Here is a 72,089-nt window from a genome sequence, read left to right on the forward strand (position 1 = left end):
AATGATCCTTATCAGATTCAACAAGCCCAGCAGGAGCAGCATCGCGGCCAGGTTCAGGTTCAGATTCAGCCACATCAATTGCTTCAGCAACAACAACAGCTACCGCAACAACCACAGACACCACAGCAGCAACAGAGAGCCAACAGTGAAGAGGAAAGGAGCATTGGTCCTTCATGTTAATGTTACAAGTCAGTTGAAGGTTTTTTCTTTTAACAAATATTTTTAATCTCGGTAAGTACCTTTCAATGCTTTTCCTCCTTGTCTCTTTCATATTTTACATATGAGTTCAAAAAGTATTAAACCTTGATAATCTCTTTATTACTAATTATCTTTACTTAACTAATACTTGCATAATTAATGATTTGGATAGTTTTACCAGTTATACTATGTACTTAATTAGTAGTATTATAATTTGCAGGTTACAAAATCAGGCTTGTTAGAAGGTTACACTGTGTATTAGATCTTTTAGTGATAGTGTAAAATATTTAACTCGTCCACTATGATTGTGTCAGTAATTATACAATTTATGCATCTCTTAATAGATTGCCAAACACTAAAACATGCTTTAAAAACCTATAACCTAAGTGGCAACATTAACATTGGAATATTGTAGGTCCTTTCCTTATATTCAAATGGTTGAACTTTTTTTTTAATTTTTTTATATTAGTTCATACCTAAGCAATTTGCCGGAGGTAAACAAAGTCATTCCTTCAATTTTTAGGTTGCTTGACCTCTAGTGACTCTTCTCAATTATAAGAGGTTTGGCCCTAGCTCTCTTTTCTTTTATTGCAAAGAAAAAAAAAGGATTATGTGGCTTGCACTCTTTCCTCTCTTCGAGTACTTCACTTTCTTTGTTAAGCAAGACATTTAGTTTTTTTCGTACAAGCAATATACTTGAAAAAGAGTTCTCTGGTGTGAGGTATAAAGTATAATAATTTCAGGATAAAATGTATGTATAATTATTTTATCCCACGTTTGGTTGGAGGTATTAGGTAATCCTTGGATTATTTATTCCACCATTTTTGCTTCAGGATAAGTTACCCATATACATATTGAAATAATTTATCCCAAAATAGTTAACCCAGGCTCCAACCAAACAACCCCTTAAGTACTTATATCCCATATAAAGGATTATTGCATCGCCGTTGCAATTTAAACAACGACATATTCAATGTAATTTCGTAAGTGAAATCTAAAAAATAATAGAATACACACAAAACTTACTCTGTTATTACCAGTTATACTGTTTTATTACTCTATTAATCAAATTACTATCATAGTAGTTGATATATAAACACGGTATCTTATGATATAAATATTCAATATACTGTCTATGCACAAAACTTAAACGCTTTCGTCTAACATTTATTTCTTTGTGTCTGATGCGTAAACCAGTTTACAAAGAAGATGGAGATAGAGATGGAGATGAAGATGAGAATATTCAACTTTGATAGTGAAAGGTGGCAAGTATCTGGCCTTCTTTTTAGATTTTTCTTTCTTGTCACCCCCTTTTGAGTTGTTGAAAGACATGACTTAATTATTGTGGGAGGTTAATTTTTTTAAACATATAATAGAAAATTAGTACTGTTGTCTTTCATTTACCTATAGGTGCTGACTTTATGCAGCAATCATACAGGTTTCTTTTATAATTTTCTTTTCTTTTTCAACTTTGACTAGTTTATGGTCAATTATTTCCTCTTTCATATAGCAGTGGATTCAGAATTTCTAATTATTTCCTCTTTGATAGTTCCAGGATTTCTAATTATATCCTCCGCTCCATAGAGGAACACAAATAAATCGCTCCAGTTATACCCAACGTTATGACCTAACACTATCAATTAAGTGGAGCAATAATCATGAGAAATCATAGTTCAAATTTTAATAAAGATAGTAATAAATTAGTAAATGATTTCTTTTATTTGCGTAAGTTCTCGTGGATGAGTTACTTGACACTTGCACTGATGCAAAAATACTAAATATCAGTGTAATAATAGTACGTTGTGGTTAATTTGGTGGTTAAACTATACTGGTTTTTAATTTCAACATCATGATAAATGGACGCAAATAAAATAAAATTGATGTACTTTTCTCAAACAACGCAAGTAACAGCCTGTACGCAGCATGCATATTATACTCTATTATTGACCTTAACCAAAAAAAATTTCAAAAAAATAAAATCTTGTTACCACTGTCTCCTAAAACCTCAATTTTGTTATAGATTTCAGAGCTTTCATAAATGATAGTATGCTATTAAGGAATATTTTTATTCCACTTACAGTTGGGCTCATAGATTTCATGAAATTACGTCGATGGACATGTGCTGTTTGACTTAAACTATTTCTCCCATTCATTTTTACTTGTTACATCTTTTTAAAGTAGATTTTTATTTTTTTGACAAATAAAAAAAATAATATATTTTTTCCATATTTTACCCTTATCACTAAATATTATTCCCCAATTTTTTTTCAAAACTTAATAGAGTACTTAACATCATTTAATAGAGATAGTATTGTAAAATACATATATCAATAATTATTTTCTTAATTGATGTGTCAAGTCAAATAATGACAAGTAAAAATGGATGGAGGGAGTACATTTTTAATTTGTTTCAATGTAAATTACTTTCTTTATTTCAAAATAAGTGTTGCTTTAAGAAAAGAAAAACAGATTGTCCCCAGATAAGTACCGTTTTAAAAATTTAAGACGAAAAATAGTAATTTATTACAACTATACCTTTATATTAAATAATAGAGCTGGCCGAAAAATGAAAAGTAGAAAAGAAAATTATAAGGTGAAAAATCAAATCTTCGTCCGATAAAAGTTCATATAATCAATCAATTAAACTATATATATAACATTTTGAGAAGTGAAATATATGAAAAATTGGTAGACTTCTTAGATCTCCTGCACAGGGGTCCTTCTTTCATTTTTGGAAGACCAAGTGCAATGTACCTACTAATTTAGGAGGGTTAAATAGACGGGTTAAATAAAATTAAGATTGATTAAAATATGTTCACGCATTAACAATATTTAATGCATCATAACCCTTCTAATTACCTAATTTAAATCTATTTTCCATTCATTTATTTTTATTTTAAAATGTAATTATGTAAAAATAAATTGCTAAAATAATGTACTGTACATCAAAGTTGTAGAATTTATAACTTAATTCCAAAACCAATTCGTTTGTTGACTTTTAACAAAACTACAGCAAAGTTGTAGAATTTATAACTTAATTCCAAAACCAATTCGTTTCTTGACTTTTAACAAAACTACTCCTTTTTAAAATAATTAAATTGTTGAGCCAATACACACTCATTAAGAAAAAAAAAGTTTACAACATAAAATAAAGAGCAGTTTTCACATATATTAAACATAAAAATCATATTTGTATGTTATAGCTATAGTTTGCATAATTGCGCTCCATAACAAATTTTATTTTTGTTATGGAGCTTTTGATTTGTATAATTCGCTAGATACATCCAATTTTGTACAAATTATTCAGTTTTGTATAAATTCATTTATACATTATAATTTGTATAATAAGATCTGTATTTGTATAATTGTAAGTGTATAGGACGAAAATATATATATTTGTATATACATTTTTCTTCGCTTTATACAAACACAAACACATTTTATACATTTGTATACCGAATGGGTAATTGTATACCGAAAATGACTAATTGTATACCGAACCAGATGGCAAAAAAATGGAATGTTTGTTGCGAATTACAAATAAAATAAACTATGACTATAACATCTAATTTGAATTAATAATTTGCTATTTCATACAATTTTCCCTAAAATGACATCATTTTCCACTTGTGTCTATAGCAGTCAAAATGAGCTTAGCCCATGGGGCCGGCCCAACCCAACCCCTTATTGGGGTAGGGTTGAGATAAAAAATTCCAAGCCCATTTGAAACTAGGGCTTATAAGCCCAATTCATATAAGTCATTGGCCCTTGAGGCTTGATGAGAGTTGGGCCGTGGTCGGTCCATGGGCCAAAACTATTTATTTAGAGGTAACATACAACAATCTCACTAGTTTATGAGTTAATTACTTAAATGCACGTTATGTTGTAAAATTATGAATCTTACCAGATTTTGGTACTTTCAAACAAAGGCGAACCCATGATTTGAAGATGACGGGTGCACCACCAACGGTAATGCACGTTAGTTAAAATATGTACCCAATATTGATTTATAATTTTATTAAACATAAAAATACAAAACTACGATATTCATGTATAAATAAATTAAATGACTCTAGTAGATAAAGTTTGTTTTGTGGAGTGGTGGATTTAAATTTCACTTTGCACCATGAGGTCGCAAGTTCGAAACTAGCCATCTCCCTATTTTATTCGATATTTTTAAACTTCATAGCTAAAAATGAAAAAAAAAACAAGATAATCAGCAAAATGAGATTCAAACTTTCTCGGTCCCTTCCTCAATGAAGTACAACGTCTAAACTAGCTAACCCAATTGGCTTTTGTGAATTTCGGTGCCTAATAAAATATATCTATATTTTAAAGTGTGTATATATACATAATTTTTCGAAGTTAACGGGTGCACGTGCACTCTCAAAGGATACACGTGGGTTCGCCTCTACTTCTAAATACATGTATTTCGGAACACATGTACTCAAAATTAGGTGAATTTGTTCTAGATACACTCTATCCAAGTGTATTCACATGTATCTAGGATATATAGACAAATAACGCACCCTCGCCTCCCTCTCATCTCGCTCACGTATCTGGGATTCATCACACTAGATACTGTATCTCACGTATCCAGTATCCTAGATACATGCTAATCACACTAGATTTTTTGCTAGTGTTATTGAAATAACATCATTATTTGCCACATTTGATTAGAAAATCTTCTCATTTTTTGATGTTATAAAATTTTAAGTTTGGAAAGAAAAAAAGAAGGGCTAGCCTGCCCCAACCCTCAACCCTTCTAGGTTTGGGTTGGATCAAGAATTTTCAGGCCCTTCCAAATAAAGGGTCGACCTACCCTAGCCCATCAAATTCCTTGACCCCCGAGTCTTGAGTCAGCTCTTTTTGACAACTCTTGTGTCCTTTCAGATATTCTCAAATTATTATTGAAAATATAAATAATTCAAAGTAAAATCATAAATATGAGCGATTAACTCTCTTGAAATTGTCATCTAGAAGATGCAAATCAGAGGCAAAAATGAAAAAAAAATAAAAATTTACAACTCTCTTAAACTTTAAATAATTCACTTATTTTGAACAATAAAAAAAGGCTCAATAATTCACTTATTTTGAAATGGAAGAAGTAATAGTTTACTACATGTTGATTTGATTTGAGTTAGTAATATAACCTAAATTGACCTAACTTTTTTGTTCCGTGTAGCCAAATGAATCGACACAATTAGACAATTGTTACATACAATTGACAACATACAGCCCAATATTAATTAACAATTAATGGACAAATAAAAAATTGGCACATATTAACCCAAAAGTTATATATTGAAATTTTAAAAATATTTTTTAAAAAAATAATAAAAGATATTTAATATCATCTCTCTTCTAACTTCCAACCACTTATCCTTAAAACTAACAAACGATTATTTAGAATTCTCTTTTTCCTTTCAAATTATTATTTTCTGAAAGAATAAAGATACTAATTTATATCCTCTATCTTATAACTTCCAATCATTTCTACTTAATATTATTTAGAATTATTTCTCTACTTAAAATTAGCAAATAAAAAAATTGATTATAACTATTCTTTTTTTAAAAAAAGGAAAAAGGACAAATATACCCTCAAACTATCGCAAATAATATATAAATATCCTCCATCATACATTTCGTTCATTAATGCTCCTGCCGTCCAAACAAGTTTAAAATGAAAGAGTCCATGTTACACAAGTTGGTAAAGGGATATAATCTGACGGGTTTTAATAATATCTCTATATATTTGCTGTAATAAACACTTTGTTTGTAATGAAATTTTGAGTGAATTAATCGTATAAGTATTATTTTAATTATTAATGAAAAAATTAAGCTTCTTAGATAAACTCTTTTGATTGGTTGATTGATCTATCGAGCACAATTTTTTTTATTTTTCTAAGAAAAAAGTAAGGTTGACAGACCTTACGCTCCTTAAATTTTACCCATAAAATTTTACTAAATATATTATTATTGTGTTCTTATATAAACTCCGTATGGGTCTGGTTGGTCTTTTCCAGAATTGGCAAATTTAATTATTTCCTAATTAGTGGAAGTGGTACTTTCTTAGATTTGGTATCTTTTTACATACGTTGCTATCAACTCAAAAAAAATATTTGGGCTTATTTTTCCAGAACGTGACAACAGCAGCAATTGCCATATAGAATTATTCTGATGGATCAATTATGCCTCATATTCTTTGCAGAAAATTGCAAAATGTCGATATTTTTATCTAAATGTACTTAATCTCAAAGAATCTATTTTTCAAAAGAGCGTGGTGAGGAGGCCTGAGTCCTCATGTGTGTTCTTGATAGTGTTGATTGATTACATATTGACTTTGTTACTGTTGTCACTTGTTTATGTTGTTTGTTGATTGCCACCTGCTAAGTGTTATAGTTGATTTCATACAATTACTTTATGTATATTGGTTTCTATTTTGAGTCGCCCAATGATATCTATTCAGTACATGTTTCTTTGTACTGACTCATACTTGTGTGTTTTTTTCGTGTTCCTTTTGTGGAGTGTAGCTAGTGTACCACCGACTTCAACTCACCCTCAGCTCTAGCCAGTCTCCAGCACATCAGGTTCAAGGTGAGCTATTCATTCTAGCTCGTGTTTGATTCTCTCGGTCGTGGCATGATGTCCTTAGTTTTCGGACACAAACTATTTTATTTGTTTATTTTTGATATCTTTGATACTCTTAGACTTGGTATTTGAGAATTAGATGTCCTTGATGTGATGACTTTCAAATTTTGAGAAACGATGTTTAATAGACTTTGTATTTCTTACCTTAATAAGATTTGAACTTTCGCATTATGGTTGAATTTCGTGAGTTGAACAATTAATATAGGCATAATACATAAATATGCCCTTTCACTTGGTTTCAAATCACATTTATACCCTTCAACTTTGGGTGTGCACAAGTAGACACTTAAACTTGTATAAAGTTGAGCAAATAGACACACATGTCCTACATGGCATCCTACATGGCATTTTTTGTCCTACGTGATGTCCTACGTGTATTGTGCCATGTAGGACTCGTGTGTTTACTTGTTCTACTTTATACAAGTTTAAGTGTCTACTCGTGCATATCCAAAGTTGGACGACATAAACGTAAAATGAGGCTAAGTTAAAGGGCACATTTATGTATTATGCCATTAATATAAGTTGTGGTTGAATTCGTTGGTTCACCCACCTAGAAGGTTAGGTGTGTATCACTCATCACTCGTTTGGGATCGTGACAAAAGTAATATAAATTACAATAATTAACAACTTAAAATATTAAAAAATATATACATTTTTTGTTTGACTCTCCAAATACTATCTATCACAAAAATTAGGACAAAAAATAACACACATATTAAACTCGTACTGCCACAAGCTTATATATATTTATAAAAGCAGAAAGTTGCATCGACATATGCATAATATGGCCAAAGATGATGTCTGAACAAGCCCATTATAGTTTAAACTCTAAAGATAATATAAGAAATTCTAGTTCTAGATAATTATACACACTAAAAAAATGCCCAAGATTTTTTCAAAAAGATAATATACATTGCAAATATTTTGTAAATAGATATGAAAATATACATTTACATAAATGTAATTATAATTTTTAATTATGTATACAGTTTGGTTCAATTCTTATATACTTTTTACTTTGATCACAATTAAATAAAATATTATCGATTTTCAAAATTTAAAACTAAATCAAACTAACAGTTATTTTTATTTTTATTTGAATTTAAATCGAGCAATTTTACAATTTCTCGTGAACACTCTTAGAAGTGGGTAAAGAAAACCTAACACGGACTAGCTACTTTATAGCTATACTAATTAAAGAGAGCTTTTACATTGTAAATTCTTTGTAAATAAGTTTTTTTTATTTCTTCTAATCAATAGTGAATTAGTTGCTTCGTAGAGTATTCACACAATTTTGTAGCTCAATTACTTAGAAGAGTGATATAATCGACTAATGCATAAACATATATTTCACGAATTGACATCACATTCTTTAATAGAGAAGAATTTATTTTATTAAAATATAAAGGAAAATAGAAAATATACCATAAGATCTTATACTTCATAGTAAAAGATCATGGAGGACTAAAGACGCAGAGATAAATCATTAAGCAAATAAAAATCAAAGGACAACAACGACACAAATGAAGACTCACATACTAAAACGAACTGACTTTACTGAAGATAAAACTAAATAAAAGAAAATAGATATACAAATCCTTCTCTAAAGACACTCAAATCAATGACTCTCTGCAGAAGCGTTTGCATCATTAAGTAACCTATCTATTGTATCAAAACTGTTGGAGGAATCATAAGCATACGGTTTGCCAGTCGGGGAATAAGTAACAATAGCAACATGTGCTTCCGTTGTAATAGAAAGTTTGTATGCTCCTTGACTGCACTTGCCCATAGCTTTTTGAAAGCTATAATGTGTTTCACTTTAGATGTTGTCATCTTCTGTTCAATCTTTTGTCGGCGTATAATCTTAGTTTGTGCCATTACAACAGTTTTTGGGGAAAGAATATGGTTTGACAGAATAGGCTTGAGAAACTTTGGGAAGAAAGTTGCACAATTTATAGGTGATGATATTTTTCTTTTATTTCGTGATTAAGTCAAGTATATAAATGAATTGCTTATTATGTATTTTTCTTTTAGATTTACAATCCTTAAAATACATTTTGACTCCAATTTTGACGGTACATGAGTTACATTTTTTTCATTCTAGTATTTCAAGAGATTTACAATCCTTAAAATACATTTTGACTCTAGTTTTGACGGTACATGAGTTAAATTTTTTCCATTCAAGTGTTTCAAGAGATTTACAATCCTTAAAGTACATTTTGACTCCAATTTTGACGGTACATGAGTTGCGTTTTTTCCATTCAAGTGTTTGATCAAGAGATTCACAATCATTAAAATACATTTTGACTCCACTTTTGTCGGTACACGAGTTATATTTTTTCCATTAAAGTGTTTTACGAGATTTACAATCCTTAAAATACATTTTGACTCCAATTTTGACGGTACATGGGTTACATTATTTCCATTCAAGTGTTTCAAGAGATTTACAATCCTTAAAATACATTTTGACTCCACTTTTGTCGGTACACGAGTTGCATTTTTTCCATTAAAGTGTTTTAAGAGATTTACAATCCTTAAAATACATTTTGACGGTACATGATTTAAATTTTTTTTCCATTCAAGTGTTTCAAGAGATTTACAATCTTTAGAATACATTTTGACTCCAATTTTGACGGTACATGGGTTACATTTTTTCCATTCAAGTGTTTCAAGAGATTTACAATCCTTAAAATACAATTTGACTCCAATTTTGACGGTACATGAATTGCATTTTTTTTTTATTAAAGTGTTTTAAGAGATTTACAATCCTTAAAATACATTTTGACTCTAATTTTGACGGTACCCGGGTCACATTTTTTCCATTCAAGTGACATCTTCTATTTTTTTCAAAGATTACTCCAGTTTAAAAATTGGCTATTTTTAGTTAATTTTTTAAAACTTTTTTAGATTTATAAAATAAGTAATTCATAATTTTTTCCCATTTTTTGCATTATTTATACTATTTTAATTTATTTTTATCATAATTTTGTGTGTCCTCTATGTCAACACTAGTTACAATAGCCCGTATGTGATACATGTAAAATTAAGAGAGTCAATTAGATTTTATATGATTTTTAAATATTTTAAGTTGTTAATTATTGTAATTTATATTATTTTAACATATAATTTTTTAAAGACAATAGATGCTACTACAATTATCCCATTTTATCTGGTACATATGAAGTTTTGAGAGTTAACCAATTTTTGTTAAATTTTAAATATTAATATTTTTTAATTATTATGATTTATAGTACCTTTAACGTATTTTTCAAATAATATATGTTACCGCTTCTGTTTTAATTTATGAGGCACATGTGAAATTTTGAGAATCAACCAAATTTCTTTATATATATATATTATATATATAGAGTTGTTAATTATTATAATTTATAGTAATTTTAACGTAATTTTCAAATAATATTATTAGTACTATCTTTGTCCCAATTTATGGGTACATGTGAAAATTTTGAAGTCAAACAAATTTTTAATATGTTTTTTAATATTGTAAGTTATTAATTATTTGGACAAGTGAAAATTTGAAAATCGATTAATGGATTTTTTTTAAAAAAAAGCATAATGTTAATTATTAGTATAATTATAATATAATTTTTTTTAACTTGTAGATACATAACAATTAACCTGCAAAGATTTGTAGGAAAAGCAAAAATATACATGTTTTAAATGAATAGGCCCACAAACTTAAATAAAGTAGTACTAGTAATAGATAATGAAACAAAATTAAATAAAGTATAATACATAATAAAGATTAAATTTCAAAAGCAGCGTCTTGACCCCACGTGGCCATCCACGAGAAAATAAAAAAATAAAAAGATGCAGCTTAACATCAGGAGAAATTTAGTAAATTATCATAACAAATAAAGAAAGAAAAGCAGGGAAGAGGACTAAGCTTTATCCTAGAAATACATCATTTGGGTCACTCGGGCCTCATTTTTTTAACTCTAAGATTAAGATGTCTTCGTGTATATATGCACTACAAGAGATGTCATTTTGTGACAACTTTTTATGGCGACATATAAAGCTGCCACAAATTTAAGGTTATTTTGGTAATTTTATATGTTGCCACAAAAACTAGTGGTTTTAGTGGCGACGCCTACTGTTGCCACAAAAAATAGCATATTTAGTGGCAATTCAACTCATGTCGTCACAATCGGTACTACTTTTTTTCGCTAAAATTTAGTGGAAAGAATACTTGTGGAGACTTTATATAGTCGCTGCAAAAGGGTAATTATGGCGACTGTGTCGCCACTATTTGTAGCAACTATTTATGTCACCACTAAAGGTGAGCTTGTAGAAGTATGAAAGAAAGAAATCTTGAAATGTGAAAATTTTCTGATGTCTTTCTCATTCCAATGTAATAGATTTATACAAGATTATTTGGCTACAAGACAAATACATAAAAGAATATTATTGTACGGTTGTCTATCCTAGTAATGGATAAGGTTCAAATTGCATAACAAACTATGTACTGTGATATATACAAAAATTAGAAGTTTCTAGAATGAAAATTGGTATAAGCTGAATTTGGGCAGAATAGAATATTTGGGCCAAACTTGCTGCACTTCAAGTTCCTCTCAATACTCAATTGATTCTAATTAGGCCCAAACCTCAATCTTTACCAAACAAACACAAAATGCTCCCCTTACTCATTCTCTTGAACATATCTGTCATGTTCCTCTATCCTTTGATAAAAAAATACAGATGCTAAGGATTCATTCTCAACAGAGCTTTTGTAGTAACCTTTTATGTGGCCGCTATGGCGACAACTCACCAAACTGCATAAAGGAAAGGTCATTAATAACCAAATTCGAGCAGAAGCCAACATGAATAGTAGAAGGAGCAAACCTTAAATACAGCCATTTGGTTTCTTTGATCAATCAATCAAGAAACTTCGTCAACACTTACTTTGAATACTTAAACAAAGCAAGAAGGAAGACGCTACAAATCAAAAGCTAACCAATTCACGTACAATACGGAGAAGCCAACTACAAAAGATTTGAATTTATCTATTTTGCTAATTTCAAAAAGAAATACTGTGAGGAAGATTAGAAAGAACTACCGTGAATCTAGAGAGGAACAATCCAGGAGTGGAACGACCGGCCTCTTTTGCAAACCACCGCTTGAATGAACCAATAGAAAGCAAGAAATCAAAATCAAAGCTCACCTGAACTCTAATAAAGTGCAAAGGAAGGAGAGAGCAAATGTTTCAAGAAGGAGGTGTCTGGCGGTGGCCATACTTGCAGAATAAAGGATCAGTGTAAAGAAGCTGAAAATGACACACTCCAATTCAATGTTTATTCCATCAAGCACACACTTTGACGGAGACGCGTGTGCTTATTCACTCTTCTTCTTATGTCGTAAAAAAGGAAGAAGTAACTTTCGTGACAAAAAAGAAGAAGAAGAGAATGAAAAGAGTTGATGAGGTCATTTCTAGGAGATGAATTGATCATCGTTTATGGGTGAGTTCGGCAAGCAGAAAATTAAATTTCTTCTTCACTAAAATAAATTCCTTAAAAATGAGAAAAATATACAAATATAATTCAGCATCTACAAAATTCTAAATCATGATCAATCATTTCATCTTAAGATTTCAATTTTTTTCAAAAAACTACTTAACAAAGAGTACTAAATTAACATAACCACGGTAAAAAATTTTACCAAGTATATATAATTAACCTTGTTGACAAAGGTGATTGCAGCTATATTTACAGAAGATGTATAGCTGAATTTAAAGTATACGTAAATACAATTATAACTTTTAATAAATAGCTCACAATTTCAAAGGTACAATATATTCAATACTAAAGTTTAAACATCTTAAATGTTGAATTTCAATCCCTATAATGTGAGTATCTGTCAGTACTTATTGCAAACAATTAAAAAAAAAAAAACCGTATTCTATTGAGTCTAATGACATGGCAGTTAGTTAGGATGTTATAACTAACTTATAATTAGTTAGTGCTAGCTAGTCATGATAGTAAGTAGAGCAATAATTAGTTGGCTAGAAACTACTGTATAAATAGACGTGTACATCATTGTTGTAGATACAATTTCAGTGCAATACAAAGCTTTCCTCTTCTTCTCTAAACTAATTTCTCTAAAAGCTTCTGCACTGTTCCAGCTCTAAATCCATGGTAGCTGAAGTTTACATGGTATCAGAGCTTACGATTGCCTGTATACACTTCCGCAATCATCTCTCTCTTTCATCATTATTCGAGTAAACGATCCTTTTTTTTTGGATCTAAGTATCAATCTTCATCAATGGATGATACTCCAGTGCCGCCTATTGATCACAATGATCCGTTATTTCTCCAATTAACAGATACCCCTGAAATTACCTTGATTGCTCTTCAATTGACCGGCACTGAGAATTACGCCTTATAGAGCAGATACATGAAGATAGCTTTACTGGGAAAGAATAAGCTCGGTTTTATTGATGGTAGTTGTGCGAAATCCTCATTTACTAGAGTATTGTTGAAACGATGGAAAAGGTGTAATTCCATTGTATTATCCTGGATCATGAATGTAGTCTCGAAGGAGTTGCTAACTGGCATTGCGTACGCCTCAGATTCACAAAAGGTTTGGGAGAGTTTGAAGGATAAGTTGACAAGGAGAACAGTGTTCGCACTTTTCATCTACATAAGGAGATCACTTTTCTCACTCAAGGTACCACTGATATATCAACTTATTTCTCCAAGCTGAGTGATCAGTGGGATGAATTTGATTCCTTAATTCCTCCTCCTACCTGCAATTGTGAGACCTCAAGGATATTTACTGAGCACATTCAGAAACACGAGATTTTTCAATTCCTCATAAGATTGAATGATTCCTATTCTCGAGCCAAGAGTCAGGTATTGATGATGCAACTTTTGCCATCTTTGAATCAGATTTATGCTCTTATTATACAAGAGGAAATTAAGAGATCTCTTACCTCTGTCATGCCAGATTTGGAGATAGCTGACACCACTGCCTTAATGACAAACAAACCAGCACCTACCTACAGATCTAAGAAGTTAGATCTATACTGTGATTATTGCAAAAAGTCATGCCATACTAGAGCAGTTTGTAGGAGATTGCTTGGTCAATTCAACGACATGAATCAGTACAATAGCAACTCTCAGCCGGACAAAGGAGAATTTCAACCTGACAGATCTTTCCATGATAATAGATCTAAGCTGAAACATAACTCCTATCCAAAGGCTGCTATGAATTGTGTAGCTGAGGATTCTCCACCACAAACTACCACTCATGAGGCAGTTCAACCTATTTTCTCCCTTGAACAGTACTATCAGATTCAGCAGATGATTCTCAGAGGGTCGGATATCACAGTTAATGTGGCCACAGCCACCCTAGCAGGTCCTTCTAACTCTACTGAATCAAGCTCAGGTATAATTCTGTCACTATTATCTAAATTGAAGCAAACTTAGTGGGTGATAGATACAGGTGCAACTAGTCATATGGTGTCCAACCTAGATGTCCTAAATGAGCCACAACAATTATCTAATATTGGTCAAGTACATTTGCCTAATGGTAAAAGGTCTGACATCACACACAAAGGTTCAGTGCATATATTGCCAACACAACAAATTCATGATGTCCTTTATATACCTAACTTCCATTTTAACCTGCTATCTGTTTCCAAGCTCACTAAGGAGTTGAATTGTTTGGTGGCTTTCTATCCTGAATTATGCATATTTCAAGATCTTTGCAGTGGCAAGGTGTTGGGGACTGGTAGAGAATCAGGTGGCCTTTATTTGTTTGGTGATGTTGCTAAGTCACTACACTCATTCACTTCAGTCTTTCCTAAAGCTCAAACTGCTGTCAAAGACACTGCTACACTCAGCATTTGGCATAGAAGACTTGGACACATACATTTTGCAGCCTTACAAAAGATGAACAAGTTTCTACATAGTAGCCTTGATAAGTCTTGTGATTTATGTCATGTATGTCCTTTAGCTAGACAAACCAAGTTACCCTTTCATCTTAGTACTACTCATTCTAAAGTTGTGTTTGATTTGATACATGCTGATGTATGGGGGCCATATAGAATGCCAACTACTGATGGAAAAAGATTTTTTTTAACAGTTGTGGATGATTTCTCCAGACTTGGTTGTTTTTGATGAATTCTAAGGATGAAACTTTTCTGATGCTTAAAACTTTCTTTTCAATGATTCACACTCAGTACAACTCTAAAATCAAAGTTCTTAAAACTGATAATGGCTCAGAGTTTCTTAACTTCTCTATGCATAATTTTCTTATTGCACAAGGGACTGTTCATCAAACTACATGTGTCTATACTCCACAACAGAATGGAGTGGTAGAACGAAGACATAGATACATACTTGAAGTAGCTAGGGCCCTCAGGTTTGAGGCTGCCATACCTCTATGTTTTTGGGGTGACTGTGTGCTTACAGCAGTGCATATTATCAACAGGCTTCCTTCATCTGTGCTAAGGAATAAATCCCCTTTTGAGTTGTTTTATCACACTTCCCCACTTTTTTATCATCTCAGGATTTTTGGATGTTTAGCATATGCAGTAAATGTCCAGAGGAGGGATAAGTTTGCTGCCAGAGCACTTCCTACTGTGTTTATGGGTTATTCAGCCACTAAGAAGGGTTATAAATTGTATGATTTGCATTCTAAAAGGTTCTTTTTTAGCAGGGATGTTGTTTTTCATGAATCTGTGTATCCTTTTAAACAGATGATTCCTAGTAATGATCCTATATTTCCTGTCATGGACTTTGCTAATGATGTTCCAGTAGACCCTATAGTCCTTATACACGTTGTTCCTCCTCCTACTGCACCAGTACATGCAGACCATCCAGTAGTTGTTGTGCCTGAGGCTCCACTAAAAAGATCACACAGACCTAAGTCTACACCCAAGTGGTTTACTGAATATGTGGTTAACTCTTGTATATATCCTATGTCTGACTACCTGAGTTATGCTCTAATCTCTCCGGAGTATGCCACCTGCCTAGTTGCTCGCACCTCTGAAATTGAACCTAAGACCTATCATGAGGCTGTTCAAGATGACAGATGGGTTTTTGCCATGAAACAAGAGATTGCTGCTCTTGAAGAAAATGGTACCTGGGACATTGCCGATCTTCCTCCAGGAAAGAATGATGTGGGTTGCAAATGGGTGTTTAAAATCAAGCATAAAGCTGATGGTCAGATTGAAAGGTTCAAGGCAAGGTTAGTTGCCAAGGAATTTAGTCAAAATGAGGGTTTTGATTACCAAGAAACCTTCTCCCCAGTTGCTAAGATGGTGACTGTCAGGTCTGTCCTAGCTGTTGCTGCCTCTAAATATTGGCATATCTATCAAATGGATGTGTACAATGCCTTCCTTCAAGGTGATTTGGTTGAAGAGGTTTATATGCAGATTCCTTCAGGCTTTCTTAAAGGTTCTTATCACAAGGTTTGCAAGCTAAAGAAGTCTTTGTATGGATTGAAACAAGCTTCCAGGCAATGGAACCTGAAGCTCACTGCAGCTTTGCAGGATTTGGGGTTTGTTCAGAGTCATTTTGACTACTCTTTGATCACATTCACTGTTGGTTCTGATGTGGTTGTTGTTTTGGTCTATGTGGATGATCTTATGCTTACTGGTTCAAACATTACACTCATTCAATCTACCAAATCCAACCTTCAGAAGAAGTTTAAAATGAAGGATCTTGGGGACTTGAGAGATTTTTTCTTGGCCTTGAATTCTCCCGAAATGCCTCTGGAATTTTGTTGAATCAGAGAAAATATGCCATTGAGTTAATTGCAGATTCAGGGCAAGGGGGAGCTAAACCTGCTTCAACTCCACTGGACTTCAATCAAAAACTTACTTCCTATGAGTTTGATGTAGCCACAGGAAGCACAACAAATGATAAGTTACTGATTGATCCAGAGAGGTACCAAAGACTAGTGGGAAGGCTGCTATATCTCACTATGACCTGACATTGCTTACACAATGCAGGTTCTGAGTCAATTCATGCATAAACCAAAAGAATCTCACATGCTTGCTGCTATCAGGGTGATTAGATATATCAAGAATGCTCCAGGCCTTGGCTTGTTTATGTCTTCAACTACATCTCATCAATTATTTGCCTATTGTGACTCAGACTGGGCTGCCTGTCCCCAATCTAGAAAATCAGTCACAGGCTATATGATCAAGTTTGGATCTTCCTTGATTTCATGGAAGTCAAAGAAGCAAGAAACAATCTCAAGGAGCTCAGCTGAAGCTGAATTTAGGAGCATGGCATCTACAGTGGCAGAACAGGCCTGCTCAAGGAACTAGGAGTTTCAATTGTACAACCTATTGATTTGCATTGGTCTGAAGAATGTATTCTTGGCATCCAGCTTGAGGGGGAGTATTGAGGCTAGTGACATGGCAGTTAGTTAGGATGTTATAACTAACTTATAATTAGTTAGTGCTAGCTAGTCATGATAGTAAGTAGAGCAGTAATTAATTGGTTAGAAACTACTGTATAAATAGACGTGTACATCATTGTTGTAGATACAATTTCAGTGCAATACAAAGCTTTCCTCTTCTTCTCTAAACTGATTTCTCTAAAAGCTTCTTCACTGTTCCAGCTCTAAATCCATGGAGTAATCCATGGTAGCTGAAGTTTACATATTCTTGTAGGAGTTATAGCAGTTTTAATTTTTAAATAAAACAACCCAGGTTCGAGTTTCTCAATTACCCATCGATAAAATATCAACATATTTACGTACCAAGTCTAATAAAGCAGCTCATATATACCAAACTGTATTGCTAACAAGAAAAAATGAACGTTCTGACAATTCAATATTATAGACATACATTTATACACTAATGTTTTCAGATCAACAATAAAATGCAGCTAATAGCAGAAAGTTGACATAGACTCTAACAAAATAAAGACTCCTATTGTAGCTAAAGAAAAATATCACCTTTAAAAGAAAAAAGTTTTGGAGACAATTAAACACTGATTCCAACTACAAGTATATATGTAAGTGTTGATAATCACATCTGCTCCCCAATTGTCCTTGTATATTTCCAGAAAAGATGCAGAAAAGTACATGAAACGACATGAATATTCACAATTTTAATCAAAGTACAATTCCTAAGTTCGTCAGTTTGAGCAAAATGAGGTTTTTACACTCATAGGAGAAGACCTGTGAATCAACTTGGAGTCGTGTCCCCTTCTCGTATAGTTTTTCACAGTACAGCAGTGCCCAAAAACATATACAACAGAAAAGATAACAAAGATGTTGGCATCAAGCTTCAAACTTAAAGCAAAATTCTGAAGCTATTCGAGATTTTCACCAAATGATGACCACCATATCACCCTTCTGCCTTAATAAAATGTGTAGAAAGTAGTTTCGTTACTCCAATTCCCCTGTGGGTTTCAACATGAAACAGTTCTTTCAACTTCTCATCACTTATTATTTGCCTCTCGTCAGATGGATCCTTCAAGGTAAAGAAAGGAAACTAGTCAGACCATTAGATAAAGCAAAAAGCTGAAATTGGGACTGCAACTTTTGTCACTCAACCAAACATTAGCTTTCTCAATGATACTCAAAAGGAAATGTTAAATGCTTATTGGCACACACAATGAATTCCTAGTGTTCTTTCTTCGTATATAAGAAATTTGCATCATGTTTTACATGCTCATCTAAACTTCTTTCTAGATGCAAAGTTAAGTTTCTTTTTGTTTGATAAGTGACGCAAAGTTAAGTTTCCTAGTCACTGAATGGACTCTTGCTTCTCATAATATATACTACGACTCAAAGAAAATAAAACTTGTTTCAACAAATTAGCTAGCAGGATAAAATACTCCCCACTGTCTAAAAAATGTGCTTTTCTACACGAAGAAAGTCTTCTCATCTTACTCTTCAGTTAAATAAAGTTGGTGATAGAATAAACAAAATGGAATTCAGGCCATACACAAAGAATGTACCTAGGCCATTATGACGTGTTTAACAATCAATTCTCAAGCAACACTCTGAAATTAATTAATTGACGATGTTTTCTAATAAAAAATAGACCACTGGCAAGATAATGAGGGAAAGTACTTCGGGAGCGGACAAGTGAGCATGAGTTACATTGTTGTATCTAATTTTGCAAAATTCTATACTTATGTTTTAATTTATAACAGCGTCCAAGCCAACTTACACATCCCTCGACTATTTCATTAGGTACCTGCTACCTTCACCAGCACAAGTATAAAGTATCAGATAATTCTGCGAACCAAAACTTAGGTAGATCATAAGAAATAACATGTAGAAACTAGAAACCTTTTTAGGATCTACAAAATCAACGAGTCTTTTAAAGGGTTCCACTATACTAGGAGCTCTTTTCAAAGATTCTTCTTTAGAGTTATTCTTGTTAGACTCAACAACATGCTTTCTCTTGTCTGGAATCAGAATCATCTTCATCTGATTCATTTTCTTTAGAGTTGTCACTTGTCTTCTTCCAAACTCAGCTAATCACTTCACTTGCCTTTGCTCTTGGCAGTAGGCAAAATCTTCATCAGAATTGTAGTACGCATTTTTATTTTTCTCATCTTCAAAGAATTTACGATTCTCCCCTAGACCTTCCGGACAAGTGGCTATGAAACCAAATGTTAGAAAATTCAGAAAGTGGGAGCACTCTCAAATTCTCTTGAAGATGAGCAGAAAATGATTCTTCTTTACTTCATTCAACTTGATTACATAAATGGTTAAACAATGTAGGTATGTAAACGTTTTCTTTAACATGTACCTAGTCTAATACTTTTGTCATACTACAAAACCATGCATGCATCCTTAAATAATTTTCTAACATATGAACTAAGAAATTATAAATATCATACAAACCAAAAAGTTTTTTCTTCTTCCAACACATGGTTCAATTTTCTAGCATAATCCCCAAAAGCTAGCTCTTGGGGTTGAGCTGGCCTAAGGTCCATTTCTAGGGGTGTCAAAATCAGCCCATACAATCATAACCCGCCCAACCGGTTTATGTTTGGACAGATAAATAATTCGCTTAATTTATTAACTTGGCACATTTTGACCTGCTTAGTTCAGCCCAAATTGACCCATGAGAAATTGTCTAAATATTTTTAAAAAGACCATATTTTTATATGGTACATAGTCATATATAGGGAAAAAAGTTTTATCAGGTACTCTAGCAAATTATAAGAAAACATTAAATTTAAAACTTGGTAAGAATTGGGAAGCTTGGGTTATGACCCGGTTTTTAGCTCATTTCAACCCAACCCACTTTAGCCCAAATAATATTTAAGCAGGTCAAAGACCCGCCCATTTATGACATTCTCCAATTCAACCCAACCAACCCATTTGACACCCTTATCCATTTCATAACATAGTATCAAGCTAGACCCATCCTAGATATTGGGTTACCTAATTTTGGCCCCTATGTTATGCTATTGTGTTCCAAATGTTAAGTCATGGACCCTAAGGGGGGAGAGCTGATGGTATGGGTAGTAGTCACTAGTTTCTTTATATGATTTTGGACAGTCTATTTTCTATAGAATTTTTTTACGGAAAGTTGAATTCATTAAAAAAATGCAGGGTAAGTTGCTTACAATAGACCCTTGAGGTCCGGCCATTCCCTAGACCCGCATAGAGTGAGCTTTAGAGCACCAGGGTGTCCTTTTTACTTTTTGAATTCATTAACATAGTTTTCTTCCATAACTACTTGGAACGACTTAGTCCTTCCTAAAATCAGACCTTAGAGGTAATAACAGTAGACACCTGACTGGCTTCATGTGTTTAGAAGATACCAGTAAGCATTACAAGAAAACTATTTTGTGTAGCAAATGAAAGCATTGAACACCTGTCTAAAACAAGCAACATTCAAGTATGTATCTGTTACCAGCAACATTTAATGTGACTAAAGGCAAAAGAAATGAGCACCTACCACAGGTCATAGCGAGAATGACCTAGCTAAAGCAATCTTTAAAGTGAGAAGTAAAGGATTGTAATATCTCCAAAAGGGAAAGGCATAAGCTGAGGTTAATCCAGTGCAGAGATAAATTAGAACAGATACCACAAATTAATCTCTACCTGTAAGCCATTTTGCTTAATGTATTCCCAAATTCTTTTAACAACATTGGGTCGAGACAATTCACTCTCTCCAGTACCAAGGAAATTAATCAAGGCATTAGAAAGCCGGAGTGGAGCATGCATACCAGAGTTCTTCTGCTTTTCCTCTTTCTTTGGCTCATCTGAATCTAATCAAATAAAGGTGAGATCAAATACACTGTTAACAAATTGCGCACAGCATATGGATAAGAATAGAAGTATAAAACTATGAATGAATCTAAATTTGTTAGCAACAAAAACAATGTAGGGAGAGATAACAACCCTTTACTATTTTTAAAGGTACATCATGGAGCAGAACTGAATGAAGTAGCAGGAATGAATGCTAAAATGAACATCTAAGAGATTAAAACAAGTCTTTTGGCATAAGGACAGTGGGCAAAAGCAACTTCTGCAGCTGGGAGCAAAACTTAAAAACATTGACAGAATAGTAGTTGAAGCTAAGTTATTACCTTCATCCTCCTCTTGCTTCCGCCGCTTTTTGTTTGCTGTAGAATTTACTGAACCAGAATTTGTTATTGTAGAAACTGAATCACAAGTCACAGAGAGGTGAAAAGTAAAAATTAGAAATGCAAGACTTCAAGCATGTCAAGAATTAATCATTCAACAGGATTTTAGTTTCCAAACCCTAAACTAACAAGATGCAACATCAGCTATATTACATACATCAGATTAATATTTCCTCAAATAGTATTATTGAGTTACATGCTTACCACAAGTTGGATTTAAAACAAAACAGCTTACATGAGGAAACATCTATCATTCTTCATCCCAGATTACACTCCTGAAATTACTGTTTCCCCACATATAATTATTGACTACAAGCTAGCCTTGGACTGCAACTTAATTGCACAGAATGATAAATTAAGACCAAACAGTTACAAAGAAATAAGGTGGCCAGTGGCCACAATATGACACGAAAACTAGTAGAGCATGTGTACTTTTCAGAAACTAGTATAAGACCATTTTGGTTTAGACAGTTAAGGAGTACAGTTACATGGCAGAACATAATAAGTCAGCAACATACAAACACAAATCTAAGATTGCAGCCTCTCCAGAAACTATGTAATTAATCTGAGAAGAACTGCAGCAAGACTTAATGAGAACTAAGCGTAAGTCTGTAACAGCTTATTTAAAAAGCAGCTCTGTGAAAGCGATTAATGTACAAAATTTTCTAAGTGGGAAGAATCAAGTGTCGTAGTAGAGTTTTACAGAAAGTATCAGCAAACCAAGAAAATAGAGAAGGAAAAAGAAAGAACAAAGAGAAGCGTCCAATACCACCATCAGAATCCAAAGGCCAGATATGCTTTGTCAGGGCCTTGTTCATTTCGAACATGCCTATGGTATGCACACCAAAAAGCTCGCGCAATGTGTCATCACAGTTTATAATCCGCTTATCTGATGGATTTTTCAAATCATTTTCATTTATATAGTGCCACATCCTCTTCACCACCTTCATAGAACATTTGTTAGGGTTTATTTAGTTCATGCATGTTAATATCCATGGCAACTATCAATGGAGACTTTAAACAATTAGAAGAGAGAGAGACAGAAGCATGCAGGATTGTCATACCTCTGTCCTTGCCAGTTCAGCTACCCCAGTAATTTTCTGAAGTTGCGGAGAAAGGCTGCATAGTTTGGTAAATCCACCAGCTTTCCTTTTACCAGTTTCATTCTTCTTCACAGGCCTAATAGGATTGAATGTACCATTAGCTCAACTAGTATAGACTAGACTAAATATAGAGTTCCTTTTAAGAGGCAAATAAGTAAAATAAATTTTCGCATACACAATCATGTAGATTTCATATTTTCTCTCCCAATCAGCAGTCAGCATGATCAGATTAATAACTAATCAAATATAATGATACTTATTGTTTGCCGCGAACATTAAATTTTGAAATTTCTGGGTCAACAGGTTTGATAGAGACTGGTCAGCTATCAGAATCTGTAATGATGGATCTGTGCATAAACAAAAGAGCGATAAACGCTTAGCATCACTAATCAGCAAATATCACCTCAACTTTTTGTTATTATGGTAGGGACTTTTTACGAGAAACTTTGTATTATTAATTTAAACAACATCTAAACTTAAAAGAACCTAGTAATGCAGATCCAGACATGAGTAAAGATGTCACACAACCACCAGAATTAAACTACAGACATGATTCATTCGCCAGCAGTATAGCAGTGACTTCTCCCAGAGAGAAAATGAGAGCACTCTCTCAGCAAAACTAACTGAAGTTCTAGCAAGATAAATTCTCAGGTTATGAAAGGGACATATAATCTCTCAGGTCACAAAAGGAAGATTCTGGCCCTATAATCTCCTAAGCTTTCTGATTGGGACTACTCAAAAGAAATGAAAGTAAGACTTTCATCACTATTTTGTTCAGTGTCTACTTTAGATCAACCTAATTGGTCTGTAAAATGTCAACTTTAGGTCTATTTAACATTGATGCTCCTCTTCTTTTGCACTTCCCCTGAGGGGTTAATAGGGTACATAAAGGAAACAATGGTAAAAGTGAACATGATAGAGTATTTTTGATTTAACATTGCACTAGCTTTCTTAAGTATTCCTTTTTCCTTTCCTATTTCTTCAAGCCGATCAACCACTAAGAGATTTACCCTTCTGTTCTCTTTTTAATTTTTTGGTTGCATCTGCTTTCACTCTTCATACGAGTAATTAACCCTAGTACAACCAGGTAATTTCTCGATTTCACTCACACTACAGAGAGGTTCTTTGTTTTAACAAATGCAGAGGTCGGCTATAGTTTGCGTAACTTCTTAAAGAGATTTTTATGCTGATTTCTGGAAATATATCGGTTGCACTTGCAGTCATGAGAAAGAATGAGAACAAGAGTAGCTAATGCCTTCCACAAAAAAGAGGATGAACAAGTAATAGTCTCCCAAGCTAATGCATCCAGAAATACTACATTTACTTTTTATCATTTTCTTTAAGAATAAATAGTACTAACAATATGCCATGGCCCACAACCAATCACTATTATCTTACATAGCTACAAAGGCAACATGCATTTTTACAACTCTAATAGTAAATGAGGGTCAAAGTTCAGGCTTCCAATTGAGCAGTGAGTAAAATCAATGAGTTGAAAGAGAAAGCCAATATATCAACAATTTTTATTTTTTTTTATGACAAGGGAAACCCGCAGCCGCTACCCTTTGGGTGCGCACAAGGTAAAACCCTCGCTCCTATGCAATAGCTCTCAAACCACATAGGAGAGGTAACCAGCACTAGGCAAGCCCGGTATGACGAGCTCGACCCAGTGCTTTCGTTGGCAAGGAGTTTCGAACTTGAGACCTCCAACGTGGAAGTTCCAAGCCCAAACCACTAGGCCACCCCGAAGGTTCAATATATCAACAATTGGAGGTCAAACGTTTTGTGAAGATGAAGGTTCTAGAATGTAATGCCAGCTGTCAGTCACAACAATGTCAAGATATTAGTTAGCAGTTAGTTAGTTAAAACTGTCAGTAATCTGTTAGAGGTGAGTGGAGTGAATTGATTGTGATCTGTATATATATACTAATGCATGCAATGTAAATGATATGAGAGAATGAAATAACAAGGCATCCAATTCATTTTTTGCTTTCAATTCCTTTTCTCTCTTAATTCTCCATAGCTACAGCTTCTGTTGAACAAGACTGTAAGCTTTCTTAACACGTTTACACCTCTTCAAGCAAATCAAAACGCAATCTGGATACAGAACTAATATAATTGGTAAATGGAAAAGAAAGTGACAGAAACATAAGGATGAAAAATTGACAGAGATTGTAAAACAACAAAAACATTTTTTAAACAAAGCAGGCAGTAGCAGAAAGACGCGAGATTTCTACTTTCTAATCTCTCTCCCTCTCCCCTCCCCTACTACCCACCTTCCAACCAACCTGAGTCTTTTCATCTTTTCTATAACTCATAGAAATCTTTTTTGGCTACTCTTTAATTTCAATTTTCAAGTGACATATTTAAGACCACAAGATTAAAGAACATTTCGTACGTTCCACATATCTTAAATTTAACACGACAACATTCGAAAACCAGAAATGCAGAAAGGAAAATGGAAACAAGAACCCTTTAGATACTGCACTATAATCACTATATTCTTGCATGATTGTAATAATATCGTCTTAAAATAGAAGCAACAAAATCTATAATAATATTTGAAGAAGACATTTAAACATAGCTCAGAATTTGAATAGATATGAATGAACACATATTTAGACTCAACATGCAACAGAGAAATACATACTTTTTCTTAGAACTTCTTCGTTTTACTTTAGCAACAGCCTCAGATTCCTCTTCTTCTTCCTCCTCCGGGTCTTCTTCTTCTTCTTCCTCCTCCTCCGGGTCTTCTTCCTCTTCACTCACTTCCGATTTAACTTCCGCTGACGGTCCTTGATCGTTTTCTTCTTCCATTTCTTCCTCATTATTCTCATTTTCTTGGTTAACTTGATAGTGGCTTTCAAGGTAAAGATCAATTTGCTCTCGAATGAACACTTTTCTATCCGATAAATCGATATTGAAGTCCTTTTCGAGCTTTCGCCGGACGTCACTGTTGGTGGTGATGTTGAGGTCTGACGTGCTTAGAAACTCACGCAGCCGGTCGACGAGCTCGTTGTCCGATACCATTTCCTCTGGTTTGGGTAAAGTTAGAGAGAGAGAGAGAGAGAAAGAGAGGGGAAATAAAATGGCTATTTAGGGGCTGAGGTGGAGTAAAAGGGCAAAATTCCGTGGATTCTGTGGGGTAACCGTCTACACGTGGGTCTCGAGTAGCAACGAGAAGGGTATTTCTGGAACAATAATATGACTTTTGTGCACCTGAATAATGAAATTAAAATTGAAAATAATTGGTAAATCATTTTCGCTGCTCTAAATTGACAAATTAGTCCTCATGTGCTCGACAATTGGACTCGATAATTCACGTGCTCTAAAAGCGACTGAGCGTTGCCTTTTTTACATGGGAAAATTATGCACCATAACAAACATTTAGCTTATATTAGGTATTATAGTTATAATTTAAGTAAATTATAATTTGCGGTTACAGTTTTTCAATTCTTGTTATTCGTCTAGTTTGTATAATTCGTTTGATTTGTATAATTCACCTGATATTAATCCATAATTTATATAATTTGGTTCCTGATTGTATAAATCCAGAATTTGTAATATGTTTTCTTTACCTATTTGTATACGATTTATGAAAAACTCATACTAAGTTTATCATGTTTGTATATTGGCAAGCGAAATATACAAATAGAGTTCTGAAAATTGCTAAATATATAAATATAATTTTTATGTATATACTTATCCAATTTATTATTCACAAGCGAAATATATAAATACAAAAAAATACAAACTGCAATCTCCATAGCAAACGAAACTATACCTATAAAATATAATTATCAAACTATAACTATAAAACCTTATTAGGTTTGTTAATTCTGAATTTTTTCCTTTTTTTAAACTTTACCAAAATGTACAAGGAACTATGCCATAAGACAAATTTGGGCCTGCAAAATTGGACAGGGCTTTCCCGTCTCAAATCGAAATTGAGCCTCGATATTTATGTTCTTTTAAGTATTACATATTTCGTAAGTTACTTTTGTTACGTATTTCGTTTTAAAGTTATATTTGTTATGAAGGAAAATATTTTTTTAAAGTTATTTTCTTCATGAAGGAAAAGATTTTTTTTAAGAAAATAGTTAATTCCTTGAAATTAAGGAAAATGAGTGAAAGTATGGAAAACAAGTTCAGCAGATTATATTCCATATAGAATTTGTTTTTTCCATCCTCCAATATACCTTATCTTTCCCTAATCCCCTATCCTCCATTTACGAGTGGCAAAATCAAACTCAGTTTGTCCAATCCGTGCAACTCATTCAAGTTTGAGTGAGTTATTGACCCGTCCATTTAAGCTCAACTCATTTCAGTCAAATCCATTTCAACCCATTAAAATTGGATTGTTATGCGGCCCAATTTGAGTTATGAGAAATCGTGTCAAAATATTTTTCTTATTTAATATATGGAAAAATTACTTAAATACACAACACTTCTTTACCTATTCTCAATATTTCCCTACACTTTTACTAAAATACAAAAATCCCTTATTTTCCCCCAATTCAACTTAACCGAATACTTTATTAGTTTAAGTATCCACCTGTTATTAATTAAAGTATCCGCACTACTATATTATGCATCCGCCGTTAATTAAGTATCCGCGCTGCTAACAACTTAATAATTTAAGTATCCGCCCGTTATTAATTAAAGTATCCGCGCTGCTATATTATCCATCCGCTCGTTAATTAAGTATCCGTGTTGCTAACAACTTAATAATTTAAGTATCCGCCTGTTATTAATTAAAGTATCCGCGCTGCTATATTAAGTATCCACACTGATATATTATGTATCCGAAAAACACTAAAAAAAGGGATTTTTGGTAATTAATGAAAGAGTAGGGAAAGGAAGTAATTTCTTTCTTATACTATGTTATTTGCCTAATTTTTACATAATATATTAGTATATATACTCATAATATAGAAAAATAATAATCTTATTAGCTACTAAAAAATTATAAAGAACAAATAATACAATTAAAATTTAATAAGAATTGTGCATGTTGAGTTAAAACCCGCATTTCAGCTCATTTCAACGCAATCATTTCAGTCCAAGTAGCTTTTGAACAGATCAATAATCCGTTCATTTATTAACTCAACCAAAATTGATCTGCCCAAATTAAGCCCAAACACTCATTCGACACTTATACTTTCATTCTTACTTCCTTTAATATTTGTATATATTATATATAAATAAATATTTTTTACTAATATACTGAACATCAAAAAATAAATAAATACACTAATTTTTTTTTAAAAAATATTTTCCATAAAAATATTTTCTTTTATATCTGAGCACCATCTAAAGAAGGAAAACAAGTACAATTATCTTGAATAAATTAAGAAGAAATATATACTTCATTTGTAAATGGATCTTATAATGACAAGTTAACGCCTAGAACACGATTCACATTTCTTGCCATTTTCAAATGATTATTTTAGTATTTAAAGTAAGGTGACCATAGAGGAAATAAATTCAATTAGCTCCGTTTTTGTTTAATTAAAACTTAGTCATAATGCAGTTTGAATTATAACACAACTTGAGAAGATATCAAAAACACATTGATTTCTTCTATCTTTTTTCCAAAAAAAATTTGAAATGTTTGGTAAAGAAAAAAATATTTTCTTGAGCAACAATTCGAAGCTACAATTTTTTACTTCTTGAAAAGCAAAAATTTAATTCGCTCAACACAAAATATCCTTACCAAGAATTTATATTAATCTAACTCTCTCTCATTAATTTAACTGATAAATCTCTCAAATATAACTTCAACTCTTTTCTCATCTTCCATTTTCTGTTTAACTATATTTATATTAATTAAATAATAATAAATTTTAATTAAAGTCTTTTATCCATTATTTTTTTACTATTTAAATAATACTAATTTTATAGTGAATTTTAATATTGTTTCTTTTTCGTAAATTGACATTGAAATATATTTATATAGCAAGAAAAATTATATATAACTGGCACACTTTGTTTTTTCTTGCCTAAATATTCGTTTTTCTAATTCAGTAACGGTGGCCCACTAAATACTGGAACTTGGCAACACCTTGACAAAGGCTTTTGAACCGAAGTTTCTATCAGTAGAATGGGTTTAAGAATTGCGTAAGTACAATCAATTTATCAAATATATATATATATATATATATAAAAACACATTTCAACTTAATTGAGTAAAACAATTTTTAAGTACAATAATTTTAAAAACCTTGACACAAATATAGAGAACGTAAAACGAATAGTCGGTGCAAATATGTCCTTTTTATGGGGATTGGGGGTGGGGCTTTTATTTTGAGATACATAAAAAAACCCACATGTATTATCTCAAAATTTTTCTCTGTTCGCATAGCTGAAACGATGGTAATAATTCAGTCCTTAATCGAAAAAATTAACCCATACGTTTGATCATAAATTTAAATATTTTTTACTTTAATAGAAATTTATAAAATTAAAGATAAAATTATGTTTGTTTATATTTATTGTCAAGAAAAAAAGAGAACTATTATTTAAAAATTTTAAAACGGAGTAAAAAAGCATGTTTAAAATTTAAAATCTAACTCCATATTAAATTTGAAAATTTATAATCAAATACTAGTTTTGAAATAATATAAAATATGGCTCCAGAAAAGCATACAATTGAGGCAAAATGAGAAGAAATAAAATAAAAAACGATGGGGTCTTTAAAGGATATTGTTTTTGCATGAAATCTTAATTGTAACGCATTTGTTGTAGCCATTGGACCCCATACTTTCCAAATCAATAATACGTACACACAACAACCAACATAGCACATGGGTCTCCCTCATAATTATTTTTATCTTCTTTCTCTCTTTCCATATTTCATGTTTCGGAATAATATATATATATATATATATATATATATATATATATATATATATATATATATATCATTAACTTAGTTTTATTTTATATTTATGCTTTTTAAGTTTGAGTATAGAGATTTAAATTTGTATAAGTCATACGTGACATGAGGACAATGGATACTACGTAGGACGTGAAGTGTTATGTAGAATGTATTTGTTTAATTTTATATAAGTTTAAGTGTCTTTTTGTGTATATCCAAATTGAAAGAAATATAAGTTGAGATCAAGTTAAAGCATATTTATATATTATACAAATAAATAATATTCCCTCAGTTCTCTATTAAAATTTTTACTTTTCCACAGAGGCAGCTAAAGTTTCTGTAAATATAATAGGGACAAAAAGTGCTAATTTTTGAAGGAATAATTTTGAACTAGCCCAAACATAAGAAACCATATTTGTAATTTTCTCTGTTATTTGCTGGCTGCTGCAACTTTAATCTTTCTACTACCTAATCATTGCTAAACTTCTATACCCTTTCTTCTTTATCCTCTCTCTTTATTCTTTACACCTGGAAAATGAAGGCAAAAGTAGAATTGTAGAAATGAAAATGATAGAAAGAAAGATGGGAATCAATGTCAATACTGGCCATATTTTGCTTATCCAAAATCAAATTGTACAATTTTAATCAATATTTTAAAATGTATTTTTTATTAAATTAAAATACTGTTACTTATAATATTTTTCATATATTTTGTTTAATTTCAAAAACTAGTCTAATTGAGTCTCGTAAAGCCAGAGGGAGAGAATGAAGCAGGTAATGTCCCATAAATATGTGAAAACGCGTGAATACGCCGAATATGAGAGTTGGCATTAGATAGCTAGGCCCATCCAATTGTACCTACCCATTCATTATTTATCTGCTGCTTCATATTCAAACTGCAAGCAGCCTATCAAGAACTCAGAAAGTGATAGCTTCATATATACCATTCTTTCATTTTCCCCCCAATTTTAGTAGAAATACTCAGCTACACACTTCAAGAACTTGGTATGTTCCTTTCTTGTTCTGTTTAAAGCTGTTATCTTTTTTTTTTGTTATTACATTCTTGTTTGAGCTGAAAATGTTCAAGGATTTCTTAATGACATCTCTTATTGCCTCTTTTGTACTTGAAGATCTGTTACATTGTAATGTTAACTTGGATTTTGCAGGTATATTATAAAAGGGGTTTGGGTGTCTATTCTTTCACCACTTATCCAATGGGGAAATTAGCTTTGCTTCATTTGCTTTGTGGTATCTTTATTTTTTGGGCTGTCTCTGTGGTAAAAGCAGAGGATCCTTATAAATACTTCACATGGACTGCCACTTATGGAATGGCTTCTCCATTAGGTACTCCCCAGCAGGTTAGTACTATGTTTCCGTTTTAGTTGTTGATCTTGTGTTGTTTTGTCACTTTGTCTTGATATGGGTTAATGAAGAACTTCAGTTTTTTTAATGAAAGTTTTGATCTTTGAACTTGTTAGGTAATCCTTATCAATGGTCAATTCCCTGGTCCTAGGCTTGACCTTGTCACTAATGATAATATTGTCCTCAACTTGATTAATAAGTTGGATGAGCCCCTTCTCTTGACATGGTGAGTTTCCTTTTTCCAATCTATCCCTTTATGTACTTACATTTGCTTGAATATGGCCTTAACTTCTTAAAACTTACTTATTCGTGGTTAATTCCGTTTACTGTACTTGATTGTGTTAGCTCGTTCACATTGTCGCCTAAGTCAGGATAAAGTAGGAGGGTTGCCAAGGGTTTCAGAAACAACCTCTCTACCCCAGGAAGGTAGGGGTAAGGCTGCATACATCTTACCCTCCTCAAACCTCACTTATGGGATTACACTGGCTTTGTTGTTGTTGTTGTTGTTGCACTTGTTTCTTTCAAAATGTGTTCCCCTTTTGGATTGTGGCAACTGACTAGGATGACTGCATTCTCATGATGTTTCTATTGATTGAGTGTTCATGAGTAGAAGAGCTGGAAAGGGCAGTGTTAAATGTAATATTGCTTATCATGTTTAGGAACGGAATCAAACAGAGAAAGAACTCTTGGCAAGACGGAGTTTTGGGAACAAATTGTCCTATTCCTCCAAACAGAAATTACATTTACAAGTTTCAACCTAAAGATCAGATTGGGAGCTATACTTATTTCCCTTCAACTCAACTGCACAGAGCTGCTGGAGGTTTTGGAGTGCTTAATGTTTATGCGAGATCTGTAATCCCTGTTCCATATGCAAAACCTGCTGGAGATTTCAGTTTGCTTATTGGTGATTGGTACAAGACTAGTCATAAGGTGCGTCTACTGCCTATTTCTTGTAGTCTTCTCTTTTCTATTAAATTTAGTTACCGTCAGTCACATCGGCGGAGCCAGAAGTTTGAGTTTATGGGTTTTCAATTCTAAAAAGGATTGTTTACTTGGTTCTGCATAAATTTGACCAAAGCTATTGTGTTCTGCCAACTCTGTAGCTTTCTCTCTAGCTCCGCCCCTGATCAGTCAGATGCTAGAAGTAACTTATTGAGGACCCTAATTTTTGTTTCATCTAACGATATGTATAAATGCATTCTTTCTTGATATATTTGGGACATCTAATTAAAATTGAAATATATTTTTCAGACCTTTCCGCTATAGTCTAAAGATTTTTATGTATCTGTTATGTTTTCATTTTTAAGAATTTTGAGGAAATGTCAAAACTTATTTAGGAAACTGCTTGAAGGAAATTACATGAAGTTTTCCAATGCTCTCATGTATGAAGGTTTTTCTTAATTACAAGGATACTCAATTTTTTCATATCCTGGGGACTTACAGGCATTGCGGCAAATATTGGATTCAGGGAAGTCTCTTCCCTTCCCAGATGGTCTCCTTATAAATGGCCAAAGGCAGTCAACTTTCACTGGCGATCAAGGTTATTCTCAATATTCTCTAATGCCCATGTTCATTACTGAATTGCCATTCACCATCAAAATGTGCTGCTATTTTACCCTCTACAAGTAACAACTCATTAACAACACCAATCTTGCTTTTCATTTACAGGCAAAACATATATGTTCAGGATTTCAAATGTGGGTTTGAAAACTACCATTAACTTCAGAATTCAGGGCCACAAGATGAAGTTGGTAGAGGTTGAAGGATCGCATGTCATTCAAAATTTATACGATTCTTTTGATGTCCATGTTGGTCAATCTTTATCTATCCTTGTCACATTGGATCAATCTCCAAAGGACTACTACATTGTTGCATCTACAAGGTTCACGACAACTGTTCTGACTTCCACCTCAGTGCTCCACTACACAAACTCTCAAACACCCGTATCTGGACCTGTGCCAGCTGGTCCAGTTAATCAATTTCAGTGGTCGTTGATGCAAGCCAGAACAATCAGGTACACATCATCCAATGTGCATTCACTGCCTCCTCACATCTATGCATTATGACCTCTCAAGTTTTAGAATCATCCTTTCTTGTAGTTAGTCCTGTACTTAGTGAACTTTTTCGTTCGATTCACCATGAATGGACGTTCATAGATCGCTAGGGTGAAGGGTAACCTTAAATATTTTAGTAATAACAAGGGTAGCAACTACCACGAGAACACTTCAGAGAGGTAAACTGTTTGTTTGCAAGGGAAGTAACATGAGTCTTCCTGCTGCAGTGTCCTTAATGGGAATGATTATTCTGTTGCACCAGCTTAGCATTTTTAACTAAACATATATTTAGGAATATGGGAAGGAAAAGTTCCCAGCTATGATGATAATAACTTTTCATAACCTAAGTTGTTTTCGTTTTGAAGGTGGAATCTGACATCTAATGCAGCTAGACCAAATCCTCAGGGTTCATTCCATTATGGAAAAATTACACCTTCAAGGACAATTTTGCTTGCCAACTCTGCACCACTTATCAACGGGAAGCAGAGATATGCTGTCAATGGTATCTCTTACATTCATCCTGACACTCCTCTGAAGCTTGCTGATCACTTTAACATCCCCGGGGTGTTCACTTTGGATTCCATTCGAAGTGCTCCCACTGCTGATTCTCCACACCTAGCTACAGCTGTGTTGCCATCTTCTCTCCATGAGTTCCTCGAAATCGTTTTCCAAAACAATGAAGACACAATGCAATCTTGGCATCTTGATGGTTATGATTTCTGGGTCGTAGGGTATGTCGTAGTCATTAAAAAGTTTTGATTCACTGCACTTGGTGTAAGGTCGGCTTAAGTTTTCTTACGCTTCCTGTTGTTAATATTTGCAGTTTCGGATCAGGTACTTGGACACAAGCTAGTAGAAAAGGGTATAATCTTGTTGATGCTCTTACAAGACATACTACACAGGTAATTCCAGTTTCCTCCACGACAATGCAACTGTTTAAGTAAAGAATCTACTTAATTACATGGACAGTGTAAAGAAGTTTTATATTATCAGGTTACTTAGAATTCAACTACATGTAAATTCTTATAGCAAGTATGGGTCGGTGACCTACAAAACATGGTAAATGACCTATTATAGTAAATAAAAATCCTCAACACTGTCCATGTATGCCATTTTTGATCATTTTAGTTAAGTACTATTGATTCATGGAAAGCTGAATTTTGCAGTTTCTAAGCTTCAAGATGAAATGTTTGTTGCAGGTTTATCCTAAATCTTGGACTGCTATATTTGTGTCATTGGACAACCAAGGAATGTGGAATTTGAGGTCTGCAATGTGGGATAGACAATATCTTGGACAACAGGTTTACCTCAGGGTATACAATCCAACAGCCAGTTTAGCTAATGAATATGACATACCTACCAATGCTCTTCTCTGTGGCAAAGCTGCTGCACTTCGACATCCTTAATTTGGTCTCATATTTATTAAAGTTAATATTATGTTTTCTTGGTCATAAGAGGTTGACTACAAGAGATGCCGGCAAAAGAAACTACTTGCTACATATGTTGTAATACATAGCAAGCAAATATTTTGTGAGTAAGTTAATATTTGATGTTTAAGATTTTACTATATTTATGGAACCTTGGCCGAAAGATTATATTAAACAGCCTTATGAACATTCCATGATAAATGATGTATAGGGCCTGATGAAGATGAAAGATGAGTTTTTTTAACGACCAATATGTCACAATAATTCCATGGTTATCTCATATCTGAAAAACAGAATTTGGGGTCACGCATGCGTGGGTGTATTTATAATTAACATATTAGAATATGTAAATAATTGCTTTTATATCTTTTTTGGACAAAAATATAAGATGTATTATTCACTTCATGTATGATTTAATATTGTTAAAGTGACATATTCATACTTCAGTTTATCAGTATTACTTTTAAAGATGTTTGCTTGCCACCTGACAGGTTATTAAACATATGAAACAACTTGATTGCCAATAACCCAGGGTCATTTGGTTCTTGGGATATTTTGAGATTAAATTTGATTTTGTTTGATTTTAATATAACCAATTTTAGAATAAATTGTATCTCAAATTTGGTGTTATTTTATTCTATCTGAAATGTGGATAATTTATCAATTTTTATTTTATTTTATAATTTTAGGATTATAATACCGACATAACTTTTCCACAAATCAAATAATCCCTTCAAATAATTATCCAAGAGTATGGCTGTTAAAACAATTAAATCACAAAATATCTTTAATTTGTTTTGGGAAAAATGTTTGAAATATATCTGAACTTTGACTGAAATTGCTGTAACAATATCGAACTTTGGAAAAGACCTTTTACCCCTGCACTATTTAATAGTGTATTTTAAAGGTATATATGTGCCCACGTTGACATCATAAATATTGCATCATTATAAATAGTAACGTGTCCACGTGGACACATATATACCTTTAAAATACACTACTTATTAAATAGTGCAGGGGTAAAAGGTCATCCATAACGTTTGATATCGTAACAACAATTTTAACCAAAATTGAAGTATTTTTTAGACCATTTTCCCATTTGTTTTCTTTCTATTGGTTAAATGCTTTTATGTGGGTTCTTTTGCAAAAAAAGAAAAAGAAGCTAATCCATCCTATTAATTGAGCTTCCTATCCAAATGCATAGTAGTCCATTTGCCATTTATCCAAAAAAAATTTGGCTATGCTCATCATTTGGATTTGGTCTCATCAATTTATCTTCTTCTTGCATCATCTAAAAGAAAAACATTTGTTTATATCTATATAAAACACTTGTTTAGATATACAACCTATGTACATATTTTATTCACAAAATCTAGGTCTGTTGCTACTGAATAAGAAAGTAATCAATATTCTGAATTATACTCAATTAACTATGTCAAGTTATTAAAACAAAAAAATTAAGCTTGAAAATAGTCGTACTTAAAAAATGGTCAATAATAAAACTACTATTTATTCTCGTTTTGTTTGGGCAGCGGAAAATTGTTTCTGGCCTTTTCGATTACTCGACAATATACAAATTATTTAATTTTTATTTGCGCAAGATTTATTTTGTTGTTTAATTTAATTAACTCCGGAAGAAGTCCAAGATCAAATAGCCTTCACTCAATAGTGAAATCCATAAATTGTAATCAAAGATAACTACAAATTGCTCCTTCACTACGTTTGCGAAATTCAGTTCTGCGTTTTCTCCAGTTCGCACGGCGAAATTCTAACTGCACTCTAGGGTTTATTAATTACTTCCATCGTCTCCTCGATCAATCGCGGCTTTGTTGTGAAGTATTTACTAAAGAGGAATCATCAATCATGAATTGCGAAGTTTGTCAGCTAAAAGAACTTGTAAGTTTCTACTTTTGAATTATGTGAATATGAGCTCTGAGTTCTCTTTTTTGGGCTTGATTTTCGTTTAATTCTTCACTGGTTATCTTGCTTAAGGATGTGGAGCACTTTGAGATACGAGAAGTCCTCCGATGTAAGTTCAATTCCTTATTGAATTCTACGGATTAATCCATTACAGAGTTGCTGCTCAGACAATGTTATATGTATTTAGAAGACTCGAAGAACAATATACCTACACCAACACACACATGCACCCGATCCCTGTTAAATCCTTGGATTTGTCTATGCTCAAATTCATGTGCAATTGGGTGATACGGTGGATAAACTTTCAGCTCATAGCTTATATTTGACTTGTTTGACTAAGTTTTGTGTATGATCTCAGCTTTGGCTTGTATTGGTTAGTTTTGATGTCTAATTCTAGAATTGAATTACAAATTCCTCTCTAGATTACAATTTGGTTCCTGTTGAAGATGAGATTTTTCTTTTTGAAATGGAAGCATTGGATGGTAGGAAAACATCAACAGTTAGTTATAAAGGAAGTCGTGCGGATTAAAATGGATTGGTGCATGAAAATCACATACCAGAGTTGACTTAGATAAGATCTTTAATTGTACAAGATGCCTATTTCAGCCTAAAAGTTTTTGCTTATGTTGATGAATAGCTGAACAACTTTGTTCACATGTCACATTGTTCATGTGTTCTAAAGAATCTGCTTTTGTCATTCTTCCTTCTGTGCTTTTGCTTGTTTGCTATTTTGAGGTCAGTTCCTCCTAGATTTCATCATTCAATGATTGCAGGCTCAGAGTTCCAAACAATTTTGACTGTAGTTTGATACACTGTGCAGCTCTGTCCTAAACAATTGAATGGTCAATTGCAGGTATTTTACATACAATTATGTTCCACAGAGCCTTAGGCCTGCTGCGGCCGAAGGATGTTGATTTGGAACTTTTTGACATTACATATGTAAGTAATAAATTCTTATAGTGGTAGATGGTAGGCTTCATCTCTTTTTCCTTGTTTTCTTTTTCTTTTCAAATCAGTGTGGTGTGTGGAAAAAAATGGAATAAGGTATTGTGGCAGGAGGACTCTTGATTATTCAAAAACGAGACATGAGATGTGGATATGACATCATGAATTTTGGAAAAGGAGTAGATGACCACTATGCTTTTTCATTAGAAGCTAATATATTCTATTTTTTTCAAGAGAAGGTGAATTAATGATCAAACAAATTGTTCACTATTAGTGGAAGACATTTCTAATGACACATTGAACTAGAGGGAAATCACTCTATAATATAGAACCAAAAGTGAGGTCCTTCAAATTTTGTTAGTCTCAAGGAGAGGTTGGTGTAATACTGTGATATATCATGTGTCTTTTTTTATTTTTTTATTTTATCTTTTCCCTATTTTTTGATAGATCTTTCATAGTGATGCAATAAGTTGCTGATATTTATTTTTGATCAGTATAAGCTGCTGATACTTACTATTTTATGGTATACTTTTTATTTATTGTTCTTTCATGTTATGTTATGTAGACACAGTGTGGTGATGTGGAGGTTGAAAAGAAAATTGAAGAGAAGATTACCCTATTCATCGATAGAGTCGAGAAGCACCCTAACAGGAAAAATCAGGTTAGTCAGTGGTTGCAGTTTGTTTCTGTTGGTGATGATCACTGTTTTGGCCAATGGCCATTCACTTTCCTACTTTATAGTTCTGTTCAGTGTTTACATATTCTTATAGCCATTTCCTTTTCTTTTGATAACAGTAACCTTGTATTCACACCAAAAAACTCATCAAGAAAAACTGATGGTGGGATTTACAACCCCTGGGAGCATCATGATAAACAAAAACCAAAAAATACTTTACAGTTGTCCTATAGAGTCCACTAGACTTTCTGCCTCCCCCGCCATGTCCTAGTTACACCAAAATACAGCAAACTCAGACTCTTCATCTTGATCTTTCATCATGGGATCTTCCATTCCTTTCCTTCCAAAGTGTTTATAAGATGCAAGCTGGAATGCATTTCCACCTGTCCTCTTTTGATCTTCTCCTTCTGCCCATTCCTTCGCTTTGTTTCAGCATGTCTAAAGAAGTTCTGGGCATTACCCAGCTAACTCCAAGTATACATAAGAACATGTCCCACAGATTTACAATTGTTTTGCAATGTTGAAATAAGTGGTTGTTAACCTCTGCCTCTTTTTCACACATGTAACACCTTAAGCAAACCTGTAAACCACTTATCTGTAAAACTTCATGAGTTAGACATGCCTATCACCAACCATGAGAAACATGACACCTTATGAGGGATTTAATCTTCCAGATTAGCTTCCATGGCCACACCATTCCCATTGTCTGATTAGAGTTCATATTCCAGTAACAGGATTTCACAGTGAAGCTCACGTTGTGCAATGTTGCATTTTTTCTCAGGATATTGTTGCCTGTAACCTTTTGACTAGTGATATAAGTATCTTGTGGAATTTTAATCACTAGTGAAATCAGTACTGGTCTAAATATCTAAATGAACTTTCTGTTGTAACCTCAACATACATATTTGTGTAACTGGATGGAGAAAGTATGCAGATTTGCCTATCCTTCTGTGAAGTAAAAAACAAGCAGGCCTCGTGGTTCACTACCAAAGTTGAACGTTTTTACTGGGAACACTGGTATATAAATTTGAATGTGGCTCATCATCCAAAAGGTCATCCTGGCAAGTCTCATCTCTCAAAAGTAGTTGACCCAGGAGGTACCATACTTTTTTTCTCCTTTTTTTTTTTTTCTTAAAACATTTTTTCCATGTGGTTTTACAACTTGTTCATTAGTCAGTTTTGTAAAGGGAGGTATAACCTTTTTTTGCAGAGAGTGCATCTGAGGAGAGGAGTGCTCGGCGAACAGTGTTGGAATCATCTCTTCGTGAAGCTATGTTTCAGATAATAAAATTTGTAAATGAGAAAAAGGACCACATTCCTGCGATTTCAAATCTTGAGTGTGTCACATTTCCCTATGAGATCACTATCTCAAGGTAATTTCCCTTTTCTCTAAGTTGTGAACATGTAATTAAGTTCTGTTACTCATCATAGATCAGTATACAAGTGGTTTGCTATTATTGACTCCAAACTATCATTATTGATTAGTTTCTGTCGGTTTTGCTTTAATTTTCTGATTTATATTGATTAGAATTCCGAAATGCATTTGATTTTCTTGAGTTTCTTCCTGCACGAAGTTATAATATGCTTTGGTACTGCAATTTGGCATTTATGTTATTTGTTTTCAACTTCTTGCCATAGTAAGTTGGTGATCAGCTTATATGAAAATCCTTTTTCTTCTTGAAAGAAAATATACTAACTTTACATGAGATATAATATCTTCAAAATCTTCACATCGTGGGGTTAATTGACCTAAGGCAAAAAGATTATACCTTCAGTCTTGATGTTCTCCGTGTCTGCATAAGTAGAAAGCAAAAGTGGAATAGGCTTATGATAACTATAGTCTACCACCCTATGTTGTCTCAGGGTTCCTCTTCTCCTACTTCTAGCTTAAATTGATATCAGTGCAGTTTGTTGAGTAGACACTTATTTCTGGGTCTGATGACCTGCATGACTATTTTGGTTAATAGCCTAATATGTTCTTTCCATACTTGTTGTATTCTTTTTCTCATATATGCTCATTTGTACAAGTAATGCACTTACATGTGCCACTTTACTATGCTTGAATTTGTTAATATGTTAATTTGGCTAAAGTTTATCTTTTTATGGAAGATTTAAGTTTTTGTAGGATGTGTGGTTTTTGAGCCTCAAGTTTGGCTATAACACTCGCTCAGTAATTGCCTTTTGTTAAAGACACATACTCTATCATGGGTATAGTGCACAGATCTCTTTTTCTTCTTTATACTTCAATTTTGTTCTAAGTTGCTCGAGAGGTGCGGATGTCCGATATGGATGCGATCTAGAGGTTAGATCCTTCATGATCTAAATTCTAAGATTAGATAATATCTAAAAATAGAGTTATAAAAATATGCCTAAATTATGGTGGACTATGGAAGGAAAGGAATGCACAAATTTTTGAGAGCAAGTTTGAATCTGTAATTATTTAGTACAAATGCATTTCCTTATTGATTTTTTGGTGTAACATGACTATTAGCAAATGATATAAGAGGTCTTGATAGACTTCTTGAGTTCATTGCACATTTGACAGTGATGTTGACCTATAAACATCTTTGAAGCACCTTCTGGTTATGGACTTTAACAACAACATACTTAGTGTAATCTCACAAGTGGGTGTGCAGAGGGTAGGATCTCTACTCAAAAAAGCAATATAGTAAGAAAGAAAAAGAGACAACAATATACCAATGCACAAAACAAGGTAGCAACATATATTCAATACATATTGAAGAAAAAACAACGTGATACCTAAATCATACTACTGGAAGCATGACAACACTCGACTATCTACTACCCTTCTACCCTAATCCTTGACCTCCATGCCTTCCTATCTAGGGTCATGTCTTCAGTCAGTTGAAGTTGTGCCATGTCTCAATCAGTTAAAGTAGTGCCATGTCTTGTTTAATCATCTCCCCTAGTTTTTCTTCGGCTTACCTCTATTTCTCCTAACTCCTAGTATACCTAACCTCTCATGCCTCCTCACTGGCGCATCCTTGCACCTCCTTTCCCCGTGTCCGAACCATCTCAACATCGCTTCCCTCATCTTGTCCGCCATGGAGGCCACTCCCACCTTGTACCATATAACTCCGTTCTTAATCATCTCTCGTAGTATGCCCATACGTCCATCTGCGCAGTCTCATCTCTGCTACCTTTGTCTTTTGAACATGGGAATTTTTGACTGGCCAAACACTCAAACCCCATACAATAGTTGGTCTAACTACTTTGCAAACCCTACTTTTAAGCCTTGGTGACACATTTGGCTAGCCTCTATTTCACCCACCTACTCCAATATAGTGTGCGACATCATCGTCAATCGCCCTATCTCCTTGAATTACGGACCCGAGGTACTTGTGGCTTCTCTCTTGGGAAGTCAATATACTTGCACCTCTACCTCATGTGTCAAGTCACTTCAATTCCACCTCTACCTCATGTGTCAAGTCACTTCACTTCCACCTCTACCTCATGTGTCAAAACACTAAACTTCCACCTCTACCTCATGTGTCAAAACACTAAACTTGCAGTTTAGGTACTTTGTCTTAGACTTTTAGTCCTACTTAACTTATAACCTTTTAGTCTCTCTCCAAACTTCCATCCTATCATTAACTCCATCAGGCATCTCATCAATTAATACTATGTCATCTGCCAAAAATAAACACCACAACACCTCCCCTTGACTATATTGTGTCAATACATCCATCACTAAGGCAAAAAGGAACAGGCTAAGGGTTCACGATCGGGAAGTGCTCCGAATCACCTCTCATTGTCCTAATCGAGTTTTGGTTCCATCGTACATGTCTTTAATAGTCCTACTATAAGCCACATATAAACCTCTAAACTCTACAAACATCTCCAAAGGGCCTCTCTAGGGACTTTATCACATGTCTTTTCTAGGTCAATGAACACCATGTGTAAGTCCCTCTTTTTGTCCTTATACTGTTCCAACAATCTCCATACAAGATGGATGGCTTCAGTAGTCGAACGCCCGACATGATTGGTTGCGGAATTTCTAATACAAAATATCTTTTAACAATAAAAAATTATATACCTAAATTAGGATTTCACCCTAATTTTTGTTTTGATTAAAAAAATCATTGTATCTGCTTGAATTTCACTATTGAATTTAGTAATTTAGTCAAAGTACCCAAAAGCGAATGACCATATCAGGTGGATCCCACACCCATGTCGTGTCGACACAAGTGCGGCACCGAATGTGAAGAGTCAATGGAACTTAGGTTTTGTTCCTTCTGCTTCTAATGGTTAGTCAATAAATTATATCCTCTATCCCAAGTTTTAGCTATATCACTAGCTGAGTAATTATTGTTTTCCAAAGACGCACACTCAACTGTGGGTCTCATACTCAGATCAGTGTCTTCCTTCTACTTCAATTTGGTTCCTTCTGCTTCTAATGGCTGGTCAATAAACTATTTCCTCTGCCCAAAGTTTTGGGTGTTTCTGTGGAGTCAAACTATTTCCTCTGGCCGAAGTTGTGCGAGGAAAAGTAGTTTGGAAATGGACCACTAATTACAATTGAGACCAAACGAAGTGCGCTATGATTCTGGCTTGACTCAATTGTTCGAGTGTTGTGGTTATATTTCAACATGTAGGTACATATATAGAGGATAAATTACACTTGATCTTACTTTATGTCACCCCATAAGACATTTTATTTACCTGATGAAACTATGGTGCATGTTAGGCTCTCAGTCCATAAGTTCTACCATGATTAGATGCCGATTGCATTAAGTTATGGTAGTTGCTCGGACTCTCCAAAAATGTTGCTGCACCCGTGTTGGGTCCTTCAAAAATATACTCATTTTGTAGGATCCAACACGCACCCATTGACATTTTTAAGAGTCCGAGCAACATAGGTACTGACTCCTGAAATAGATGAGGTTATACGATCTAGACCATAAGCTCCACTCTTCAGAGGGAAAAAGAAATGGTTAGGATTTGGGATGACAATAAAGATATATGTTGATATATATAAGATAAATTGAAGTAACATATTAGTCAGAATGTTCTTGAGGATGAATATATATGTTTTATACGGAGGTCATTGTAATTTTGGAAGCTAGAGGATAGCTTCCTGTACTGGAACAAACTAGTACAAGTATTACTTAATTTACATTATTTAAAATAAATTTAACATGTATCACCTTCCAGCTAAGTTTTGTGTTACCTTTCTTTAGTTCATCAGATTCTACTTTTGGGATGGATGTGATCAGGAGGATGCTACAGACTGGGCATCCAACCATGCTCAGCTGATTGGAGATACCCTGATGGTGGCCAATCGTCCATTTATCTCATTCTTTAAGAGGTAAAATGGTTGTTCATCCAATGTCTGGCAATGTGAATATTTCGGACCAAAGTCTAGTATGGGTTCCTCTAGTGGCCAAGGAGTCACACAATTGAAAGAAATGGAAGCTGTGGATATATTTGCGTAATCTACTAATGCTCGTCTTTTTTTTCCTCTTCATGTTTCATATCATAGTAAACGAAATATATAGCTGAATATTACATGATCAATCTAATTAAGTTTGTTTAGTTTCTTTCAGCATAGTTAACTTGTTTGAACGATGCTTCCTGACATGCCATAGGTGCCCGCTTGAATTTCTATTCCATAAATTTTCTAGGGAAAATATTTTGCATTCTACCAAAACTCTGAAATGCTATAGAATCAAGTTCTGCCCTGAAATTGTTTGAGTGAAATTGGTCCGAATTATTTGGGCCTGCGATTAGGAGTATTAGCCATAAAAATATGACCTGTCCAATCCGCTCAAGTCCTGCCCATTTTAGCCAGTGTATTTCAGTTCATACAAAAATGAGGAAAATTTCATAAATAACTAAGATGTAAAATATAATAGGTCTCCTTAGCTAGAGTTTGCCTATTTACGTAGTGTAGCTATAGTTTTAATGGCAATACTGATTCACGTTTGTATAATTCAAGCTTTTTTAATTGATTATACAAATTGTTTATTAAGTTCCCTTAAATGATGCGACAGTTTCGATTATAGAAAAGGAAAACAATTCTTTAATTCATGGGTATTATATCTACTTAGAATTCTTTACCAAATATGACTTCTTCTTTTTGGCGAAAAAAACATGACTCATTATATATAACAATTGTATATGCATATAATTGTATTGAGTTTACAAAAAAAATTATAATTGAAGTATATCAGTTTGTATAAACAATATGATATATAGTAGGCTGTATATGTTTATGAATAAATTGTATATTATAGATTTTTATAAATTGAGTTGTATAAATCAAACAAGTTGTTACATATATTATACTTGTATTTGTATTTGAAGTATATATTGCATACTTGTATGTGTCTTAAAATTATGAAATATATACAAATAAAATATATTTTAAACCAAATTAATATACATATATAAAATACCTAATATATTTAGTTGTATAATTATACAATATTGGACTTGCGAATCTATAATTTTGAAAAAATTGGATGAATGAAATTTTTAGAATTTGAATTTGAATTTGGTTAAGTTATTTAAGGGGAAGTGAGATTTTAGGAGATAGATTATTGAGTGTCACGGCCCAAAAATGGATGTGATGACACTTGTCTATTCCCACCAAGACAAGTCAGCCTCAACCCAACGAAAATGAAAGAAATACGAAAATATAAAAACATGAACAAGATAAAGTGGAAAAACTTATTATTTCTATTAAAAGCTTCAAAATCTAGTCATCACGTGTACAAGCCACTAAAAACATAAAGTGCGGAATTAAGAAATAAGTACAAGTCTCAGTCTTTGTTTCTCAAATAGAACAAAGTATGAAAAAAAGGAAAACGAGAGTCTGCTAAAGTGACAAGCAACTACCTCTTCAAATCCTTGACAAAGCCTCAAAATGAGAAGAAGGGGAAAGAGATCACATAGGTCTGGGCTTGGAACCTACACAAGTGTAGATGAAAGGAGTGATTACCAACAATAAGGTACCTAGCAAGCAGCCTAATAAACAAGGTATCTAGCTAGAAATCGAGCACCCTTTACACTCCAACTTAACCTCCTCAAACTATAACCTTCACAGAAATCAGCCCAACTTAACAGTTCTACAATACACGACTCACAAGGTCCAATATTCATATATCAATAATCACATATAAGCAATCAAAGAAATCAAGTACGTCAATCTCAATGTCAAGTAAATCAGTCACACACAACAGGTACATTAATCACAATTAACAAGCAAGTCACACATAAGCATCAAAATGCACCAACTCACAATAATCAATCTCTCGCAGGAATCATTTCCCATCGGTCCAATATCAGTAGCCGAAATAATTTTCCATCGGCTGTATATCAAGCCTGTAGACACGTATTTTTTGACCGAACTTAAAATTTTACACCATTCTTAGAGCTGAAATATTTTTATTAAACATTTTGACTTTTCTCTTATTTTTATTAAGTTTATTTTAAAAGATTTGAAAACAACAAAATAGAATCACTTTTTAAGGTAAGTTTTATTTTTTCAATTATTTAAAAAGAAGTGAAAGATTACAAAAATCCATATTATTTTAAAATTAAGTTTTTATAAATAAGCTAGTATTATTTAATTTTTTTTATATAGATGTTTGACTTTTTCTTAGATTTTATTAATTTTAAATAATTAGTTGGTATGTTATTATAGTTTACTATTAATATTTATTCTTTTAAAAGTAGAATAAAACTAAAACTAAAAAAAATAATAAAAATAACCTAAATAATCTAACTAACCTACCCCCCACACTCCCACTACCTCACGTTCTCCTCAACAAAACAAATCACTATCCACTCCTATACCCACTAAACTACTATTACCAAAAATCTATCCTATATATATATCCCACAAAACGTTGAAAAAAAAAAAAGAAAAGGGAAAATCAGCAACCAAAAGAAAAAACACATACACAGAGAGACGCACAAAACCAAATTTTTTTTTTCAGCAATAGACTTTCGCCTGCACGTGCACACATCATACGTATTTGTCCTCTTATTATACATTTTATTTTACTCACAAACAAAGGTTGAGTTCAAGGTTTGCTTTCGTGGTTTCGAGTTCGTGGTTTCCATGCTTTTCTTTCGTGAGTTGATTTTCGCAAGAGGTACTATTTAACATTTAGTTTATAATTTGATTTTCATGATTATATAGTACTTAATTCCGGTGTCCTGAATTTATTCAAATGTCATGTGTGTTTAGCTTTGCCATTATAATATTGAAATACATGTAAATATTTGTAGTGTTGCATTTGGATTAACATATGGTATAACGTATAATTGCTTTTTGCTCACCAAGGAATCAATATTTTTCTTTATTCGCTCTATTTTGTCAAGCCGAAACCTGACTCGTGGATTGTTGTTAATTAATTTGATCCATTCACATAGTCTTGAGTTATTCGTTGATAGCATAATTTAAAAACGGACTAAGTAAATCATTGTTTGTAAGCCAAAAAATACATTTTTTATGCAATTTAATCTTATCATTTAAAGTATTTTAGAATCTTGGTATTCTATAGGTCATGGATATAATGCTAGTTTAAATTTAGCATAAATACTAAAGATGTTTTTTTTTTTACTTTTATTTTTCTCTAAAAAGCAATTTTATGGGTTCATTAATTAGGATATTAGATTTGAGTTTGCTAACTTACAGAAATAAAAAGTGTTATTTTAAGATATTTTCTTTTGTTATTAAGATATATCAACACGTATTATTAATAATTAATTAAAGTGTTACCTTAATTTGTTAATTTTTTTATCATTCTCAAAAAATTATCATTTATATAATAGTAAAGAAAAAAACATATCTCGAATAACAATGCTCTATCTTGTTAAACGACTGGAAATATTATTATGTTAATAAGATGAGATTTAATTAATTAAATGTAATATTTTATGGGGGGGGGGGGGGGGGAAGGTGATAAGTGAAATATAGAAAAGGTTTTTAGGTTACTTTAACAATTTAACGTTGCCATTTACTTTTAGACTGTTTTAACATAATAATAGGTATATCTTAGGATCCATTATACGTTGTACGAGTACAAATGTTTATGTGAGGATCTTATCATGAGTTGTATATTTAGTGTATTCGAACACTTATGTATTTGAGCATAGAGTTGAGGCTTCTAGGTTATTAATATCGTAAGAATAAATTTGTTTTAGTGTTATAACGAATAGTACATCTAAATGCTGTCTTCATATTATAATGCAAGTTGTTTGTTAATTTTATTCATTTTTCTTAATATGTATATGGTATCTTTAACATGATAGGTGTGCATTTGTTTATTATTTTTGTCATCACTTGTTCAATAAATATAAACAATAAAGAAGAATTGGATTAAACATGATAAAGGATATATTTGTTGTAAAACTTTAGATTTATTTATTTATTTTTGTTAAAGATCGTATAGCTTTGTTAAATTTTTTTAGTCAAGCTCTAAGATGTGTCGAACTACAAACGAGTTAAGATACATAGTAAAGTGGATTCCAATAAAAAATGTGATTCCACATCTTTATGGAAATATTTAAAGATGAGACTAATAATAATAATAATGGTAGTAATAATAATAATAATAATAATAATGGTAGTAATAATAATAATAATAATAATAAGTCTCGATTAAGAATGTGGTTCCATATCTTTTTGAGATACTTAAGAAACTCAAGGATGCGGTTACGCACCTTGGTCAAATTCAAGGATGTGGTTACGCGCCTTGATCAAATTATTTCAATAATTAATTTTGTTAATTCAAACCAAAAGGTGTAAATTGAGATTATTAGGTGTGATGAACTCGAGAGGAGAAGACAGTTATGTCTCCAAATGTCAAGATCGAAAATGCAGTTATGCATCCGGTTTAAGACTAATAAAAATTCAAAAAAAAAAGAAAAGAAAAAAGCAAACCATGGCCTGTAGACATAATATATCCAAAAATAGTAAAAAATAAGTATAAGTCAATAAAAGTGATCGTGCTAGAACCACGAGACTCGAGGGTGCCTAATACCTTCCCCTCGGTCAATAGAATTCCTTACCCGAATTTCTGGTTCGCAAACCAAAACTAAAAGAGTCATTTCCTATTGATTAGGGATTTGAAAAGGTGACTTGGAACACCATAACTCAATTCCAAGTGGCGACTCTGAAACAATAAAATAATCCCTTAATCAATAACGTCACTTAAAATGGAAAAACCCTCCCGCCGCCGTGCGCAAAAAAGGGGTGTGACAAAGCCACTAGTCGAAACCATTTTCCATCGGCTTTATATCAAGTCAGTAGCCGGAATCATTTTCCATTGGCTTTATATCAACCCACTAGCCGAAACCATTTCCCATTGACTTTATATCACTAGCCGAAATGATTTTCCATCGGCTTTATATCACTCGCCGACAATGACCTCAGCATCATAAACACTTGCCGGAAATGACCTTGGGAAAGTTAGGGTTATCAAAGCCACTTACATGCAATTTAAGAGATAAAATCGCTCGGCCTCAATATTTCTGTCAAAATGAGCTCCGTAGTTTAAGAGCAATTGAAGTGCAAAATTGCAATTGAAAAGTATACATAAAAGACGATGAAAATATTTCATCAAAGAGCATATATGGTTGAGTGATAATATTGTCCAAAGACCTATAAAATACCTGAATTCAATTCCAAATAGCTACATTTATATGTATATATTTCTGAAAAAACCCGACCGGTTAAAACCTTCGTGGCCCTCCGGTTTCCTTAAACAACCGACCATGTTTGTTGATTTTGGCCCTCCGTTTTGACCCATTTTTTAACAGTGACACCACGTTGTACTTGTTTCAATTCACAACAACTTTCTTTCGTATAAATGTGTGTTAATCGCATAGGCATATCACCAAAGAGAATGGACAAAAGCTGAGTTTATTTGAAGTTGACTGACTACCTGTAAAGTTTCAACAATGCAGTTTTAGAATATTCTATATTAGGATGAGTGACTACTTTATATTCCTAATTAAGAACCATTCCTTCTGTTCTTGTTGTCATGTTTGCCAAAAAATAGTTACTCCAAATAAAATTGTCATTTCAGAAAATCAAGAAAGAATTACACAACCCTTGGTGGTGACATGACATGGTCTTATTTCAAGGATAAATCTACAAATACAATGACTTAGATTTATAAAGAAATGATAAAAGGTTTATCCCAACATCTACACTCTACAGTGGAATAGGGATAGCCAGCAGAGGTTGAGCTTTTGCCAGGGTAATACCAAATCTTTCCTCCATGTCCAAGTCCTCAGGTGTAATTCCATCTTGTAGCTTCCAATTAAAGGTATTTAACAATGAACCTAGCACGATTGGAATCATCCTAATAGCCAAAGGCAATCCAGGGCAAATTCTTCGACCAGCACCAAATGGAAGGAGCTCAAAATCCTGACCTCTAATGTCTATTTCTGACTCCAAAAACCTCTCCGGCTTAAAGTCCAAAGGGTCTTCCCATAGACTAGAGTCCCTCCCTATTGCCCATACGTTCACAAGAACTTGAGAGTCTTTTGGAATAATATAGCCACAAAAATCAACATCTTCCTCTGTTTTGCGTGGAATCAAGAAAGGAACTTGTGGGTGTATTCGGAAGTTTTCTTTCACAATGCACCTCAAATAAGGCAAATTCGCAACATCAGCTGCATTTATTAGTTTACCTCTGCCAATCACTTGGGCAAGTTCTTCTTGTGCTTTCTCCAAAGTGTGTGGATTCTTGAGTAGTTCAGCCATTGCCCACTCCAATGTATTTGACGTTGTATCTGTCCCTGCTTCAAACAAGTCCTGCAAAACTTGCTAGTGTAAGATCCTATGACCTAGAACGTCAAATATATATATGTGACACAATATATTTTCTTTTAGTTAGTTTTATATTTAGTAACAATTAACTTACCAGACAGAGTTGCTCGATTTGATTCCTGTCAATTTCTTTAGGACAAATGTTGAGAAGGGCATCTAAAACATCAACATTTGCATGTTTACCCATACTCCGCTCCTTTAGCCGCTCATCAATCAAATCACTCATAAGGTGAAGAATCTTTGTAAAATACTTAGTCATGCGTCGCCTTATACCCTGTGGATCAATTTTCTGAAGAAATGGGAAAAAGTCTACCACATTGGGTTTACCAGCCTCAATCTAGATGTTCGACACCAATTCCTTAAATTCCTTAGCAGAATCAGTAAACGGGTCAGTTAAATCTATAGAGAAAAATGTGTTCGACAGCAAATTCATTGCAGTCCTGAAAGTCGCTCTGCTGATATTCACTGTTTCACCAACTTTGCTACAGTTGCCACAGTAATCAATCAGCTCCTGAATTTTTTTAATTCTGAGATGCTCATTAGCGTCAAGTCTGTTACCTGAGAATATAAAAGTCTTATAACCACCCACACCTTGTAATCTCATAAATAAAATAAAACAAATCTTTACCTGAGAAGATGTGGTAGTTCATAATCTTGCGAAGTGTTCTCCATTGAGAATCAACAGGTAACCATATAGCAGAGAAATCATTGTGATTGCAGGCACGGAGTGCGTCAGGAATACACCTATTAGAAAACGTTAAATCTTTCTTTTGCGTCACTTCTCTTGCCAACACTGATGAGGAAACGATCACCGTGTTTATTTGCCCAAATTTCAGATTCATAATTGGACCATGTTTTTTTGCGAGTTGAGTGAGTGATATGTGGGGTTTGTCACCAAGCAAGTGAAGATTTCCGATGATAGGCAAAGGGAATGGACCTGGTGCAACTCTTTTGCTTCTTCTAAGTGAAATCAATACTCCACGAACCAAAAAACAGGCAAATAACAGACCTATCAAAGTGTTCACATAGTCCATTTTTATTGGCTTACGAACTAGAGATTTGGGGCTGGTTATATTGGTTTTCTTAGGAGTTTGTCAGTCTGCTGTGACGTCTTGGAGGCAATGGAGCAGTACATTTATACTGCACGCATCTCTCAGTCTGTGGGGGTCTTGGAGGCAACACATTAAAAGTGTAAAAAACACACTTAAACTATCCCATTTGTTTGAGTTTCATATTTAAATTATTGAGAATGTAAGTTTCATACCTAAGCTATCACTTTTTAGTTTGAGAAACACACGTCAGTGGTGTGTGTAATACACTCTCTCTTTTATTTGAAAAACCTTGACACATGACATTCACAAGGATAAAATATTCAACTTTGACAAAAATTAAATAATAAACTATTAATATTAATTAAAAATTAAAGATTAAAATATTACTATCCATAAAAAAATATTTTTTTAAAAAATAAAATTTAAATTACTTTTCTTACCCCACTTCACCACCTCCTCCACGTACCCACCTCCCCCGACAATCCCCCATCCTTTTTAAGAAAAAATTCTTTTATAAAATATTTTAAAAAAATTCATACTTCACCCTCCCGCCCCCTTCCCAAAAAAAACCATCCACTCATTCCCCCTCCCCCGCCAAAAAAATTGATATTATTTATTTTTTTAAAAATAAAAATTCTACTCCGTCCTATTTAACCCTCCGATCCTAATTTTTTTTTTTTTACATTTTTTTCATTTTGTGTTAGATATGTACGTACATATATTTTTAGAAAAAAATTTTCTACTAGTGTACCGAATATAACATAAATAAATAAAAAATTTAAAAAAGTCTTGCGGCAGCAAGTAAAAAATATTTTTGATATGTATATATCTAACATAAAAGGAGAAAAAAATTGGAAGCGGAGAGTTAGGTGGGGTGGGTAGAATTATTATTTTTTAAAAATAAAATAATATCTAAATTAGTATTTTGGGGGGGGGGGGGGGTGGAGGAGATGAAGTAAAAAAATTAAATACTTTTATAAAAGAAATTTAAACAAAAAAAAAAAAAAACGAAAAATGGTCGGGGTGGGGGGGGGGGGGTGAGAGGAAGTGATGGAATGGGGTAAGAAAAACATTTTATGTTTTATTTTATAAAAGAAATATTAATTTTTGGATAATAATTTTTAAATTTTAAATTTTAACTGATACTAATAATTTATTTATTTTTTGTCAAGGTTGAATGTTTTGTCCATATGGAGTGTGGGGAAGAGGCTCCTCTCCAGTACACTAATCTCTCCAGTTGGTCCAGTGCATATTTAATTTAATGACATCTGTCAATTTTAAAATCTAATGGTTCGTATTTATTTAAATAAAGCAGCCTTTAAACCATGGTCAAATATCATTAACCATGGTTATTACTATTTCTCTTTCTCTCTCCTCTCTCATCTCTTTCTTTCTCAATTTATTCTGCAACAAACATTTTCTCAATTAGCAAAGAATTTGCTTTGTTAACAACAAGTCGTTTTTTCTTTCCATTATTTTCACACCGTGATAAAAGAAGACAAAATTCAAAGGAAGAACTTGGGTTATAAAATTTAAAAAATCCAACTTATGAGACTACTTCTTTGAAGCTTGGTTCGATCACAATGGTGATCCACAAAACTATGTCATCTTCTTCACACCATCAATTTTTTCAATTTGGAGATTCTGCAAAAGCCAACTAAAGGATCTGGAAAGGGCACGAAAAATGGGTAGGAAAATATTTTTTCAAATACTTTTTTTTTTCTGGTGAAATTCTCCATTTATTTTTTGGGTTTTCTTTTCTTGTGGTATTTATAACTGTAATCTTTAATTGGGGCTAATCACTCCATTTTAGTCTTTCTCTTTTGAGACTCTCCCTAGTTGTTCATATGTAAATGTAAAAACATTAAAATATTGATTTCAATTGTTTGATTGCTCTGTTTTTCAGAGAGTTTTGGAAGGGGAAGAGGTGTTTATTTGCTGATTGAGAAAGGAATGAGAGGAGAGAGAATTACAAATAATCATGGTTAATGATATTTGATCAAGAAAATTAATCTGGTCCATTAAAAATTAAATTGACACGTGTCAACTATATGAAATAGCACTGGGGGAAACTAGAGAGATCATTACTGGAGAGGAGCCTCTTTCAGAGTGTGGTGTGACAATTTTTTAAAATTAAAGAGAGAGTGTATTACACACACCATGATGAGAGTGGTATAAAGAGAGGTGTGTTTCTCAAACTAAATAGTTTAGGTATGAAACTCAAACTTTATTTGAAAACAGTCTGGAGAGGTAATGAGCCAACAATCAATAAGATATTGATTGGTTTGGTATGATTGAAAATTATCGAATGGATAAGAGCGTTGTATTGGCTCAATGCTTCTTTTTTTCACTTTCACTCACCAATATATTGAGTAAAATACTCCATTTTTCTAGCTCTACTTAAAGCTTTTAAGTTTGTAGTTATAAATCACTACAACAAAAGTTGGGGACAATTAATCAATAGTAATATGCAAGGATAAATTAAACAAACAGGCTTCTCGATCATTCTTCACATTCGTCGTCTCTCATGTCCCTCCAAGTTTTTCAACAAAATGTTTCAGATCTAGGTTATTGGCTCATTGCCCTTAAATGGATTTTCTTTTTAATTTTTAACTCAGATTCAAGTTCCCTTCATTGTTCTTCCAAATCATGAAACTAATCAATAGCTAAGAAAATCAGTATGTAAATTTTAAAGTTTTCCACCAAAACATTTTTCTATTCAGTATGTAATGTAAATTTCAATTCCTACCTCAAAAGATCATAACAAATTAAAATTTTCAGCTTTCAATTTCGTTTTTAGTGGTTCGACTTTCGAAATGCCTATCGACACGAAGCTTTTCGATTTAGTTGCTACTGATTTACTTTCTAATTAGGTACACTTTTTTTTTTTTAGCTATGCATAAGTTTTGAGAGTGTTTATATGTGTTGGTTTAAATTTAAAGTATTTATTAAATAAATTATGTTTTTGATAATGTGCATTAATATGAAGAAATAAATATAAAGAAGGGTGAATTTGTTAAGTCATAATTGATTTATATATATTTTAAATATGCTTAAAAAATGGTTTAAAAAAAATCAAAATAAGAGAGGTAGACTTAACATCATAAACCACAAATAAAATGAGTGTTATAGAATGAAACCTGAAGGGAGCTCTCTGAAATTATCCCTAAATTTTTTATTACCAATAACTTTATCCTATTATTAATTGAATATTTACATTTTTACCTTTATTTATCACTTAATTAGCACAAATACTTTTTTATAGGATATTAGCCATTGACTTAGGGGTGTACATGGCCGGGTTGGTTCGAGTTTTCAAATATCAAACCAAATCATTTGTGTTGGATTTTTGAATTATAAACCAAACCAATAAAATTTGGGTTTTTTCGGGTTTTTAGGATTTTCGAGTTTTTCCAATAAAGTATTCATACAAACATACTTGTACTTCAAATATTTCTTTAGTCCTACCAAAATATAACTATCTAAAGTGTTTCTTAAGAAAATAAGACAAAATATGATATGATTAATGACACTAAAATATCCAACAAAAAAATAATAATGAAATCGCGTAAAACAAATATTGCAAATTAATAAGTCATAATGAAAATGATCACAACTTAAAAGTACTAAATCATGCAAAAATAAGTTTAATAAGTATTAGTTACATGACTAAATATTAAAGGAAATTAAAATTAGATTATGTATTTTAATTGTCTAAACCTATGTAAAACTAAAGAACAAATATTCAATATTATTGTCATTCTTAGTGTTGAATTGATTTTCTTTTTTGCATTAGTATTAATTTGATTTAGATTTAGATTTAAGTTTTATTATAATTATCAACATCTATGGACTATAATCTTTATTGGACCGTTAAGAATTCTAACTTTCAAACTTGAAATGATATATTAAAAGATAAAAACTATGAAAAAGTATAAGAAATATTTAAAAATTATATCAAAGTAAATATTTTTACCTATAAAATAAAAATTTTAAATTATATATATAATGTCGGGTTAGTTTGGTCTCGGGTTGATTTTTTTTAGTTGAAACCAAACCAACCCAAATATAGTAGGGTTTTTTTTCCAATACCAAACCAAGTCAAACCAAACCACTAATCTAATTTTTTTTCCAATTTGACTCAATTTACAGTTTGATTTGATTTTGTACACCCATACGGCGTTGACTTGTGGTATTTATAGAAAAGTGATCAAAATTTTATTCTTGTAATGTGGAAGTTCAATTATATGACATGTCACATGATTAATTATCTGTATTTGTTCTGCCGTATTTTTTTAATTCTTATATATAAATTAAAATAAAAATATTTTACGTTACGGAGAATTTCTCTAATCGACAACTATTAGTCTATTACTATGAGCTTTGTGATGATACGACGTCTTATCCACGTTATTAGTGCCGCCTATACCTTGCTGAAGTATCTATAGAACACAATTTGGTGTATCCAATTGGAGCCTGGCTAATCGAGAGTCACACCAGGTAGAATCCATATGGAAATAGTACTCCCTATAAAAAATTTCTCAACTCTATTTCATTTCAATACTTAATATTTTTCCTTATGAGATAAATAAAATTAGGAATTTTTAGACTAGACATTCTTTAAATCAAATCTTTATTTTGTCGCTTCACCAACATATAAATCTTTATTGTACAAAGTATGTTCCTCGCAAATTTATGAATTTGTTAGAGCCACACATATTTTCTTTAATAGTTCATTACCAATAACAATCTTTTAACCAAACAAAAAAAGGAATAACCAAGAGCTACTACCCAATTAATTGTCGAGGGATATATGTAATAACTTTTTAAACGAGTGATGGTGCTATTTAATTATAGATCGAGATAATAATTAAAGGTTTTGAATTTATTCAAACTTCAAAGTATGGTGGTGCTATTTAATATAGATCGAGATAATAATTAAAGGTTTTGAATTTATTCGGACTTCAAAGTAGATATTGAACATCGGACACCTAATGTGTAATCAAAAAAATTTATAGTTGATATACCTCTTGTCGCTCACATATAACCTTATCGTAACAAAAGGGACTCACATATGCTACCATCACAAAAATGGCTCAAATACATCATTTTCATCTAATGAAAGTGAAATTATTAATTTTAATTAATTTATTTGATTTCTTATTTTAAAAATATCCTATTTTTCTAGCAAAGTTCTTAATCTTTCTCACACATGATCAAGGCATTCAATTATGAGTAATAGTTTAAGTATGTTTTTTTAAAATTTGTAAGTAATAATTGTTGGGTTTTTAAAAGGTGTGAATGGAAAATGAAGAGTTGCGACTTTTATGAAGAGTTGTGACTTTGATGAAAAATTGCGACTTTTATGATGAGTTGTGACTTTTATGAAAAGTTGCGACTTTTATGAAAAGTTGTGACTTTTATGAAAGGTGGTGACCTTCCGAAAGATTGTGACTTTTCCAATGGTTTGTGACCTTTCCGGTAAGGCACAATAAGAACCTTTTCACACTACCCTTTGTTTTCTATAAATTGACGGATTTTCTGAACTTCTTCTTCTACTACTAAATCTAGTATTCTAAGTGTACTTTACTGCCGTTGAGTGGCTCGCTGACACCAGCGTTTTGGGTATCAATACACTGGTGAATGAGATCATTCTATCCTGGGAGGACATATTCCAAATCAAACCTCGGATACTAGAGGGGAATAATTTCCTTAAGGGGACATTGTGCATTCAGTGGGCTTGATCTTCTTTCTATTTTTCCAGATTCTGGTATGTGTTACAGATTTTAGATTTGTGAATTAATTTATGTTCTTCTGTTCTTCACTGGTTCATTAAACTTTGGTAACTTCGTGTTTCTGCAAAGTTCGTTGGAATCAGTAAGATTCTTTAAACACAGATTGACAACAATTCTTCTTTAAGAAAAAATAATAATATTTTGTATATTTTATCTAATTTGTTTCTGATTCTAGTTTCTCTACTAGTTTTAATTTTCTAGTTGTGAAAATGTTCTTAAACTTTATTGTGTCTTACCAAGTTCTTCAAAGTTTTGTTCCAAGTATCTTAGGAATACAAGATGTACAACAATAATTTCGTTATGCTTTCCAGGCTGCAAATAATTTAGGTATATTAAATTAAAAAAGAATAAATTGATAGTTTAGTGGATGTGCTTTTTGAATTGACACACCTATTAAGAAAACAATGATTGATATAATGAGTTTATCCCTATTAATAATAAAGTGGATAAATTAAAATTTTAAGATTTTCAAGAAGTTCTACATTTTTCAAAATTAATTAATTAAAGGTATAATAGGTAAATTTTTTTTGTCCTTTCTTGATTTGTCAAATGAACAAATAAAAAAATAAAATTAAACAGTAATTAAGAACACAAGAAGTACAATATAACGGATAACAATCATCGAAGGTGTAACTAATAATTGTTATTAATTTATTTAACACGTTCCTCACTTCTGAACTGTTTGGATAATGTGTTTCTGGTGGCCAAATCTGACCAGCAGATATTCGGTGTTAATAAGTAAAGTATATTAATGGATTTAATCAGCATGTGCAGCGCGCTATCATATTTTAAGTTTTAACCTTATTTAGCTAGTAATATATTCTTTTGTTTTAATTTATTTGTTTTATTTTTTTAATCCGTTTAAAAAATATCAATTCTTTATTTTTAACTTTTTACATATTTAGATCATAAAATTTAAAAATATTTTAACATATCTTTAATTTAAGATCACAAAATTCATTAAGCATCAACACTTTAGTGCTTAGAGCTGAAGCTCCCAACTTTTGCATTAAACACCTGCATCAATGTTATTTCTATTGTGTTTTTTCTTTTTGTTAGTAATGCCTGTTAAGATAAAAGATTTAAATTACATATATTTGGTATATATTTTAATATGTTATAATTATATTTTACAAGTTATTCATCGTATTTCAACGAATAGTTTTCTTTTTATATGATTTGATGGAAAGAGTTGTTTGACCAACTAAAAAATGTATGTGTTGAAAATTTATGCGAACTACATAAACTTGACTAGCATTAGGTCATAAATTTTCAAATATTTAAAATAAATCAGATCTGTGTAATGTATGTATTAAAGTTATAAAGTTATAAAGTTATAAAAGTTATAAAAGTTATAAAAGTTATACAACAAATCTGACGGTGGTCCGTCCAGTCATAGATCAAGCAAGTCAATATTCTTAGAGGTAGTCCAACTACATAAGAATCGAAATACATAATAATTTTAACATAGTTTCTCAGACTGCATGGTTTAATTATTTTACCCAAGCAAAGGACCTGTCAAGAAGCTAATACATACTTTTATTAAGCCCATGTATCTGATGAGCCGTGATTTTTAGCTCGAAATTGAGTTTGATAAGTAGGGCGCCTCATACCCGGTTAGAACTACAATTTTTTAAAGTTCATTTAACACGTTCCTCACTTATGTGCTGTTGGGATGATGTGTTTCTTGCTGTCAAATCTCAATATGATCCGACAAATATCACCAACAGGTGTGCAGTGGTAATAAGAATTAGTATATTAATGGATTTAATTTAATTTAATGCATTATCAGCATGTGCGCTATCATATTTTAACATAATCTAGCTAGTAATATAATCGCCGGTTTTCATTTGTTTATCTTTATCTTTTTTTTTAGTCCATTTAAAAAATATCTTTTGCTTTTTAAAAATAGAATTTTTAGGAATCTCATAATGAGAGGAGCAAATTACATCGTATTCCTATCATTTTTCAATTTACAAAAATCCCTTCAAATATGTGTATCCGGATACATAACATTTGATACATTAGACAACTTGTCAGTTGAGAGAAAAAATGAAAATAAATGTAAAATTAAATGTCAATTTTCATAATCACGCAAATCAAATTAATGTCAATTTTTCTCAAATCATAACAGATCCAAACAACTCAAATTTCAAATTTTCTTCACTCAATTTTGATATGTATATGATACTTATTATACAATTTTAAAACTGTTGAATTTGATATATATTATGTATCATGTACATATCAATTAATTTGATACACAAATCACAATGCTTTAGCGCTATAGAACATTATAGTTTATGTATCAAGTGTATTTATTGGGTAATGTGGTACAAACATATAATCTTCTAATTTGAATAAGTCTGAATAAAAATTAAAGACTGCAAATACATAACAACAACTGATACATGGTAGATGATACAATTTGTAATAATTATGTATCAGATAAATAATTAAAGGCAGGAGACACGAAATTAAATAAGTTTGAGTATATGTATCTGGTAGTAAAAGATCACAAAATTTGTAATAGTTATGTTTTTTTATAAATAACTATACTAATTTGTGTTTCATTAAATTAAAGTTATGTATCAAAACTAATATTTGAACATGATACATTGTGCCTGATGAAATTGTAATGTATCATAATGTTGAACTAAAACATTATACATTAACTTAAGAAACAAAAACAACTAGGTACATAAAAAATTTGAACTGTATGTATCAGAAAAAGATGAACAACAATTTTTTTAAAAAAAAATTCAACAATATTATCTGTTGAAAGCAAAAAAAATGATGAAAAAATATTTCTACACTTTCTCCTTTACTCTATATCAACTCTGTTATTAATCTGTGTATAAAAAATCAGAATTACTGATTTCAATAAACTTTGCAGAAACACGAAGTAACCAAAGTTTAATAAACCAGTAAGAATAGATGAACATAAATTAATTGACAAAATTAAAATCTGTAAAAAACGTACCACAATCTGGAAAAACTGTTGACACCCAATTTTGGACATCCACAATATAAATTAATCATCGAGTTTCTTCAATTTTAAACGTTTTAAAATAATTAGTTTTACAATTAAATCAAATTAAAAAATAGTTTGCAAGTTATTTTAAATAGTTTTGTCACTTATTTTATAATTTTTAGATAATATATATGTTTTACATGATTATGTATATAATTATTATATTTTATGAATATTCAAAAATCGTCTCAAAAAGAGTTTGTTTTATATTCAATTAAATTAATTTGGTTTAAAGTATAAGTTATTTATTTTATTAGTTTAATTATTCTTATTTTATATTATTTTGTTTTATTTAATTTTGTTGATTTGAAAAGCACATTTTATTTAAGTTACGTTATTTTAGTTATGGCCATAGTTTTAAAATAATTAGTTTTATAAAAGTAATAATAATAATATAGTTTGCAAGGCTTTTAAATAGTTTGTCACTTTTCATAAATTTTAGATGGTGTATATGTTTTACATAATTATGTATATGATTAGTATATTTTATGATTATTCGAAAATCGTCAAAAAATAATAATTATATTTCAAATATTAGGGATGGTTATAGTTTTGAGTTAATAAGTTTTATGAAATTCAAAATACTTTCAAGTTATTTTTTTTAAAGTAATTTTATCACTTTTTAATAATAAGTATGTGTAATTTGCAATCACGCTATTTTATAAATATTTAAAAATTATCACAAAAGATTTTACATTTTAGTTAAATATTTTATCAATTTGCTTTAAGTTATAGCTATAATTTCGAGTTAATTAGTTTTGTAATTGAATTAATCAATTTATAATTAAGTTCATTGTTTTTATTTTGTTGAGATTAAGAAACTCATTAATTAATTTATATTAATTCATCTTATTTGGCTTTTTAGTCGAATAACCAATTAAGCTCAATTTGGTTACATCCCTAAATACAATTGGCTATAATTATAAGCAAATAGGCCAAATTCTCAACTCCAATCCAAACTCTTTCCTCACCTAACCTTTAAACCCACTTAAAAGACCTTTTTGGGCCAAATTCAACCCTTTTTCCAGCAGCCCAACAATAATTCAGCAATTTTCATACCAATTCCAATAAACTCCCAGCCCAAAAACGCCCCAGCCCACTTTAATACACCCAACCCGACCCACTACAATACAACAACATTACAATAATACAGCGAACAGTAGCCGATCCCTGCGCATCTTCTTCTTCTACACAAATCTGCCAGTCCAGCAGCTCACGTGAACCAGACAGCAGCAAAGTGCGTTTTCTTCTCCCTCACGCGTCAATATCCAACAACTCCCACAGCTTTCTCTGCAACAGCCGCCCACCTCGATCTTTTCATCTGAATTTTGGGGGATTTTGGTTGAAATTTGATACAAGCAACAACTTTGAGGGAGAAAAATTCAAAAGAGGTTGAATCCGGATTGACGATTTTGCCCCAAGCTACTCCAAAAAATTCACCTGACTCTTTCAAATCATGAGCTCTAGTTTTCCCCCCTATATATATCCCCTCCTTCTCCATTGTTCAAGGTGGGGATTTTGGGGGAACCAAAAAGAACCTAAAGAATTCAAGCAAAAATCGTAAAATACACACTAAACATATTCGAAACAAATAATAGATCAGTGTGATCATAGTGTGACTCCCCTGCTCATTTGTAGGAGTCTTTGTAATCTCCTTTTGGTGGTGAAATCGTCTTCGTGGCTGCTCGTCTCACCCCTGTTTCGCTGCTCTCTCAAAGGTAAATGTCTTTGATTTTAGTTGTTTTAGTTGATATTTTGTTCGTGAACTAGGGCTCTCGTTTGTTTCTGTCTTTTCTTAGCTTGCATCCCTGTTATTTGTAGCTTGCAGCTGAAGTCTGATAGTGGAGTGTTTAGTTTTCAAGTTAAACATTGTCTTAGTTGTTTGAAGCATGAGACATGCTCTTGGGTTCATTGTTTTTTTTAGAGTTGTTTCGTAATCTCGAAGCTAGTTAATACGGAGATTGAATGTTGCTGTGTCTGTTATGCATTGGATGCAATAGTTCGTATTTTCTCTTTTTTTTTTTATCTCGAGATAGTCCTCTAACAATGGGTTCCGCTTGATTCATGCTCGTGTCTTCATTCCGCCCAGATTTAAGTTTAAAAAAAAAAAGAATTTTTTTGCTTGTTGTTTATAGCTTTTGGAGAGTGTGTATCATGGTTATAATGTTCTAAAAAGAGGGACTGAGATAAGCAGTAAGCTGCTGCCCCAAAAATACAAGTGCTCCAAAATCATTTCTTGTTCCCAACTTGTCACTATTGCTCATTTCATATAGTCATATTTGTTTGGTATGCTCATCTTTGTGGTTTAATCACTTCTTGGTACGCTAAACACATCTATCTCTTGAGGTTATTTGAGCTTAAGAAAGGTTTATATTTGATGTTATTTATGTTCTTTGTTATCTGGGAAAGGGAAGTATATTTAAGTGGACAGGTGCTTTTGATTTTAAATTCTGAATAGTTATGCTTGAGAGTTGTTTCATTTGTTCACTTTTTGTTTCGAATTCCCTTACTTGAATTTATTTTATTTTCTTTACCATCCCAAGTAAAAATGGTTATTTCTTATGTCATGAAAGTTTTCTTTTTCTTTGAATCGTACTAATATATTTTCTTCTTTCTTCCGTTATGTGCGAATGCCACTTGAGTCCATGGGGACTCCATTCCTATCCTTGCATTTCGGGGATTATGCTTCCCTTTATCGAGTCTAAAAATAGCTGATGAACAGGTTATAGGCAGTTGAACGAAAACACAAAGGCTGGAAACCCAGATACAAGCCTCCAAAAGTCCTAAGATGGACTATATACATCCATTATACACTGTATACATTCAGTATACGTCAATATACAGGCCAAAAACGCAGGGATACAGGGCTGATGCGAAATACATGAGTTTGGAAGAAAAATATACATGAAAAGGGCTGATATACATGCCGATATACACTGATATACATCAAGTGTATACAAAAACGGGATTGAGTAAAATTCCCAAAAACAGTAGCGAATTTGGCCCAAGAAAGGCCCAAATTCAATTTCTCCCTTACGCTTTAATTATTTAATTGCGATTACTTATTATTTGTTGTTTAACTCTAACTTTAGAATTTTTAATTAACTTAGTTGAATTCCCCAAAAGATGAACCATATTCTTTATGTTAGTTTTCTTTAAAAATAATTCATTTTATCAACTCTTATACTTATTCAAATATTTTATTTTTTTTAGTCAAAACTTTCACATATCTTTATTTAGATTAAAATAATTTCTTGGTTTATCTACCAAGTTGGTTCGAATTATTATTTCTAAAAAAAAATAAAAAATGACGTAAATAATTTTAATTAATCTAATTTTGTTAAAATCCTAATTGACCAAGTTGTTTCAATTAAGATCCTATTTTCTAAAAAATTAAAAATTATTCTTTATTGAACTATTTTTATCAAAGTTAATCGAATATCGTAAAATATTATATATTTTTATGTTAAATCATTTTCGTAAATTTTTAAAGACACGTTCTTTAAGGATCTTCTTCATTTAAATCATTTTTTTTTTACTCATTGCAAAATTGTTCTAAGTTAAAGTTTTTTTTTTCTTTTTCTTAATAAACTTTAAAAAATGTTAGTCATAACCTTTTTCATTGATTAATAATAATAAAAAAAAAAGTGTATACTTACTTAAGTCGTTTTCTCAAAAAAGGTTAGTCAATTAATAAGAAATGATTTTCATGTTTTAATTTATTAAATTGGTTTAAAATGAATTAAATAAATTCTAATTAATCTAGTTTTATTAATATTCCAATCACTTGTATTTCAAGACAAATATTTCATTTTGAATCCCTTTTCTCTAAAAATAAAATAAAATAAAATGTGTCATTTATTTATTTATTTTTTAATTATTTTTTTTAAAAAAAAAGAAAGATTAACCAAATATTGTAAGTTATTCTTTTTATGTTAAATAGCCTTTTCTAAAAAATAGTCAAAATATATTTTAGTCAAGTCGCAGGTCAACCGCATGTTAGCGGACATTTCGAATGCTTAAATCCTTCTCGAAGTGTAAATTGAACCCCGAACCTTCTTTGGTATTTTCAAATGATTTTTCTGTTTAAATCTTTGAAAATTATAAGTTTTCTTAATTTCTTTAAAAAATTAAGTGGCGACTCTTTTCTAAGTATCTTTCTTAAATTGTTTTATACTTAGAACATTTCAAAAAGTGATTTTTCTAAAGGTTAGGAAAATTACGGCATAACAGAAATGGCGACTTCCGCTGGGGATTCAATTAGGTTCTAACCATAATGACTTGACTCTCTTTGACTATTTGCTAATATTTGTTGAATTGTTTTACCTCAAATGTGCCTTATTTGCTTAAATTGTGATATCAACTGTCATTGCATGCATATCATTTATTTCGTCAAATGACATTTTTTTTCTTTTCACTTAAAGGACGATTATGCGGGCCGCAGTCGTTCGTTAACCAAATTGTTCTCGGGACACCCTGACGAATGTAGTTGGCTACTGGATAGTCAACGGTCGTTAACTGTCCCAGCCCAAGTAGTCCGCTTGGGTCACCAATCCACTTTAAAGAAAACCCACTCTTAGTCATACTAGGATAGAGCAAGACCAAATCCCTGAAATTTAGCGTATTGGCCTAAGATGACCCAATACCCAAGGCGTGTCGGGTCCATTAGAAAGACCACCTTGAGTTCAAAGGTCCCACGGCCCGAACGGACGCTCATACTTATGTGTTTGAAGGATGTATGCGCTATTTGACAAAATGTTGTGTCTTGGGTTTGGGGGGTATCTAATTATTTGTATATTTTTGTAGATGGCTAAGCAACACTTGAGTTTCAAAATGGTCACCGAGACGCCAAACCTCCTCCGTGTATGGTGGTACAATCTCAATGCATATCAGAAGAGAGAACTCTCCATTCACTTAGGTCACCTCCCGTCAATAATGAATCTCAGAGTCTGACCTAAGTTCATTGAGGTGGTTACTCGATTTTGGGACGATGAGAGGATGGTGTTTCACTTCGGAGATGTTGAAATGACACCAACTATTGAAGAAATCAAAGATTGCCTAGACAACGTCGGAACGTGCCAGAAAAGGAAAAATCATCCAGATCATCACATTTTGCTACCAGATAAGCCGACCAGCACAGAACTGAAGAACATGTTGTTACTAGTAAATGCAGACTGGCTAGACACCCTGAGTATTCCGTTTTTGAAATTCTATGAACGATGGGGACACGAGAACTATTATAAGAATTTTCCAAATGAGTTTCTCAGTCGCAACAGTTGGAGTTAAACTCAAACTCTAGCATTTGCCGTATGCCTCTTAGGGACGATGGTATTTCCTCAAGGCGAAGGGAATGAAATTGATACTCGGGTTGTCATGGTTACACACGCCATCTTCGAGGGTGTTGGTAAGAAAGGACAAGTTAAGAAATACTTCAACTTAGCCCCGATCATTCTGGCCGACATCTACCGATCTTTGGGTCAATGCAAAATTGGGTTTCCATTTTTTCAAGGTTGTAATATTTTGCTACAGTGGTGGATGTCTAAACATTTGGTGAAGACATACGAGACTCAGAAACAGAAATTGGCCGAACCACAAAAAGAAAGCCGCCTCGACCATTACGAGTTTCATTTGAGCAACAACAGGTTCAAGATCCACAGCACTAGGGAGTCATGGGCCAAAGTCTTCCATGACATAAAAGAGGAAGACGTACAATGGATGTTTCAAGATTTCATGTCAGAAAAAATAGTTATTCAGGGGGCTAAGTGTCCTTTCCTAATCCTTCCTGGCATTAGAGGGGTACGACCTTACAATCCTAGCAGGGTAATGCGACAATTCGGCAGAAGACAGATTCTACCTTTCAAAGGAGACACTAGCCGCTACGTCTTTGACTACAACGGGTGCGACAAGATACCTCACGCCAAGGATATTTGTCAAGAATGGTCTGGACGGGTCAACCTAAAAGAGAGCATGGCAGAAAATAGATATGAAGCCGGGTATCTGGATGAATACAAAAAATGGTTGCAGAATGATCTGCGTGGTACACTTGACCCAACGCCACGCACGGGCCGACAGATTGAAGATGTCCAGGTAAGGCTCCAAATCCAAGCCTACCATTTTCAGCAAGAATGGGACCGAAGAGAGCAAGAGTTTCAACGTAGGGAGCAAGAATACCTGCGTAGGGAACAAGAGTTCCAGCATAGAGAATATGAAAGCCAAAGGGCATTAGCCTTTGCCACGCAAGAGTTAGCTGACGCAAGATCCTGCCTGATACGTTTGGACTTGAACTTGGATGATCAGCTTAACACCCTCCAGGGCGTGTCAATGTCTTCCAAAGCTGTGTTCGCTGAGCCGCATGTGATAACCAGCAAGTTTCTCATTCGTGAAGAAGTGGAAAAAGCAAGAGGAGGAGAAAAAGATCAAGCCCACTGAATGCACAGTGTCCCCTTAAAGAAATTATTCTCCTCTAGTATCCGAGGTTTGATTTGGAATATGTCGTCCCAGGATAGAATGATCTCAATCACCATTGTATTGATACCCAAAATTCTGGTGTCAGCGAACCACTCAACAACAGTAAAGTACACGAAGAAATTTTATGCAGAAGAAGAAGAAGAAATCAGAAAAATTCGTAAGGAATAAGTCTGAGGAATCAATGTATTTATAGGCAAGAGGAGCTGGTTCCGAAAGGTTGCAATCCTTTCAGAATCTGCAATCCTTTCAGAATCCACATGACCATTCATGAAAGTTTGCAACCTTTCAAATGGTCATGGCTGTTTCTGAAAGTTGCAACCCTTTCAGAACAGTCACTTCCAATGGCGGGAAATTTAAATAAAATGGGAAAGATTTAGATAAAACGGGTCGCACGTGGATCCGAGTTGGGTCGGGTCAATTAACTAATTAATTGAATCGGTTAATTAACTAATTAAAACGTTGGCCATTTAATTTAATTTAATTAATTAAAAAATTAATTAACTAAAATAATTAAGACAAACTTTGTCCAAAAAATAATCTCTCGATCGATCATTTTTCCAAATCCAAATCCAAAGCCGAAACCGAAGCCGAGCGACGACGACGACGGCGTAAGGGGGGTCCCTTTTTCCAACCCTTTTAACAATTAATAGGAGTGTTTCTATATTTAAACTCTCCTATTTTTCTTTCTACCACCGATGAGGGACAAATGTCTTTTCAATGTCTTTTTAATAAAGCATAAGAGGACTTTTCAAGTTCTCAACTTTCCAAGTTCCCAACTTTTTCAAGTTTCTCTTTCATCTTCCCTCCATTTCCCATTAACTCTTGCTACATACCCAACAATCCCCCACATTAATGGGGAATGTTTGTAACATAAGGAATGCACGGACGAGTGTGTACTTTACAAGCAAGAATCAATTACATCTGGATAAGTAGGTTTCCCCTTGGACTTTCCGTAGTGAACATATGTCGGATATACTCGGTCAATCGGTAGATGCGATATCTTTGAACTGTCGAGCTTTGGTGTATACCTAGACAACCATATGTTACACAATTAAACCTTTACCGTTTATGGTTCTTATGGTTGTGTTTGTTTCAGCCATGAACACCTCCTAGTTTCATGAGTGTATAAAGAATATGCTTTTGACATAAAATTCTTTTTGAAGCGGCTTACACTTTGACTTCACATAGTCAATTGTGATAATTCCACTAGAGAGGAGTTGTTTTACGGTATTATGTCTCCGTCGTGTATGACGAGACTTCCCGTTGTACATAACACTCCCTGCCCTACCTATTGCTGCTTGACTATCACAATGTATGCAAATAGGTCCCACAGGTTTGGGCCAGAATGGAATATCCTCTAAGAAATTTCGGAGCCATTCAGCTTCGTCACCGGCCTTATCTAAGGCAATGAATTCAGATTCCATTGTGGAGCGAGTGATACATGTCTGTTTGGATGATTTCCAAGAGACTGCTCTTCCACCAAGTGTAAACACATAACCACTTGTGGATTTTACTTCATTTGACCCGGTGATCCAATTTGCATCACTATATCCTTTAATCACGGCAGTATATTTATTATAATGCAAAGCATAGTGTTGTGTATGCTTCAAATAACCCAACACACGTTTCATTGCCATCCAGTGAGTTTGATTCGGATTACTAGTGAACCGACTTAGTTTGCTAATAACACATGCAATATCTGGTCGCGTACAATTCAAAATATACATCAAACTTCCCAACACTCTGGCATATTCCAATTGAGAGTCACTTTCACCTACATTCTTTTGAAATGTAAATCTTAAATCAATTGGAGTTTTGACAACATTGAAATTCAAGTACTTGAACTTATCCAATATTTTTTCAATATAATGAGATTGAGATAATGCTAGTCCCTGAGGAGTTTTGAGAATTCTGATCCCTAAGATCAAATCAGCAACTCCTAAGTCCTTCATATCGAACTTGCTGGAGAGCATGCACTTAGTAGTATTTATATTGTCAGTATCTTTACTCATAATTAACATGTCATCAACATACAAACAAACGATGACTTCATGATTCAGAACGTTTTTAATGTAAACACACTTATCACATTCGTTAATCTTAAATCCATTTGCCAACATTGTTTGGTCAAATTTAGCATGCCATTGTTTGGGTGCTTGCTTGAGCCCATAAAGCGACTTCACAAGTCTGCACACTTTCTCTTCTTTACCAGGAACCACAAACCCTTCAGGTTGTTCCATGTAAATTTCTTCCTCCAACTCTCCATTTAAGAAGGCTGTCTTTAGATCCATTTGGTGGATTTTAAGATCATGCACTGCCGCTAGTGCTATTAACATTCTAATTGATGTTATCCTTGTTACTGGAGAGTATGTATCAAAGTAATCCAGACCTTCCTTTTGTCTATATCCTTTGACTACAAGTCTAGCCTTATATTTGTCAATAGTCCCATCAGCTTTCATTTTCCTTTTAAAGATCCACTTTGATCCTAAAGGTTTATTTCCTGGAGGAAGATCAGTCAATTCCCAAGTATTACTTAAAATTGATTCGATCTCACTATTGACTGCTTATTTCCGATAGATTGACTCAGATGACGACATAACTTCTTTAAATGTTGGAGGCTCATTTTCAAGCAAAAATGCCACAAAATTTGGTCCGAAAGAAGTGGATTTCCGTTGGCGAGTACTACGCCTAGGATCTTCATTAGGTTGTGCATTTTCCTTTGATTCTTCCCGTGGTCATTTAGATCTTTCACTTGTCGACTCACATTCAGTTTTATACGGATAAATGTGTTCAAAGAACTCAACGTTATCTGACTCAATTACGGTATTCACATGAATTTCAGGATTATCAGATTTGTGAACCAAAAACCGATAGGCCTTACTGTTCACATCATATCCAATAAATACACAATCTACTGTTTTGGGTCCAATTTTCACCCTCTTGGGTAAAGGTACTTCTACCTTGGCAAGACACCCCCACACTTTGAAATATTTCAAGTTGGGTTTCCTTCCTTTCCATAACTCATATGGAATTGATTGCATTTTGCTACGGGGTACCCTGTTGAGTATCTTGTTAGCCGTAAGGATGGGTTCTCCCCATAGATTTCTTGGTGAACCAGAACTGATTATTAAGGCATTCATCATTTCCTTTAATGTTCTGTTCTTCCGTTTAGCCAAACCATTTGACTTCGGTGTATAGGGTGCAATAGTTTGATGGATAATACCATATTTCAAACATATCTCAGCAAAAGGAGATTCGTATTCTCCACCCCTATCACTTCGAATCATTTTTATCTTTAGATTCAATTGATTTTCCACTTCATTTTTGTATTGGTTAAATGCATCAATTGCTTCATCCTTACTATTAAGCAAATATACATAACAAAATCGAGTGCAATTGTCAATAAAAGTTATAAAATACTTTTTCCCACCACGAGATGGTGTCGACTTCATATCGCATATATCTGTGTGAATTAAGTCTAAAGGTTTTGAATTTCTTTCAATAGACTTATAAGGATGTTTAACAAACTTACTTTTCACACAAATTTCGCATTTCGATTTATCGCATTTAAAATCAAGCAATACTTCTAAAGTAAGTAATTTCCGCAAGGCTTTGTAATTTACATGTCCCAAACGGGCATGCCATAAATCATTTGACTCCAATAAGTAAACAGAAGAAGAATTCTTATTAATACTGTCAACAACCATTACATTCAGTTTGAAGAGGCCCTCAGTGAGGTAGCCTTTTTCTAAGAACATCTCATTCTTACTTATTACAGCTTTGTCACTAACTAGGACACACTTGAACCCGTTTTTAACGAGCAGTGCAACAGAAACTAAATTCTTCCTAATAGTAGGAACGTGCAGAACGTTGTTCTGAGTCAACACCTTGCCGGATGTCATCTTCAACATTACTTTCCCAGTTCCTGCAATCCTTGCTGTTGCTGTGTTTCCCATGAACAAATCTTCATCAACCTTAGTAGGAGTGTATGTTGCAAAGGCTTCTTTCGCAGAGCAAATATGTCGAGTGGCACCTGAGTCGAGAAACCACTCCTTGGGATTTCCAATTAAGTTGCACTCTGAGATCATTGCACACATGTCATTTGCATCTTCCATCTCTTCCATGATGTTTGCTTGACTTTTGCCTTTGCCTTTGTCTTTTTCTTTGTCCTTTCTTGGAGCACGACAGTCAGAAGACTTGTGACCAGCCTTACCACAATTGTAACAATTGCCCTTGAACTTTTTCTTGGCCTGTTCTAACTTCTGTCCGTTGGACTTCTTTCTCTTCTTGTCTTTGGTAGGAGCTTCTTCAACAATATTAACTCCAATTACTGTCGAACTCTTACGAAACTTCGTTTTGGCGATTTTGTTATCTTTCTCAATCTTGAGCCGAATCACAAGATCTTCAAGCTTCATTTCTTTACGTTTGTGCTTTAAATAATTCTTGAAGTCATTCCACGAAGGAGGTAACTTCTCGATCATTGCAGCCACTTGAAACACTTCATTTACTACCATATCTTCAACAATCAGATCATGGAAAATAAGTTGAAGTTCCTGCACTTGTGATCCAACAGTTTTACTATCTGACATTTTATAGTCTAAAAACTTTGCGACCACAAACTTTTTCAAGCATGCATCTTCTGTCTTATATTTCTTCTCAAGTGCATCCCACAATTCTTTCAAAGTTGTCATTGCACTATAGACATTATATAAGTCATCCTCTAACGCACTCAAAATGTTTCCCTTACATAGGAAGTCTGCCTGTTTCCATGCTTCAATAAACATGAATTTTTCTCTGTCTGGCATTTCAGCAGAAGGCACTGGAGTTACTTAATTGGTAAATTTCTGCAGACCAAGAGTGGTAAGCCAGAAAAATACCCGTTGCTGCCATCCTTTGAAATTCACACCAGAGAATTTTCCCGGTTTCTCTGCTGGTGGTACAACAGTTCGGGTTGGTGCAGCAACAACCACTATAACATTGTCATTAGCCATTTCAGAATCTGTAACAAACAAAAATTGATACAAATGACTCAGCAAGCAATAACTTAAGTTGCAAACTTAACAGGAGTATAAAACCACGAAGGTTTTTCTCTCCACCAGACACACAGATTAAAAAGTATAAAATAATTTCCTTAAGATTTTTATCAATCTGTGTATAAAAAATCAGAATTAATGATTTCAATAAACTTTGCAGAAACACGAAGTAACCAAAGTTTAATAAATCAGTAAGAATAGATGAACATAAATTAATTGACAAACTAAAATCTGTAAAAAACGTACCACAATCTGAAAAAATAGAATCAGAAAAAGATCAAGCCCACTGAATGCACAGTGTCCCCTTAAGGAAATTATTCCCCTCTAGTATCCGAGGTTTGATTTGGAATATGTCCTCCCAGGATAGAATGATCTCAATCACCAGTGTATTGATACCCAAAACTCTGGTGTCAGTGAACCACTCAACAGCAGTAAGTACACGAAGAAATTTTGTGCAGAAGAAGAAGATGAAATCATAAAAAATCGTAAGGATTAAGTCTGAGGAATCAATGTATTTATAGGCAAGAGGAACTGGTTCCGAAAGGTTGCAATCCTTTCAGAATCCACACGACCATTCATGAAAGTTTGCAACCTTTCAAACGGTCATGGCTGTTTCTGAAAGTTGCAACCCTTTCAGAACAGTCACTTCCATAAAACGGGAAAGATTTAAATAAAACGGGTCGCGCGTGGATCCGAGTCTGGTCGGGTCAATTAACTAATTAATTGAATCGGTTAATTAACTAATTAAAACGATGGCCATTTAATTTAATTTAATTAATTAAATAATTAATTAACTAAAATAATTAAAACAAACTTTGTCCAAAACCTAATCTCTCGATCGATTTTCCAAATCCAAATCCGAAGTCGAAGCCGAGTGAGCGACGACGACAGCGCGAGGGGGGTCCCTCTTTCGAACCCTTTTAACAATTAATAGGAGTGTTTCTATATTTAAACTCTCCTATTTTTCTTTCCACCACCGATGAGGGACAAATGTCTTTTCAATGTCTTTTTAATAAAGCATAAGAGGACTTTTCAAGTTGTCAACTTTTCAAGTTCCCAACTTTTTCAAGTTCCTCTTTCAT

The 72,089-nt window shown here is 33.0% G+C and overlaps 4 protein-coding genes and 1 pseudogene across 5 annotated transcripts in view; 3 read left to right on the forward strand and 2 right to left on the reverse strand.

The window, feature by feature from the left end:
- The window catches only part of LOC125840177 (LOB domain-containing protein 36-like), a 6,405-nt gene extending 6,179 nt beyond the window's left edge, over positions 1–226 (forward strand). The window contains exon 3 of one of the 2 annotated variants that reach the window (XM_049519141.1): positions 70–226. In XM_049519141.1, coding sequence (XP_049375098.1) covers positions 70–180 — 111 coding nt within the window. In that variant the 3' untranslated portion in view covers positions 181–226. The other variant, XM_049519139.1, reaches the window with a different exon arrangement.
- Positions 227–18,072: 17,846 nt separating this feature from the next.
- On the reverse strand, positions 18,073–25,579 carry LOC125840176 (upstream activation factor subunit spp27-like). The gene is made up of 6 exons (XM_049519138.1): positions 25,200–25,579; positions 22,511–22,625; positions 22,216–22,390; positions 21,390–21,425; positions 20,902–21,068; positions 18,073–18,301 (listed from the first exon to the last, which is right to left on the reverse strand). Exons 1-6 carry the CDS (start codon positions 25,577–25,579, stop codon positions 18,176–18,178), a joined length of 999 nt encoding a protein of 332 aa, XP_049375095.1. The 3' UTR covers positions 18,073–18,175.
- Positions 25,580–30,572: 4,993 nt separating this feature from the next.
- LOC125840166 (L-ascorbate oxidase homolog) lies at positions 30,573–34,443 on the forward strand. The gene is made up of 8 exons (XM_049519130.1): positions 30,573–30,787; positions 30,908–31,017; positions 31,451–31,721; positions 32,235–32,331; positions 32,460–32,805; positions 33,211–33,576; positions 33,669–33,747; positions 34,045–34,443. The coding sequence occupies exons 1-8, from the start codon at positions 30,575–30,577 to the stop codon at positions 34,249–34,251; spliced, it is 1,689 nt and encodes a 562-aa protein (XP_049375087.1). The 5' UTR covers positions 30,573–30,574; the 3' UTR covers positions 34,252–34,443.
- Positions 34,444–35,813: 1,370 nt separating this feature from the next.
- Positions 35,814–43,368, forward strand: LOC125840182 (autophagy-related protein 101-like). The gene is made up of 7 exons (XM_049519149.1): positions 35,814–36,168; positions 36,265–36,301; positions 37,046–37,131; positions 37,703–37,798; positions 38,748–38,910; positions 39,024–39,186; positions 43,015–43,368. The coding sequence occupies exons 1-7, from the start codon at positions 36,136–36,138 to the stop codon at positions 43,088–43,090; spliced, it is 654 nt and encodes a 217-aa protein (XP_049375106.1). The 5' UTR covers positions 35,814–36,135; the 3' UTR covers positions 43,091–43,368.
- Positions 43,369–49,004: 5,636 nt separating this feature from the next.
- On the reverse strand, positions 49,005–50,659 carry LOC125840186 (geraniol 8-hydroxylase-like; annotated as a pseudogene).
- Positions 50,660–72,089: the final 21,430 nt, after the last annotated feature.

Source organism: Solanum verrucosum, unplaced genomic scaffold (assembly GCF_900185275.1).
Source record: "Solanum verrucosum unplaced genomic scaffold, falcon-dt-bn FXZP01000180.1, whole genome shotgun sequence".
Classification (NCBI taxonomy): Eukaryota; Viridiplantae; Streptophyta; class Magnoliopsida; order Solanales; family Solanaceae; genus Solanum; species Solanum verrucosum.

Bases quoted from the DNA above. Each gene is read 5' to 3' on its own strand.
- LOC125840182 (XM_049519149.1), top strand. From the start codon at position 36,136: ATGAATTGCGAAGTTTGTCAGCTAAAAGAACTT. The intron at 36,302-37,045 runs GTAAGTTCAATT...GGTCAATTGCAG, and splicing joins GATACGAGAAGTCCTCCGAT to GTATTTTACATACAATTATG. The intron at 39,187-43,014 runs GTAATTTCCCTT...ACCTTTCTTTAG, and splicing joins TATGAGATCACTATCTCAAG to TTCATCAGATTCTACTTTTG.
- LOC125840176 (XM_049519138.1), bottom strand. From the start codon at position 25,579: ATGGTATCGGACAACGAGCTCGTCGACCGGCTGCGTGAGTTTCTAAGC. The intron at 22,626-25,199 runs GTATGTATTTCT...CAATCCTATTAG, and splicing joins CGAAGAAGTTCTAAGAAAAA to GCCTGTGAAGAAGAATGAAA. The intron at 22,391-22,510 runs GTATGACAATCC...TGTTCTATGAAG, and splicing joins CTGAACTGGCAAGGACAGAG to GTGGTGAAGAGGATGTGGCA.
- LOC125840166 (XM_049519130.1), top strand. From the start codon at position 30,575: ATGTTAACTTGGATTTTGCAGGTATATTATAAAAGGGGTTTGGGTGTC. The intron at 31,018-31,450 runs GTGAGTTTCCTT...TATCATGTTTAG, and splicing joins GAGCCCCTTCTCTTGACATG to GAACGGAATCAAACAGAGAA. The intron at 31,722-32,234 runs GTGCGTCTACTG...GGGGACTTACAG, and splicing joins GGTACAAGACTAGTCATAAG to GCATTGCGGCAAATATTGGA.